Genomic DNA, 60,948 nt, shown 5'->3' on the forward strand with positions numbered 1-60,948 from the left:
ATGGACATACACTCACTATTGGGTACAAGAGGTACAGTGGTCACTGAGTGTACGAAAATGTGTGCTGTGAGTCCACATGCCACTGTAGTCAGACAGGAACTGACGGCTTATAAAATACTAAATAATAAACGATTTTAAAGTTCCTCAGGTTAAATCGTTCATGCACTTACCTGGACTTGGGAATCTTTTCTCACAAGGTCAGTAATCCTATTCCAATGAATGAGGTTACCCTCTGTTCATCAGCCAGCCTTGGCATTAAACAGAGGAGTGGCACATATTGTGTGTTGGTATTCTACAGCTGGACTCACTAGTAAGTATAGGAGCAGAGCAGGACCTGGGTACATTGCCCTTTAACCTGCAGGTCATTTTAGACTTACATATTTGACCAAACATGCTTAGCAGTGCAAAACATTCTGAGCCCTGAGAGACTGATAACTACTCACAGCCCCGTTGAACAATCATCTGTGACTCAGCTCCTTCTGGCCCAATAATTCAATGTACATGGGATCCCAACTCAGCAAAGGGAGGGAATTTGTTGAAAGGAACAAGGACAGAACCAGAGGCCACAGTTTAAGAATTAGGGGTAGGCCATATAGAACGGAGTTGAAGAAAAAGTTTTTCACCCAGAGAGTGGTGGATATATGGAATGCTCTGCCCCAGAAGGCTGTGGAGGCCAAGTCTCTGGATGCTTTCAAAAAAGAGATGGATAGAGCTCTTAAAGATAGCGGAATCAAAGGTTATGGGGATAGGGCAGGAACTGGATACTGATAGTGGATGATCACAGTGAATGGTGGTGCTGGCTCAAAGGGCCGAATGGCCTACTCCTGCACCTATTGTCTATTGTCTATTGACAACATATTTTGGATGAAAATCACAAGTAAAAGTGGACTTATAATAGGCCTTCTAAGAAGATAAAACCTCTCAGGTAAAGTGGCATAACAATATTACAAAAAACTTCCTTTAGTGTTTTGCAGATATTAGAACTCTCTATCAAGGTGCACTTTAAAGATTTTGGTGGATTAGCCCAAGGAAATCACTTTTATTACTCAGTCAGATCTCACGGCTGTTGCTTGATGCTCAGATTTACTACACAGGATTTGGCCAGATGCAGAGGACAAAACTTGCTGGCCCTCTAATCCCTCACATTGGTCAAACACAGAGCTTTTAAAATGTCAAAATAAATACTTTAAAAATATTTTAATGAAAATAAATTCAAGGGAAAACAGGTAAAATCATGATGAAATTATTAGAAGTATGGACAATTCTTTTATTCATTGTCTTCTTATCTGTAGGTGTAAAATTACCATTCTTCCCCTAAGCTACCATAGGATGAATACAAAGCTTGGACTTCATGCTTGTCTTTTCCTCTTGTAGCTCACAAACATTGTGTACCTTCATCACTCACATAAGTGGCAGTCTCAGAGTATGGACCACACTATGATGATCCTGTATTCATACCAAAATCAACTGAACTGTTACCTATTTGTAAACTGACCAATGTTCCCTCAATTTGTAATGACCAGTGAGCGCGAAAATCTAGTGTTGTGCAACCTCTTTCCCAGTGACAACATGTGTGCACCGAATAATTTCTTCAGTAAAAACAGTATAACTAAGCCAATTCTAAAATCTGCAGACAAATCATCGCGAACTCCATGTTGTCACACCGTCCATATCAGAAGCAGGAAAAGGAAATGTGATTCTGTACGATCATGAAATGACATGTTGACAAGGTAGAGGGTGACAACCTTTTGTGCGCAGTTTAAATTCCTTTGTGTGCTAGTAGCAAAAGACGTGTGCACGTGTACATGCCCACACCTTAGAAAGAATATTGAAGCATGTTAAGTAGATATTAATTATAATATTTAGATATTTTGACATTTGCAGCAATTTCACAATAATAAAATCACAGAGCTTAGCACCCAGAAAGAGAGGCAAACTATTATGGTAACTTGAAGGCACAGTGAGGATACCACAACAGCATTCAAATAACAGGTGAAATTTGCTGGTATCAAAGCTAACTGTACCAATCAAAACCATCTGAACAGAAGGTTATGGGTCTGTGTTCTACCTGAGAAGGTGAACAGTATGTTAAGAATTGTGCATTCATGGATTGGCCCCCTTTCTTGTCACTTCCTTATCACTTATCACTTCTTCTACTCATTTAATTGGATGTAAGCTATCCCTCAGTAATACCTAAAGAGGAGAGGATTTTCTTAGCAACTATTACCCAATGAAAACAACACCATCAAAAATAAAAACAACAGGAATTCTGCAGATGCTGGAAATTCAAGCAACACGCATAAAAGTTGCTGGTGAACGCAGCAGGCCAGGCAGCATCTCCCCCTCCCCCTCCAACTTTCAAATCCCTTACTCACTCTTCCTTCAGTTAGTCCTGACGAAGGGTCTCGGCCTGAAACGTCGACTGCACCTCTTCCTAGAGATGCTGCCTGGCCTGCTGCGTTCACCGGCAACTTTTATGTGTGTTCCATCAAAAATAAAGATCATTTGCTTGATAGTGAAATTTTCCTTTTATTGATTATATTACAACACCTTTAAGATAATTACTTGGGAGTGAAACATAGCTTGAAGTTGAAAAGCCATTTCCTTTTTTTTTAATCTCAAAACATGAAGGAATAAAAAAAAATGAAATAAGTACAGAAGACATGCGTCCCGTACAGGTTTCCTTTCTGTAGAAATTAATAGACGGGAAAATTGGGTAAGGAGCGGTAAGTAGATTTGCTATCATACAGCTAGGTCTCCACCTTTGGAGTTACCTGTGTATAGATCCCAATTCCTCCTTATGGCCTTTCATCTTCCTCTAACGAGCCGAAGTTATGTTGGTTAGTAGATTTATCAGACACTGCAAATTGCCCCTGGAGTAAGTAGTCTGTTGGAGAATGGGTTGGATAAGAATTTGATCTGAATGTGAAAGAGAACAGGTTAAATGGGAAAATAAGTAGAAAATAGGATAAATGAGATTGCTCTGGGAGACACTGTAGACTTGATGTGCTGAAGATCCCTTTCTATTTCACCAATTTTTCTCACAATCTGCATGAGAAATGGCATGATCACACATTATCCTGACATGAAAATTGTATCAGATTTTCAAAGGTACAACCATGTTTAATACCATTGCTCACTGCTGCTTTGACATCCATTGAAAGTACATTAATGTCCATCACCAGTGGAAATGAATGGATGTGAAAACAGTAGTTCAATTACTAAACTGTGGCGGGGCTAAAAGGTGAAGTATTTCATGTATATTTGAACCCAGTGCTGTCAGGGAGAGAGATAGGTACAGGAGCCCCATATTACAGATTTTTAATTTGCCATTCCCATCTTTTATGATTGTCTATTACCCTTTTTTTTTGCTTTTTCAACTTTATCAAGATTTTTAAAGATAGTGCTATAGACGAAAGTTCAAAGTAAATTTATTATCAACGTACATATATGTCACCATATACAACCCTGAGATTTAGTTTCTTGCAGGCATATTCAATAAATCTATAGAATAATAACCATAGCAGAATCAATGAAAGACCGCACAGCTTAGGCATTCAATAATGTGAGGCGATTTCATTTCATTCCATGCTGTCAAAGTCTTGACCTATTCTACATCCTTCTCCTGGTGATATACTGCACAATCAGAGGGTTGCCACTTAGTCAGTATTACATACATGACTGTAAATTGGAGTAATCTACTAATCATCCAGTTGTCCACAGTGGACAGGACTTCATTCATTCACAATCTGCAGAGAAATCAGTCCACGAAAGAAGCTACTTAATTTTTGTGATGTGACTACCAGTCTCTCCCAAAGAGAATACGGACAACTTAATATGTGCTGATGATACAACCAATGATTGCAGAATTTTAGAGGTGATGAGGTGGCATACAGGAGCAAAATATATCAGCTAGTTGAGTGGTGTCATAGCAACAACCTTGTACTCAATGTCAGTAAAACCAAAGAACAGAATGTGGACTTCAGAAAGGGTAAGATCAGGGAGAACACACTAGTCCTCATAGAGGGATCAGAAATGGAGAGAGGGAGTAAGCATTTTCAAGTTCATGGGTGTCAATATCTGTGAACGTATCGAAGCAGCCACAAAGAAGGCACAACAGTGGCTAGATTTTTTTAGAATTTGAGGAGATTTGGTATGTCACCAAAAACACTTGCAAATTTCTACTGATATACCGTGGAAAGCATTCTAACTGGCTGCATCGCCATCAGGTATGGTGGGGTCGAGAGAGAGGGGCTACTACACAGGATTGAAGTAAGCTGCAAAGAGCTGTAAACTTACTCAGCTCCATCAGAGGCACAAACCTCCTTAGTATTCAGGACATCTTAAAGGAGTGATGCCTTAAAAAGGTGTCCATCATTAAGAATCCCCATCACGAGGTAAGGCTTTGTTCTCATAGTTCCCATCAGGAAGGAGATACAAAAGCCTGAAGGCACACACTCAACGAATCAGGAACAGCTTCCATTCCTCTACCATCCAATTCCACTACTTCTTTTATTTCTATTTCTGTGCTACATATTAAACCTGATTCTGATTTTGATATTTTGCATTGTAGTCAATAACAAATCCAGAAATGCTATCAAGAAAGTAACATTTTAATGGCAGCCTTGGTGAAATAGTAAAGTTCAAAGTTCAAAGCAAATGTATTATCAAAGTACATATATGTCACCATATACAACGCTGAGATTTCATTTTCTTGCATGATATCTACAGCACAATCGTGTTCATGTTAGGAATTAATGAGGTAGAAGTGTGTTCATATGCCTCGAACTGTAAACCCAACATAATGAAAATAAGAGAGACACAGGAGATTGCAGATGCTGCAATACGGAAAAACACATAAAACACTGGAGGAACTTAGTGAGCCCAAATGAAGGGTCTTGACCTGAAACATCAACAGTCCATTTCCCTCCAAAGATGTTGCCTGACCTGTTGAGTTGCTCCAATGTTTTGTATGGTGTTAATAATAAAAGTTAACTTTTGCTAACTTCAAAAACCATTATGATTTAAATAATACAGAATTTATAGGATGAGGCAGGACATTCACTCCAATTGGTTTCTTCTGGGAAATATGCTAATTATTAGTCATCTCCCATCTTCCTGACTTCCTACTGGCTAAGAATGTGCACATTTGTCACCATTATTCTCTTCTATGTATATCATAAAATATAAAGCTGTGAAAATAAGCAACTCTGGCCATTGGGGAAGAAATACAGAAATATTACAGATGAAGTCTTCATCAGAAATGATCAGCACCAGAGGCCATCCACTGGGATAAGTGAAACACAGACTGTTATATATGGAAGTGTTGGTATATGTTCAAGAAACAAGTGTACCATGGGATATGATTTTTGATACATTGCTGTCAAAGCAACTTAGGATTTGACTACTTTCAGTAAAGGATATTTTGTTGGTAAGTCTCTCTCTGTTATTTCCTATATGAAGCTGTAGCAAGTTAAAGCCAACAGGTAGTAGTTGATGGTATTTTTTTACATCTTCACAATACTATAGTAATCTCATTTATTCTATTCCCCTCTTACTTTGCCTTTAGCGTATTCTTTCCTTTTTATGTGCTAAACTATTAAGCAGTTGGACTTTTGATAAAAAAATCTAAGGTATTAGAAAAATAGAGGGCTATGGGTAAGCCTAGTAATTTCTAAGGTAGGGACATGTTTGGCATAACTTTGTGGGCTGAAGGGCCTGTATTGCGCTGTAGGTTTTCTATGTTTCTATGTTTCATTGTGCATAAAAACTAGGGGTGCAAAACAGAACATTTAAGGCTAAATGTTAGAGTAAGGTTGAGTGACAAACATTGGTTACAGCAGTCCCCTTCCTCTGAGAAATTGAGCTCTGGATCTTCTAAATCCATCTGTGAACAATCCTTGGTTTAACATCTGGTTTATAAATTAACTCTAACTGTGGTTGGCAATCCACATTCTTGTGTTTAAGTGACTGAAGAAGAATTTGAACCCTCTACTTCTTGGTTCAGAAACAAGGCTTCTGAACACTCTGTGATTGCCTAGTACACATTATTTATGACAACACCAGTAACATTATATTTTTGTATATTTAACTGTATGTTGTATATGCACTTTATGTAAACATGTATATCTACAGAATATTTTTGTCATTATCTGCTAATATTATTTTATGTGCTGTATGTAATATATATACTGTGTTTTGCAACTTGGTTCCAGAGGAAACTTGTTTGATTTAGCTCCATACACGTGTACTGTTGAAGGACAGTAAACTTGAACTTGAACTTAATAATGAGCCACAACTGATACCTTCAAAAACTATGTCATTTAAGGAGGAAGTTTTACAAATACATTTCATTTCTGCAATAACTATTATTACTGCTAGGTGAGCGATTGATAATTCATTCCCCTGGCAAGAAATTAGTGGTAGATACATCCTTTAACTAAATCGTCAAAAGATAATGCACACGGTAATGTGACATTGTCACTTGTTTGTACTATGGTAATTACTTGCATCTTGTTTGCAAATATGGTGTGTATATTTATAAAGAACTGCCTTGATGCAATCTGAAACAAAGTATTCATGTACTTTTGTCACTGGCAAATCTGTTGTGCATTAGCAAAATACTGTATTTTTGTTTCAGGCATCTGCAGTGCTTTACTTTTATCTTCTGGTCCCTTAAATTAACTGTGATGCTCTGAACCGTTCTGACCATTTAGCAGCAAGATACAAGGGTCCTTAAGGGTGTTATAGCCATGGGTGGTAATGGGGACAAGCTCCCACTAACTATTAAATGCTCCCAATGGCTTGCGCCTCAAATAGCTTCTGACAACCAAGTCCAGCTCCTGGCCTTCACGTGTGGCTTAGCTAGTAAGCCCGGCAGGAGTGTTTCTACTGACAGAAGAAGGGGCAAAAGTGGGTTACTGGTGCCTTAAAACCAGTCGCTTTGGGCAGCTGGGGCTTGTCAGCCGTGGTTGGCAGCTCCACTAGGAGAAGGAAAACTCTGATCTCAAACCTCCACTGCCTTGCGGCTATACTCACTCATGGGGAAGGCTTTGGGAGTAAACCCAGAGGGAAAAATCCAGAGCTAGAGTCCCTAAGGCAGACCTGCTTTGAGTTCAATGCTGATTGGCAACTCCTGACACACTTCTGGTACCAAACTGTATTGGTCTCTGCTGTTCCTTTGGATTCAGTAGATGCATCGAAAGGGGAAACTTGCTCTACATATTGCACTGTCCAGGCTTGCATATCTAGATAGCTAGGACACAATATCCATGGTCAGCTCTGACCGACGGAGCCTCAATCAAGGCTTTCTCATATGTCCTAATGAGAATGCCACCCTAATGGGTGCGCTGAAATGGAGACCGTTTTGGTCCAGGCATCTGTCCATCAAAACTGCAAGAACTCAGACATTAATTACAGGGTGCTGTGTATTTCTGAGCTTGGAAACGTACCACCTAGTGCCTCTCTCCCGAATTAGGGCTTGGGGTGAACTGGTGAGCTAGCCTTTGGAGCCTTGCACTTGAGTGAAGTGGCCAGCTATGGAGACTGGTTGGCTGAACATGCCAGCCACGGAGATTGTTAGGTCTGGGGAAGCTGGCCACGAAGAGCTGAGGGATACTGGCTGTACTGAAGCAACAGGAAAATACCACAGCTCAAGGTATAATTCAATTTAATGTTTAATTTAATGATACAGCATGGTAACGGGCCCTTCCAACCCAACAAGCCCACAATGCTCTATTGCACCCATGTGACCCATTAACTTACTAACTCATATGTTTTTGTGGGAGGAAACCAGAGCACCTGGAGGAAACCCACATGGTCAAGGGGAGATGGTACAAATGTGGTTCAAGTTCTCTCACCACGCTCTGTGAGGAATGATGTCATTGCGTGCATCCACGATAATGGGATTTGCATCAGAAGATAATGTGAAGTACCCAGTTGAGTATCCTACTCAACACACTCAAAGTCCGTAGGTGCTGCCTGACCTGCTAAGTTCCTCCAGCACTTTGTGTGTGTCGCTCAAGATTTCCAGCATTTGCAGATTTTCTTGTGTTTCTGAATATCCTGATTGTCATGATTGATTAAGAATAGTCCACTATGACATTTATGCCAATTTAAATTTAACTTTTAATTATATGGCTCTGAAGGAGCCAACACTTTGCTGCTGCACCACTGACAAGATTGCGATGTAAATTTCTTTGCAAACCCTAAGTGCACACTGTTTATATCAGAGTTTATGTGATAACACAGTGAGTTACATTAAAGGGACATAAAATATTAGAACATAGAACGCAAAAAAAATTAAGCACAATATAGGCCCTTCGGCCCACAATGCTGTGCCAAACATGTACTTACTTCAAAAATTACCTAAGGTTATCCATAGCCCTATATTTTTTGAAGCTCCATGTACCTATCCAGGAGTCTCTTAAAAGACCCTATTGTATCCGCTTCCACCACCATCGCCGGCAGCCCATTCCACACACTCGCCACTCCCTGTGTAAAAAAACTTACCCCTGATATCTCCTCTGTACCAACTTCCACGTACTTTAAAACTGTGCCCTTTCGTTTTAGCCATTTCAGCCCTGGGAAAAAGCCTCTGACTATCCACACAATCAATGCCTCTCATCATCTTATACACCTCTATCAGGTCACCTCTCATTCTCCGTCGCTCCAAGGAGAAAAGGCCGAGTTCATTCAATCTATTCTCATAAGGCATGCTCCCCAATCCAGGCAACATCCTCGTAAATCTCCTCTGCACCCTTTCTACGGTTTCCACATCCTTCCTGTAGTGAGGCGACCAGAACTGAGCACAGTACTCCGAGTGGGGTCTGACCAGGGTCCTATATAGATGCAACACTATCTCTCAGCTCCTAAACTCAATCCCTCGGTTGATGAAGGCCAATGCACCGCATGTCTTCTCAACCACAGAGTCGATGAATCACAGAGACATATTCATGAAGGATCCCAAGCACCCTGCTCATGGACTGTTTGTCCCACTCTCATCAGGGAGTAGGCTATGTAGCATCCACGTCAGGACCACCAGACTGAAAAGTGGTTACTTTCCCCAAACAGTAGTAAGGCTGATCACACCTTAATGCACTAACGCACCCCACCGCACCCACACCACCACTACTTACCATTTCCTGTCAGTCACCTTATGTACAGACCCTACTGTACCTAGCGCCACTTTATGTGCATACAATCTATGCATATAAGCTACCTTATGTGTTTATATTTATTGTGTTTTTTTAATTATTGTGTTCTTTAACTTATCATAGTCATACTTTATTGATCCCGGGGGAAATTGGTTTTCGTTACAGTTGCACCATAAATAATAAATAGTAATAGAACCATAAATAGTTAAATAGTAATATGTAAGTTATGCCAGTAAATTATGAAATAAGTCCAGGACCAGCCTATTGGCTCAGGGTGTCTGACCCTCCAAGGGAGGAGTTGTAAAGTTTGATGGCCACAGGCAGGAATGACTTCCTATGACGCTCTGTGTTGCATCTCGGTGGAATGAGCCTCTGGCTGAATGTACTCCTGTGCCCACCCAGTACATTATGTAGTGGATGGGAGACATTGTCCAAGATGGCATGCAACTTAGACAGCATCCTCTTTTCAGACACCACCGTGAGAGAGTCCAGTTCCATCCCCACAACATCACTGGCCTTACGAATGAGTTTGTTGATTCTGTTGGTGTCTGCTACCCTCAGCCTGCTGCCCCATCGTGTTTTTATGTGCTACATCGGATCTCAAATAACAGTTATTTCAGTCGCCTTTACACTTATATACTGGAAATTACATTAAATAATCTTGAATCTTGAAATGGAGAGTGAAATGTTAGTTTTGTTTATGTTTCAGTTTATAGATTAGATTAGATTAGATTAGATTCAACTTTATTGTCATTGTGCCAAGTACAGATACAAAGCCAATGAACTGCAGTTATCTAACTAGAAATGCAAAGAATAGTGTTAGTTACAAAATATCTGCGAATAAAAGTAAGTGCTACAGCACACAAATATGAAAGTACTGAGACAGTACAATATGGGTGCAATACTGCTTAGCGCTGTGATATGAGATTCAGCAGGGTCACAGCCTCAGGGAAGAAGCTCTTCCTGTGCCTACTGGTGTGGGAGCGGAGGCTCCTGTAGCGTCTACCGGATAGGAGGAGAGTAAGAAGTCCATAGTTAAGGTGAGATGCATCCTTGATATTGCTTTTCGCCCTGCCTAGGCAGTGTTTATAGTAGATGTTCTCAATGGTGGGCAATTGGGTGCCGATAATCCACCGGGCAGTTTTCACCACACGCTGGAGCTCTTATTTTTCATTTAAAAATGAAATCTAAGAGAGGCAGAACAAATTTAAGAGGTTATTATGAAGCTTTAGAAAATATACAACAAAATTCCTCATGTGATAGTGGAGATTAAACAGCCCACCCCCTTGTTAACTGACCTTATCTGCTGACGTATTTGATAACTTTCCCTCAATTGCCACACACATTACCTCTTTATAAACTTAATTATCAAAATCCTTTTCTGAAACATCCACACTTTCCTTCAGGTTCAAATTAAAAATGAGAGAGAGATCTAATGAATGCTGGCATGTCGCCCACCTTCTCATCACCACTCTGACATGGCATCTGCCCAGTAAACAACTGAGATTAACGTGCCTATATTAGTAACTGTCAATGATAAAATTAGCACCACAAAATAATAAGATGAAATGGATCCTCATACGAAATGCCTACTTAGCAATCACATTTATGATAGAAAGCAATATTTTATCATATTTAAATGTAGATTCTTGTCTCCTGTGTTTAATCAGAACAGCACATAAAAGACTAAGGGCCATAAATTTCATTGCACAATTCTTAAAGTAATTCCTTAATATGCATTATCATCCCTGTTTCCTTAGCAAGAAAATTAAACAACGTAAAAGACATGTTATTACAAACGTTTGTACATTGATATCTCTTGCAATGTTTTAAAAGCCCTAGTCATTGTCCTTAATGAGTCAGGTTAATGTTGAAGGAGCCAGTAAAACTTTCAGTTGTTTGGTTTTAAATGTTGTTCGTTAGTTGCCTGAAGCTGGGGTTTAGGCAGTTTACCATTATGCGTATCTAGGAGCTGTTGGATTCCCTGAGCACGTGGGGACCACCGATCTTCCAGCAAAGATCTCTTGCAAAAAGTTTTGTTGAAAAAGCAGCAAAAAGTGTTTATTAATTATACAATTCTGTGAGACGATGCTGATGGATAATACAGTAAGTGCAGAAACACGTACACAAATTTGTAGTGTAGCCCCACAAATTGCAGGTGCTTCATTAAATGGTTTAATTATTTTTGCAGCATTGAAAGGAATTAATGGCAAAATCTATTAACAGCTAAAACAACACAGAGGAAATAAATAAACGAGGCTGCATTATATGGATCTAATTGCTAATCATCTTATTCAGGGAAGATTTAAATCAAAAATATTGCTGCTGCTGGAAATATGAAAAACTGTAAAAGCTGAAAATACAGTTCAGGCAGCACCTGTGGATAGAGAGACAGAATTAATATTGTTCACAGAAAGTACATTTCTGTACTTTCTTCTGTTTACGAAAGATGCTCAGTCTTTACAGCAGTTTCTGTTTATGTTTTGGTTTTAGATTGGTACTCTTTCATAACCACGCTGGCCAATGTCATCTTCCAGTGTTTAATTATGCTCTTACCAAAGCAGATAGCAATAAAGCCAAACTTCATCATCAGACAATCAACTATGGAAAGACAAAAACTGAACATAACCAAAACCTTGGAGGAAATCAGCAGGTCAGGCAGCATCAATGGAAAGGAATGAAGAGTTCCCATTTCAGATTGAGACACTTCATCAGGACTGATGCTGCCTGACCTGCTGAGTTCCTTTTGTATTTTGTATGCGCTACTCTGTATTTCCAGCAGCTGCATCAAACCTTGTGTTTGTAAACTGACCGTACCATTTTCCAGGATTTTTCTCTTCTCTGGAGCTGAAATGATGCAGATTACCTTCTCATGAGTGGTGCAGTTGCACAGTTGGTAAAGCAGCTACCTCACAGCTATAGTGACCCAGGTTCAATCCTCACCTTTGGTGCTGTCAGTGAGACGTTTGCAGGTTCTCCTTGTGACTGTGTTGGTTTCCATTTCCCAGCCACATACTAAAGAGATCCAGTTGGTTGACTCACCTACACTAATCTCACAGCAATGAAAGCTCTATAAAACTCTGGTTAGACTATGCTTGGAATATTGTGTTCAGTTCTGGTCGTCTCATGATCCGAGGGATGTGGAAGCTTTAGGAAGACCGCAGAGGAGATATACCAGGATGCTGCCTGAACTGGAGCATATGCCTTATGAAGCTGAGTGAGCTAGGGCTTTTCTGTTTGGAAGAGGATGAGATGTGACTTGATAGAGGTGTACAAGATGATAAGAGGGATAACTAGAGCAAAGAGCCAGAGACTGTTTCCCAGGGTGGAAATCCTAATACGGGGGGGTTGGGGGGGGGGCCATAATTTTACGGTGATTGGAAGAAAGCATAGGAGTCATGTATTCATTTTTATTATGTGCATATTATGACAACTAGGCACATGAGTAAAAGTGAAAAGAATAAATTTCGTATTTTTGTTTATTTGGGGGCAGTTTGTACCTTGGCACCGCAAAGGTCGTACCTTTGCTGAACACGTACTATCATTTAATATCGCTTCAAGATTGCATGTTTGCTAATAGCTAACAAAGGATCAAAATAAGGAATTTGACTCTATGCAACAATCATTTCTTTGGAGCTGAGGCTGAGTCACCCAAGTACAGGAACTCCTTCTAAGGTTGTAGGCTGGCAGCAATGGCTTTGTTTTGATATTTTAGTCATTTTTTTTGCCACTATAGAAAGTATAGTGGAGGTCAGAGATAAGTTCTTTACATAGTGAGTGCTGTGTGCACGGAACACCCTGCCAAGGGTGGTGATGAGAGGCAGATACATTGGGGACATTTACAAAACTCTTAGATAGGCACATGGAGATTAAAAACGGAGGGTTATGTAGAACAGAAGGGTTATATTGACCTCACATTAGGTTAAAATGCTGGCACAACATTGTGGCTAAAGGGTCTGTGCTGTACTGCGTAATGTTCTATGTTCTACAGTATATTCTATGTTTGATTCTAGGTTATTTTGCCTGCGTTCCCATCATCTCTGCCAGATTCTATCACTCTATATACCAGGGGCAATTTTCATTGTTCCATTCACCTGTCAACCTGTGCTTCATTGGAATGTGGGAAGAAACCAGAGTAGGTGGAAGAAAGATGGGTCTCTCAGGGTCTGTGATGATTTTAAGGTCACCATCAACACAGTACTGAAAGTAGATTGTAACCGTCTACCCAGGATAAAGGATATATTTGCAAACCGTTTTGTAGGAAAACACTTCATCAAAGTGGACTTAGCTAAGGCCTACCTACGGATGGAGATGGAAGAAGAATCCAAAGAGTTTCTCTCTATAACCACTCATAAACGGCTTTATTGCTATAATAGGCTTATTTTTGGAGCAGCGTCTGCGCCTGCACTCTGGCAGAAAGCTATGGACCAGGTACTGCAAGGCCGTCCAAGCGCTCAGTGTTACCAGGATGACATCGTTGCTACCAGCAAAGGATGAGGAGGAACATCTCCAAAATCTCAAGACAGTGTTAAAGAGATTTGAAGATTATGGGCTCAGAGCACAACACAACAAGTGTGAATTCTTTACACCATCACTTACTGCGGTCACACTATTGACACACAAGATTTACACAAGTGTGCTGAGAAAATTCAATCAATGGTGGATGCCCCAAGGTCAAAGACCACACGTCACAGTTGTGGTCCTGCCAAACCTGGCTACCTTGCTCCACCCCTTGAACCCATTAGCACAAACTGGGAAGAAATGGCAATGTATGAAGCAACCTGAGGTGGCTTTCCAGAAGACAAAGAAAATGATGACGTCAGACAATGTACTCACACATTATGATCCACACTGTCCAGCGAAGTTTGCCTGTGATGCCCAGCCTGAAGGTACAGGGGCAGTCACTGTCACAGTGAGCTGTTTAAGATGGCCTGGTGAACCTCAGCTGGTGGCTAATGAAACAAGGTAAATAACTAAACACTTTGTTAATCACTCTTTTTTTGGTAAACGATCATTGTTGATAATAGTCGTAACTTCCCTTTTTGGACTTGGAGGCAATTTGATGTGGTGGAACGGAGGCAAGGTAAAGAAGTTGAAAGTGAGGGAGACCCAAGGTTCGATTGATTTAGGTGCTGGGCCTTATCGTAAAGGTTGGGTACAGGCCAAATTGAGGTGGCGGGGTCGGGCTCCAGAGCATATTAAATCAGCAGAACCCAATATCTGCCACAATGATTTAAACGCCGGGCTAGATTGGAAAAAGTCAGGGTGTCGGGGCCCAAGATGAGAGACAGGCCAGACCAGCTTTCTGCTCCGCTCTGCGTTGAACTACAGGTTTGTGGATGGACTCTGTGGACTTCAGCTCAGAACACTATTTACTTGTGTTTATGGTTTGCATGACTTGTTTCTTTTTCTCTGCACATTGGGTGTTCAATGGTCTTTTTTATGGGTCCTTTTGGGTTTCTTTGTTTCATGGCTGCCTGTTAGGAGACAAGTCTCAAGATAGTATCGTGTGTACATACTTTGATAGTAAATGTACTTTGTACTTTGAACTTTGAATGTTTTGAGTGATGGAAGTGATGGCTAGCCCTTACTGCTGCAGAGAAAATTTATGTACAGGTTGACAGAGAGGCCTTGAATCTGGTCTGGGGTGCAAAATGTTTCAACCAGCACCTGTGTGGGAGAGAAGTTACCCTCATTACTGATGATCAACCACTGGTGTTCATTTTCAATCCAGAGAAGGGTGTTTCATTAACAGCAGCATGAATGCAGAGATGGGCTCTTTTTCTAGGAGGACAGTTACAAGGTCGACTTCAAGATGTTAACGAATTATGGGAATGCTGATTGATTGTCCTGTTTACCCTTGGAAAAGGAAGTATCTGAAAACTTTACTAAAGAGGACATTCTCCCTTATGCAAATCAAAAGTTTCCCTATTAAGGGAGAGTTAATCCAGGGGGAAATCAGAAAAAGGACTTCACACTCTCTCAGATTTACATGACCACCTAAAATTGCTGGAATGTGCAGCAGAAATCTGAGTTTCCCCCATTTTTACCAACACTGGGATGAATTTGCTCTTGATGGGGGTTACTCGATGTGGGGATTGAGAGATGCAGCATCCAAGCTGAGAACCTGTACATGCCATTCATCTAGGCATGGTCAAGATGAAAGCATTGGCTTAAAACATTGTCTAGTGGCCTGAGATCAAAGAGCAGATTGAGTAGCTTGCCATGTACTGTTAAGGGTGGCATCATGTCCAGAAGATACCAAGAGCAATTCTTCTCCAACCCTGGGAATGGCCTGCACTGGCCTGGCAGAGGATTCGTGTGGATTTTGCTGCATCATTCATGGGTACAAATTTCTTGGTAGTAATGGATGTATCTACAATGTGGCCAGAAGTGTTCCCAATAGCCTCCACAATATCCTTGCACAGTGTTGATATATTGAAAAGCCTCTTCTCAAGGACTGGTGTTCCAGAACACTTAGTCAGTGACAATGGACCACAATGAGCAACAGTTTCAGTCATTCCTGAAAATGTATGCAATAAGACAAATTATATCTGCACCCTATCAGCCAGCTCCAAATGGCATGGTAGAAAGGTTTGTTCAGAGTCTAAAGAACGGACTGTGAGCAATTTCAGAAGAATGCGCTACACTGCACTGAACCAGAAGCTCAGCAATTACCTGCTTGCAAATCACAATGCAGCAACCACATTCCACTACCAACAACTCACCAGCTATGCCGTTCCTGGGTCATCCCTTGTGCTCATGCTTGGAACTCCTCTAATCCAGTCTCAGAGTGAGAATACAGGATAAACAGCTGAGACAAACTGAGGACTCCTCAAACAAGGAGGTCCAATGTTTCACTCTTGGATAAACAGTTCTGGTAAGAGGCTACAGAGGTGATCAAAAGTGGATAGTTTTTTTTAATACTTTATTTTCAAAAAACAATGAAATTAACAAGAACATATAAGCTCAGACACATGTAAAAATAAAATAAGAAAAAAAGGGGACATAACATTAGAGAGATGCCTACTGTACAAAGTGCTCAAAGTGCTCAACACTAAGTCTCAAATAAGGGCCATGAGAAATCAGCTGGGGGGAAATTATTCATCTGCCCCCGACCTCATCTAGGTAGGCAAGAAACCGATCCCAGATAGCCAAAAATTTTATAATTGAATTGGTTCTCAAGAACCTGAGTCTCTCCATCTGTATGACTGAGATCATGTCAGCCATCCATCTCCGAAAAGAAGGGGGAGAGGGTGATTTCCATTCCCTCAAGACAGTCATCCCCAGCATCAGAGACTGTTGTATGGCTGTAGGGAAGCATTGAGTGGATTGCGAACGGCCAAAGATGGCGAGACCAGCTTCCAAGGGGAAGGATCTTTTACAGGACTTTGAGTACCAGTCAAATATTTTGGACCAAAATTCAGTCAGTGATGGGCAAAACCAAAAGGTGTGTGACAACATGGCCTCCGTCCCTTGACATCTATCACATATTGGCAAGACAGAAGGGTAAATCCTGTGCAACCTGAGTTTAGAATAGTGGAGACAGTGGACAACTTTAAACTGGATCAGTTGGTGTCTGCTGTTAACAGAACAAGCCTGTATCATAGACAAACTCTTGTCCCAGGCAGCTTCAGATAGTTCAATGCCCAATTCCTCTCTCCAGGTCTCCCTGATCATCACAGTAGAGGCTATAGTACAACCATCGAACAAACTTAGAAACGAGATGCTTGGAGTCAGGAGGGTTCTTTAAGATACCAAAATATATCTTAAAGAATAGGTGGATAGTTTAGGGGCAGAACTAGATCACTCTCCTACACAATGGAAGTTGTATCTGATGTCATCTGGAGATGACACATCAGTTAGTCGAGGAAAGCAGAGTTAATTGTTAGAGAAGGAAGGAGTCCAGAGCTGTCAGAAAAAAACTTCCTGCAGTCCCAGAGTCAACTCCTACCGCCACCACAAAGATGGCCCCGGGATCTGAAATTGCTTCACAGCCATATGTCTCTCCTGATAAACAGAGTGACCCCCGTGTTGGGAAAGACATTAACCCACAAGAGTAAGAAATCCTCCACAGTGTTTAAACCTTCAGGCCTGAATGGGATAATTTTTTAAATTTACTAAGCTGTGAATGTGTATATAGTAATTGTATTGTATAGTATATTGCAGGTATCAATAGTCTTTTATTTGCATGAATAGAGGTGTGAACTGTTGTGGAGAAACTGGAATAAAGATGTTAGGACTACAGTGTCCTAACCCACCCCCTCTGTTCAGGGATGGGTTTTCCAGTTTGACAAAGCTGGCTTCTTTAACCTCTCTTTCAAACCACCTGTCCTTGTACAAAAGAAGTTTCCACAACAGTTTACACCTCCATTCATGAAAAGGTCAGGCTAATGACCCTCTCATTACCTCTACAACTCTTAATAACCCTCATGCGATTGCTATAGTACCTTTAAACAACTCACAGAGTTTATAAACCAGAAAATGACCAACCATGGATTAGAATTGGAGAAACCTCTTAGATGAGTAGTGAAATGTCTTCTAGACAACACAGCAAGTCCAGTTGCCTTGATTTGCTAGCATCTGATGTCCGTACCCTCCGTAATTTCTCATTCAGCTCCCCCCACTTTCTCCAAGCTCAAAGTGTAGCCATAAGCACCCACATGGATCCCAGCTATGGCTGCCTTTTCATTGGCTAGGTGGAACAGTCCATGTTCCAAGCCTTCCCTGGTAAAGAACCCCAGCCCTTTCTGTGCTACATTGATGACCGCATTAGTGCGGCTTCATGCACTCCTGCTGAGCTCATTAATTTGTCCATAAATTCACTTGGCCCATCTCGGATACCACTCTTCCCTCTCTCGATCTCTGTCTCCATTACTGGAGACAAACTGTCTACCATTACCTTTTATGAAACTACCCATTCCCACAGCTACCTTGACTATACTTCTTCCCACCCCATCTCCTGTGAAAATGCTATTCCCTTTTCTCAGTTTCTTCATCTCCATCTGTTCCCATGATCTGGCTTTCCTTTCCAAAACATCAGAGATGTTCTCTTTCTTCCAAGGACGAGGTATCCCTTCCTCCATCACTAATGCTTCCCTCACATGCATCTCTCCATTTCCCGGACTTTAGTGCTCACCCCATTTTCCTGCTGCCTTAACAGAGATAGAGTTCCTCTTGTCACCACCTACCACACCATGAGCCTCCACATCCAACAAATCATTGTCTGTAACTTTCACAATTTTCAACGGGATCCTACCACCAAACGCATCTTTACCTTCCCTCACTCTATCTTCCCACAATGATTCCTCCCTCCATGATTCCCTTATCCATTCATCCCTCCCCAATAATCTCTCTCCCAACACCTATCCCTGCAAGCAGCAGAAGTGCTACACCTGCCCATTCATCTCCTCCCTCACCTCTATGCAGGGCCCCAAACAGTCCTTCCAGGTGAGGTAATACTTCACCTGCAAATCTGTTGGGATTATCTACTGTATATGGTGCTCCCTATGGAGCCTCCTCTACAATGGTCAGACCTGAGTAAGTTTGGGGGACTGCTTTGTCAAGTGCCTCCGCCACATCTGCATAAAGTGGAATTTCCCAGTGGCCAACTACCTTAAATCCTGCTGAAGGGTCTCAGCCTGAAACTGTAGTTTTTTTCCATAGATGCTGCCTGGCCTGCTGAGTTCCTCCAGGGTTTTGTGTGTGTTGCTTGGATTTCCAGCATCTGCAGATTCTCTCTTGTTTGCACTTTAATTCCCATCCCCATTTCAGTTCCAAAATGTTTGTCCATGGCCTACTCTTCCGCTACGATGAGGTCACTCTCAGGTTGGAGAAGCACCACTCATACTTGGTTTGTGTAGACTCCAACCTGATGGCACGAACATCAATATCTCCAATCTCTAGTAATTTTTCCCCTCCCCCTACCTCGTCTTTAGTTCCCCACTCTGGCCTCTTATCTCTTCCCCTATTATCTCCTCCTAATGTCTCTCCTCCTTCCCTTTCTCCCATGGTCCACTCTCCCTTCCTCTCCTAATAGATTCCTTCTTCTCCAGCCATTTGTATTTTCCACCTATCACATCCCAGTTTCTTCCTTCATCCTCCCTCCCCCATCCAACTAGCTTCACCTATCACTTCCTCCCCTCCCCACCTTCTTATTCTGCCATCTTTCCACTTCCTTTGCAGTCCTGATGAAGGGTCACAGCCCGAAATGTAGACTGTTTATTCATTTGTATAGATGCTGCCTGACCTGCTGAGTTCCTCCAACGTTTTGTGTGTGTTGCTCAAGCAGGTTAAGGCCAGGATGCTGGTTTCAATCTCACCCATTTTATGTTAGTGCTAAATAGAACATAATACTCAGCATATTCACTGTTTGCTGAAGGATTTAAGCCAGAATGCCAAAAGATAAACTAGACAATCTGATGGGGTACAATTACCACACTTTACTTGCTGTACTTTATCAAAGTTTATTCTCAAAGCATGTATATGTCACCATATACTATTGATATTCCTTTCTTGCAGGGATTTGCAGAAAAATAAAGAAATACAACAGCATTTATGAGAAACTGTAAATAACAAAGCTTGACAAACAACTAAGGGGAAAAGATAAAATAGTGTAATTAATAAAAATGTAAAAAAATACTAAGAACATGAGTTGTAGAATCCTTCAAAGTGAGTCCATAGGTTTTGTTTTTAGAATACTTTCACACTGCAGTGGCTTTATGCTTTTTGTGAAAATTGGAATCGAGATCTCAGCTGATCCCCATTATAAAGTGTAGAGAGTGTGTTGGAGAGGACGGTGTCTCAGCGTCTCAAGGTCGCCTTCTGGGAGCTTAAATCTGGTCTGTTCAGCCGGCAAACCACTTCTGTAGAAAAAATTCACCAAGAACAACAATGGTCATGAGACCATGATCACCTGTGTCATACAACACTGCACATAATGATGTTGATGATAATGCTCAGCCGAGATTTGAGATTCAAGATTGTTCAATGTCATTTCCAGTACACAAGTGTAAAGGAGAATGAACTATTTGTTAATCTGGATCTGATGCAGCACAAAAAAACACAATAAGAGATAAAGAACACAATAATAAAAAAAACAATAAATATAATTTCCGTGCTGTAATTGTTATATGGTTATATGGTTAAATACATTAAGTTAACGTACGTATATAGATTAATTGTCTGTACATAAAATGACACTAGGTGCAGGAGTGTCTGTACATAGGGTGACTCTGACAGGAAATGATGAAGTAGTGGTAGTTGGGGCTGTGGAGGGGTGGGTTAGTGGGTGGAGGTGTTGATCAGCCTTACTGCTTGGGAAAAGTAACTGTTTTTTAGTCCGATGGTCCTGGTGCTACGTGGACTCTTCCCTAATGGGAGTGGGACAACTAGTCAATGAGAAAGGTGGGTGAGCCTTGAGATTTAAATATTTTTAACTCTGTTTGGTTTCAAGTTAGCCCATTGCTTTGCCTTGCTTTTAGTTAGTTGCACGGTGGGTTTTTTTTGGGGGTTTTTTTTTTTCTCTTTTTCCATTGATATATATAAAATTTAGTAAACTATTATGTTATCTTGGTTTCTTATGCTTAAATTACATTGTAGTATTTTCTTTTTGGTATTGTTATCTTTTGGAATTTTATTATACTTTAACATTGTATTAATGTTTATATGGCTTACCTTTTTTGTATACTTACTCAATAAAAAGATTTAAAAAGAAAGAAAGAGATTTAAATATTTTGAGTTATTGCCAGCAATACCTACACTGTATTCTAAATATTATAATATTACTGTTGTGAAAAAAGACATGTGTTAGCGGAAGATTAAGCATATTTAGGACATTGTTTGCTTAAAACCTCAACAACAGCCAGAATCGCGGACTGTCAATTTACACTTTTCTTAAACTAAACTTGTAAACTTGTAGTACTGATGCACGACAAAGCCAGTGTGCAAAGCAATCTGAAGTAGCTTTTCTTAGGAGCAGAACACATATCAAGAAAATCAATACATGAAACATGGTATCCGCACACCGTTTATTAGCAGATTACCGATGAGTAATTATTGGCCAGAAACAAAACACTTTACAATCATAAATCATTCTATACCACCGTGCATCGCCCACCAAGATTATTTTAACAAAACCAATTTAAAACTTGACAATCCCTGATGCACTTATCTCACAAAATAGGCATCAAAGTTGTGGTATTGTACTTATTATTAAAATAGTTTCGTAACTGGTGAATATTGGATAAACAGAGTGAAATTTCCCATTCACTAAAAGTTAAGAGACTGGGTGCACATATTTAAGTTTTTCAGTAATAATATAAGAGGGTTTTGACAAAACCGAATCAATCACTGGTCTCAAAGGGGAACTTGAAAGTACTTGAAAGGGTATACTTTGCAAAGGTGTGAAAGAATAAGACTCTACCAATAACTAGTAGAGACTCGATGATCTGAATGCAACACTTTGTCACATTTAGAATCAGAATCAGGTGCAAGATCACTGAAATATGTTGTGAAATTTGTTGTTTTGTGGCAGCATTACAGTGAGACAATAAAGAGCATTACAGAATTACATTAAAAATACCATAAATGATAACAAGAAATATATATAAGAGAAATAAATTAAACAAGTACTTCAAAAAGAGGGCAAAGATAGTGAGGTAAAGTTTTGGGCTAGTTCATTGTCTTTTCAAAAATCTGATGGCAGAGGGTGGAAGCTGTTCCTAAAATATTGAGTTTGTGTCCTCATGCTCCTGTACCTCCCCTCTGATGATAGTAGTAAGAGAGCACATCCTGGGTGATGGAGGTCTTTAATGATGAATGCCACCTTTATGAGGCCTCATTTCTAACAATTCTATAACTCTACGAAATATTTGTTGTAGAATATTTTAACAAAATGGATTGTTCAGTAATTATAATGTGGTTAAATTAAGTCACTTTTTCTCATATAATTCTCAGATCTTTAACTTTTACATTAACATATACATTACTCACTTTGAATTCATCTTTGTTTTGTGTTCTAAATTTAATACAAGGATCTGCTGCAAAATGCAATCCTACCTCTGGATTAGCAAGGATTTCCCCACCCCTTACAGTCTTACTAATGAAGAGGCGGGTCACAAGTATCGACTCAGCAAATCCGCTGAATGGGAGAGAATCAGGGACACAGATAGGGAAGTGCAGTAGTTTTTGAAATACACTGGTATTTCTCCAACACCATCAGCAAAGTCACCTCCTTGGAAAAGCAGAAATCCAGCTTCCATGACAACTGCAGAATTCAGAGAGGGCGAGAGGCTTGATTTCATCATGGGGAATCTGGGAAAATCTTCCAGAAGTAAGTTTTCTTTTGTTTTTAAAACTGCCATTACTTAATACCAAGCTGATTTTAAGACCAGAAATCTAAACAAGTACTGCTCTTTTTCTCCATATACTTTACATAGATGAAAGCTAGTATTCTAGCTGTGTTCCTTCAGAGGAACATAAGTTATTTATTAATGTTAAGTTATTTATAACTGTTCTTGATATTGCTGAAAAGTAACAAGGATAAAGATGTTATAGAAGTTTTTTTTGGAACATCAATATTCACATTTCATGATCCCGATGATTGTTACATCTGCAGTTTTCTCATTTTTGTGCATTTGGAATCAAAATGAAAGTAATCAGGTCAATAGAGATGTTATAATTAAGGCTGTATTGCATTATAAGTGACATTACTTTGCAAAATATATGTTGTACTAATCTGCTAGTGTTGGAAAGTTATCAGCTGGTATTACATAGAGTTGGACAATAGTTACCAATGGACATGATTTCAATTTTTTCTTTGTATTTGTTTGTACTAAGGTCTTGTTTTTGTAGGTTTTTCTTCCATTGTCTGGTATAATTTTATGTATATTTATACATAATTTATGTTCTGTGTGTTGTCTGTTCTCACATGCCTGTGAAGCAGCTGAAAGCATGCTTTTCATTGTACCTGTACCTCATCGTACTTACGCGCATGACAATAAACTCAACTTAAGTCATGCTCGTCAGGCTAGATGAAATATTTATACTTTGCATCATAATAGCACCCTGCAGCATTTAGTACTTATCCTGTTAAGTATTACGATTAACATATTTTACATTTATAGTGGCTTTTCAACAATCTTTTTTCCAAAGAATTCACAAAAAATATTATCAAATATGTACATATTTAAAGATGGTATCTATTAGATTACCCTAATGATAGTTATTGTCTATAAAATACTACAGAGTCGATTAATTTTATTTTTATTTATGAGGCTAAAAGGTTGCAGTCTGACTTCAGGACATTTTTCAAAGTTGACATTTGAGATGCCCTTAAAAAACCCCTGATGAAACTGCTCATGGGATGAACAGCTAATTTAAATTCTTTAAAATCTGGTTCAAGTTACGCTGGTTAGAAATTACCAAAATGTTGGAATTTATGCCACACATACAAATATTACAACTAATACAAGATTTAAAATTCAAAATCCAGCCTGTTAATCTGGCAAACAGACTTCACCAATTAACCAAATCCGAATTTAGAAGAGACGTTATTTTTATGCATACTATTAAAACAAGAGTATTGCCCTTGGATCAATTAAATTCCTCTTTTAATACCTTAAATGATTAATAATTCCATTGTTTTTGCTGTATGGTTTTACTAAATAAGAGGAATAACATACAGTATCATTTTTTAATGTATGTATAATTCTTGGTGAGGGGGTATGTAGTAATTTAGGAGAAATAAAAAGCACAGATAATTGGAGCACAAGGCAACGAAAATTTATGTAATTCAGCATTCAACTCCTCATGCTCATTCTGACAAAAAAAAAATTCTGTTCAAGTTGATTCCACTCCATACTCCTAAATCCATATACTTTTTTGGTCAAAATGCTCATCCAGGTACCATTTAGTGATAAGGCTTCTTGCCTCCACAGTACTTTCAGGCTGTTTAGTTCCCTCATTTGAATGGGGGTAAGCTCCTCAATTCCCCTTCAATCCAACAGATCAGCCTATATCTATGTCTTCCAGTATTGCTTTCTCTTGCCAAATGATGTAAACTATGTCTTTTCATCTTCTCCATTTCATCCTCTTTCTTCTATAGAGAACAGTACTCAGTCCCTCCTCATAACCGGAGTTTTCCTGCTCTTCAATATTACTGTGAATCTTTACTGCACCATTGCTAGTGCTACCAAAATTCTTCCTGTAGTGACCTAAACAACGAGTACTAATCTAGCTGTGCTGCAGTTTGTATCACATAGTTTTAGCATGACTTACTTACTTCCCTGGTCTTGTATTCACGGCCTCAAACAATAAAGGCAAATGTCTGAAGATGACGGAACAGGTTAGTAAAGAGGGCAAATGTCCCATACACCTTCTTTACTAACCTGTTCCATTATCTTCAGGGATCATGAACATCCACTAGAGACCACTCTGTTCATCTATAATTCATAGTATTAGAGCATTTATTGTTTATTCTCTTTTCCACCTGTCTTCCCCAAATGCATGACTTCACAATTCTTTGGAAGGAATTCCACTTGCAATTAGATGTAATTTAGTGTTTTTGAATAAAAAATATTAAAACAGAAATCAATATTAATACATGCTTTGATGGTAGTTTGCACAAATTTGCTTTCAATAATAAAAGAATTGGAAGGTGATACGAGGCACCCTGAAAAAGTAGCGTACATAATTACACTTCATGATTAGTAACAATCCTGAAGACATGCTATTCTGTATTGAAATATATGTATTCCACTAAATTCATAAAGTTTCTGTTGACAGAATTACATTCCTCAAGGCCACACATTATGCTGCCATTTGCATAGGAAGAGCTGAGTCTTTCATTGGAGTTATTTTTAGGCTCAATAGATAAAGACTGCTCCACAATCTGTTCAAGAACAGCTACACCACTGCGAAAGCGGACAGATGCATTATAAACACAAGAGGTTCTGCAGTTGCTGGAAATCCAGAGGAACACACACAAAATGCTGGAGGAACTCAGCAGGTCAGGCAGCATCTATGGAGAGGAATGAACAGACAGTGTTTCAGTCCAGGACCCTTCATCAGTACATCAGATCTTCATATATGTTTCCTGACTTGCCAATTTCCTCCAATATTTTGTATGTGTTATTCTAGATGCACTTATATTTTACTGAGAGCCAGTTTGCTCTTGTCTAACCTTTACTGAAGAATATTCATTGCATGGTCATTCTACACAAGTACAGATATTAACTATGAATTGAAAACCTACCAGTGATTGCCTTAATGGTTTTGAACCATTTATATAATCTTTATCTTTTAGAAGAAAACCACATAAAACTATTTGTGAATTGGCTCATGTGATTATGATTCGGTTTAGATCATAGTGTAAAGGCTGATTTATACTTGTGTGTCAACTCGATATCGCAGGTACAGCGTCGCCGCGAACCCTACGTAGAGCCTACGCAGATCCCTACGCTGTAGCCTGACGCGCACCTCTCCCAAAATGTAACTACGCGTCGCAGCAACGCAGACCGCAACAACTGTGATTGGTCCGCCTGGTAGTATCGCATTTCCTCCTACACTGCAGTAGCTTCCCATTGGGCGACTGAAGGGCAGGGAAGGAACTCTGGCTGCAATGCTTTCCATAAAGCTTTACAGACCTCCGAAATTATGGAGGACACATTTCGCTTTTACGAAAAAAGACGCTCGCTTTAAACTTGTTTACCCTGAGAAAGACTACCATGACCATGAAGCCTTGCGCGGGCAGGTGTGTGCACATGCACGACATGCCTGAATTGCAGAGTGACACAGACACACCAACGCACAACTATAAATGCTCACATGCATAGGCCACTTGCATAGGTTATGGCGTCGAGTTGACGCTCAGGTATAAATCAGCCTTAAGTTTTATCCAGAAAACAGAAAGATGCAAATAGTGTATTGGAAATCCAAAATATTTTGTTTTAAACTGATCTGCAGGACAGGTGGCATCTGGACAGAAAGAGTTAATTTTAATATTGATGAAATGTTCTGATGAAAGCCTGGAATATCAACTCTGTTTCTCTTAAAGATTCCATCTAGAATGTCCAGCATTTTCTGTTTTATTTTGCTCTGCTTTAAACTGTTTGCCAAAACCCAGTCATTGTAGCTCATTGATAGTGCCATTACCTTTAATTAAGATGATTCAGAATGAATATCTGGGCGAGATTATCCTATAAACAGAACTGAAATTAAGGAATTCAATGGAGGATTGTGACATTAGTAGTGAGGCTGATTAAACCAACATCATGTTTGAACTTCCTGATGGAAATAAAAATTTTCATGGCAGATGTATTGGCAACAAATCAATGCTGATGTTCTAGTGCTCTACTGTGGAAGAATTGCATTGACCAGGTCGAACCTATTGGACATCTTATTTGCTTGGGTAGACAAGATAAATCTTTAGGCAATACTTTCAGATAGCAAAGGAGTTGACCTGAGGTTTGCACAGTAGCATAGCATTTGGTGTAATGTTTTGACCATGCCAGCGACCTGGGTTCAATTCTGCTGTTGTCTGTAAGGAGTTTGTACGTTCTCCTCCATGTGCTCCAGTTTTATCCTACTTCCCAAAGGTTAGGATTAGTAAATTGTGAGCATGCTATGTTGGTTGACAAATGCTTATTAGCATAGCGGTTAGCACAATGCTTTACAGCACCAGCGATTGAGGTTCAATTCCCACCACTGCCTGTAAGTAGCTTGTATGTTCTCCCCATGACTGTGTGGACTTCCTCAGGGAGCTCTAGTTTCCTCCCACATTCTAAAGACATAGGGGTTAGTAGATTAATTGGTCACACATGAGTTTATTTAGGTGGCATGGATTTGCTGGGCCATTAGGTCCCATTACCGAGATGTAGCGCTAAATAAAATAAAATAAATAAAATCCTAACTAATGTTTATCCCTCAGATAACACCAGTAAAAAAAATAGATAAGCTTGCCAACATCTCAGTTCTATTTTAAAGAGCTTGCTGCCCATAACTTAAATACCGTTCTACCTCTGGTCACAATAGTTCAAATAATGTTTAATAGTCTGTAAAGAAGTTTGCACGGAATCATATATTTTACACCTCAGAAAGGAGACTATTTAACCTATGTGTCTACGCTGGCTATAATAAGTTGGTTCGATTAATCTCACTTTCCAGCTCTCTGTTAAGGTGAAATAACAATCTGCTTAAATACAATTCAAATAATTTATTCTTAAGATTAATAGGAATACTTGCAAGAGAGTTTCTGTTTTAACTGAAAATGCCTGAAAAATAACCACAAATTATCTACTTAGAAAATCTGTGTTTTATTCTTTCGTATTAATAAAATATATTGCCAACATGAAATTTTATCAATGTAAACCACCCGTTTAGCTTAAAGATTGCAGCTTTCAAAATCTGCATATTGTAGGTAGGAATACTGACAGATTGATGGAGAAACTCAGTAGGTCAGGCAGCATCTATGGGGAGAAATAAACAGCTGACATTTCCAGCCGAGACCCTTTAACAGGAGTGACCTGAGTCCCGGTGAAAGGTCTTGGCCCAAAACATTGATGTTTATTCCTCTCTATAAATGTTACCTGACCTGTTGAGTTCCTCTAGCATTTTGTGTGTGGTGCTCTGGATTTCCAACATCGGCAGAATCTTTTGTATTACTAGCAGACTGCACTTGTTTATGGACATACACTCGGTGACCACTTTATAGATACCTAATAGAGTGACCATTGAGTGTATGCTCATGTTCTGCTGTTGTAGCCCATCCACTTCAAAGTTCAACATGTTGAGGGTTCAGAGATTCTCTTCTACACACCACTCCAGTAGCGCATGATTATTTGAGTTACTGTTGCCTTTGTGTTAACTTGAGCCAGTCTGGCCATTCTCCTCTGACCTCTCCAATTAACAAGATGCTTTTTCCCACAGAAATACCAGTCACTGGATGTTTATTGTTTTTTGCACCATTCTCTGTAAACTCTAGAGCAGACATCCCACCTCTCCCGCAAGTTCCGGGAGTCTCCCGCATATTAATAGTGGCTCCCTGATGCCCGCAAATTATATACAATATCACGGAAATCAATTTTTTTTGAGAGCGAGCAAGCGAGAGAAAGCAAGAGAGAGCGAGAGCAAGCGAGTGCGCGAGCGACCACGAGAGAGATAGAGCGCGCGAGAGAGAGAGAGAGAGCGAGATCGCACCATGGCATAGTGTTTCAAAAAAAGAAAATATAAAATGTACGTCACCCCAGACTACACTAAAGTGTACCCCTGCCTAACAGGGGTGAAAATAATGACAGTGTTGCTCGCTGCGCTGTTTGCGACGGTGACTTTTCTATTGCCCATGGTGGGTTAAGACTGTAAAAGACATGTTGAGGTGAGTTTAACAGGTGTCATTCATTCATTAGCATAGCTAACGTTATTTAAACTAGCTGGCTAGCTGCTAAGGAGCTACTCTATTGCAGACATCCCACCTCTCCCGGAAGTTCAGGGAGTCTCCTGCACATTGATGGTGCTACCTCCCTGAAATGAGTTTTTGCAGGGTGGGATGTCTGCTAGAGGCTGTTATGCATAAAAATTTCAGGAGATCAGCAGTTTCTGAGATACTTAAACAAACCTGTCTAGCACCAGCAATCACTCCACGGTCAGTCTCTTAGATGATATTTCTTCCCTATTCTGATGTTTGGTCTGAACAATAACTGAACCTGTTGATCATGTCTGCATGGTTTTGTGCATTGAGTTGCTGCCACGATTGGCTAATTAGATATTTGCATTAGCAAGCAGGCATAGAGGTGTACCTAATAATGTGGCTACTGAGTGCATAACAGAATGGTTAGATTGGTTAAACAAACTGATTAAAAGTTGAATAGTAAAAGGCAACAGTGAACAGGTCTCATTATTATCACTAAAACTTTGTTGCAAGTTATTACTGAAACTGAACATTGATGTGTTTAACTTTTTGAATAACTGACTATGGCTCATTTTGAAAGATCCTGAACTGAACTAAAAATGATATCTAGAAATAATGTTAACCCTGTGAATGATTTAAACCATGATAGCAGATGCAAAACACATTGCTCAAAATGACTTGGAAGTTATAGTTTTGCAAAGTTTGTGGCAGTGCTATTAAGATAGGAACTTGATAATGAAAAGACTATGGTGTTAGGTTTCACAATATGCACTTTTGTTGCAGGAACCTCTACATGGAGAACATTTTACCATGATTATGCTAAGGTATAGCAAATATCCCTCATAATATCTAATACTCCTTCACCATTTTCAACACATACAATATACAAAATATTTTAAAATATAGATTATAGAAAAAAGCTGGGATTATTAGAATGGAATTTTATGCAGTAGTCCACTTCAAGGTTCTACTGACTTTCATAAATCATCTGCTTGAAATATAGTCTTCTAATTCACAGTCACCCAACCATCTGTCTTCTTTGAGACAGAAATATGAGGGCTGGGTTATGGACAGCGACGTGATATAATAAATATCTCTACAAGGAGAAAAAATGTCACAGAGTATTATGGCCAGCATTATGAATAGGGAGATATGTCATATTCGTCAGGTGGCCAGGATTTATTTTAAGTGGGTAAGTTCTGGTGGTAATAAGATCATGCTTCCGTAGATAAGATATCAGAACCACAAACATTTTCCTGATGACAACAAAAATATTGACTTTTACAAGTTCATCATAAATAGAGATGATCAAGTCTGCTCTACTCAACCTATCCATCCAGAAGGACTTTTGATGACCAATCCATCTCAAATGATAGCCTTTGCCACGATTCTAGAGGTCCATTCTCTATGTTAACAACTTTCCTTTGTGACAAAAGAACCAGTTATCAGAAGATTGATGCCGATAGGAGGACAATGGGGGAACATGCAAGGTGCTAATAAGAGAGAGACGAGAGAGATTACCAAAAGGAGACACGGTTCCGAGTATTGTCAGAGACTGGTGGCTTTGAACCCTGAACTGTTTGAAGTTTGATGGACAGGCGATACCCCAGCAGGGGGATAAAAAGGGACAGGTTCGCTAAGGCAACGGACACATGACTCCACGAGGTAACGAGACCCTGGAAGCGGTGTGCCCCCACAAGTTGGTGGGAGTTTTGGAGGTCTGGTCGCGGGACCAGCCATAGACGCACAGGGTAGAAAGGTATGGGTCGGCAGGAACCTGCTGTGTGTGTCTGCCCTTGCCTGGGTGCCGGGTTCACCGCAGAAGAATGATCGTATCTGGAATGGAGGGGTCACAGTCAGTGACCTCAGAAGACATTATAAAGGGCTCGCCTGAAAGCTAACTGCGAGGAATATCGAAGGTCTGTTTGGAATCCGTTTTGAATATTCATTCGCTTTCGCTCTCTCTCTTCTCCCCGCCCCAACGGCACAACAGTGATTACTGTGAACTGAACTGAATTAAATTGAACTGAACTTTGCGTCACTTGAAACTGATCATTTATCCCTAGACTGTGATAGAGCTTGATTGATCCTATTATCCTAGTTCTGTGTACATGTGTGTTTTATCATTGCTAAACTGTTGCATTTATATCCTTATGATTAGAGTACTGTGTTGCTTATTTCTTTAATAAAACTTTCTTAGTTCCAGTAATCCAGACTCCGACTAAGTGGTCCATTTCTGTTGGTTTGGCAACCCAGTTACGGGGTACGTAACACCTTGAAAAGATTTGTTAACGTAAATCCCATTTTCCAGTGGTTTAACCCAACAACCTTCATACCATTATCGTGATTTGTTTTGAAGCAAGTAATCATTCCATGGGTCATTTTCCATTATGTTTACTAAAACTCAACATTGTCAGCTTTTGGCAATATAGTTAACTATTTTGTCTGCTTAGTGTTATACTTAGTGTCAGAGTACACAGAAATAAAACCTTCGATCTACCATGTCTGCCGCCTTTGCACCTCTCTACACTAATCCCGTTTATCCGCATCGATTTATGCTTCGCCCTGCATAGGCACCCTTTACACATTGACCAGTACTCTTCCAACAACCCTGCAGCCAATGAGTGCCTCGCCTTCCTTGCGCTTAGTCGCTGTGTCCATCCCTGCTCCTGATTCAATCTACACATGGTCCATTCGGCCACCGCCCTCAAACGTCCGCTTGAGTTCCGCGCTGCTTTCCTCCTTTCACCACATTTAAGCTTCGATTTGCTGTCTTCCCCCCAGGTCTGCTTGATCCACACCGTGACTTCTGTTCACGTCCGCTTGGGCTCCACCCTTCTGGGTCCACCTCTACTTTAACATTTCCACTTTGGGTGGTCCTGCTTTATCCTTTGCCGCCCACTAACTCTGAGCCCTCGAAGCCCACTCTCGCTTCTCAGACTGCTTGGTACACCGGTTCATCACCTCGACTTCTTCACCGTTCGCAGTCTACTTCCAGCCTCTCTGCGTCCGTTTGCTATCGCGCCTTCGCTCTGACCATTCGCCCTACACGGTCCGCTTGACCCACCTTGACTTCATCCTTTTAAGTCCGCTTAAACTCCACAGAGACGGGTCCGCACCCACGTTAAATTTCCAATTCCAATCTCCCCGCTGCCCCTACACCCTTGAAATACATTAACGCTTCTTTCTATCTTCTCAGACTTCACTTGGTACCATTTCTTCCCAATTGGCGGTTTACTTCCAGCCTCCCTGAAATACACTGCGGCTGACTTCTGAGGTTCACCCCACAAGTTCAGCTATGCCTCACCCTTTGAGGACCGCTTGAACTCCAACTTGACATTTTCCTCCCAGTTCTGCTTGACCAACACCTTGACTTTTTCCTTTCACGTCCACTTGAGCTCCACTCACCGGCTCCGCGACTGCTTTCATATTTTCTGAGGATCACCTGTTGCCTTTGCACTTTCCCTTTTCTCCCTTGAAGTTCACTCTCACTTCTCCCTATTTTCTTGTTCATGCTTGGTGCGCTGGCTCATTGCCCCACATTTCTTCACCATACACGGCCTGTTCCAGTCTTTCTGCTCCAACCTGCGGCCGAATACTTGGCTCCTTTGCTCTGGCTGTCCTAGGTTCACCCGACACGGTCGCTGGATCACCACTCTTTCAGATCCCCATTATTGACTTGATGAATACATTAAGTAGCAATCACCAATGTACAGTATGTTTAAACCTTTTCAAATCTGCTGCATAGCTTTTATAACTCTATTTTCTAAGTAATCTTCACTTGATAGTCCATATTTTGTCCAAATTCCATTGTAGTTCATGAGCTTTCTCCTATAAAAGAAAATCTCTCTCCCTTGAGCTTTGTCCTGTAAAGGAAAATGTTCTCCACCACCCCCCCCCCCGCCCCACCACCACCTCTTTCTCCTTCTCTCCCTCTCTCACAGCTTGGCTTGCTGTGTATCTCCAGCAATTTCCTTTTTTTATTATTTGAGATTCCCAGCATCTGCAGTTATTGTTTTAGTGCAGCTATAGTGATTGTCCACAATACCACTTGTACCAGTAGCCATTCAAACCATTTGTGCTCATTCTGTACTGCACCAGCTAATTCAACAGTTTACCATTTCACCTACACTATAGCGTTTCAATGTCAGTTGCACAAATGGCTTTCATCCATACTCACGCAGGGTTAAGACCAGCTCTCACCCCACATAATCCTGCCCATTCTATGGGTTTTCAAGGTCTTTTGGGCAAGGTATCAAAACAAGCCGCTACTTCCAGTGAAAATACTTACATTCATCTTAAGGAAGAGTAGCAGATTTCTCCCAATGTCTGACCAATATTTATTCCTCAATGTATAAGATAAAAATGAATACATTGTTGCTTTTGGGGACTTCAACGCAACAGATAATAAATGAAGTATTCTAACTTTCTTTCTTATGTCGTTCTTAGCATACTCCTTGTAGCAGGAGCTGCTTAATGTACCCAGACTGACTATGTATCCTCTGTGTGAATCATGCCACCAATGTGTAAAAATGTTAAAATTAACCTCCAGGCTAAATTCATTGTTTTTTTCCTGAAATGCTGGGTTGCAGGAGAGGAATTGGCATCCACTTGTGTAGGCTGCAGCAAACATATCACTGACCCATACATTCTGCGAGTCTACCCCGATTTGGAGTGGCATGCAGCCTGTCTCAGGTGTGCGGAGTGCAGCCAGAAACTGGATGAAAGTTCAACTTGTTTCGTCAAGGAGGGAAAGATCTACTGCAAGACTGACTACTTCAGGTGAGAAATAACATCATCATATCCTTGCTGTGATCAAAATCTTTTAATTACTTTAATCTTTTTTCAGTAGCTTTGCCACCCGCTGCACGTGAGAAGTTAAAACCAAATATACAGTAATTTAAATGGGGATACATGATAAAGTGAGATTGCTTCAAATAAATATAACCTATCCAAATTTTCCACTTTAAAGCAATAATACGTATACTTTTGATTTTACTCTAACTTAATTCCCTTCCCCCGCCTTTTCAATAACCCTATTTAATTCCCAAAGAAGGCAAGAGTTGGAGACTTTTATTTATTTCGAGATAAGGTACAGTAACAAGCGTACCGTTACCGAGGCCATGCCACCCAATTACACCCATGTGACCAATTAACTTACTAACCCGTGACATCTTTGGAACATGGGAGGAAACTGGAGCACCCAGAGGAAACCTACATGGTCACGGGGAGAACGTACAAACTCCTTACAGACAGTGGCAGAACTAAACCCTGGTTGCTATCTCTGTAATAGTGACTTGTTCCCTGGCTGCAGGTTGTGGGAAGTGTACTCTGTGCAGTACAAAGTGTACAAAGTATTGAGCTCTGATTATCTGTGAGGGAGCACTTGGCACTTCACAATTATGACAAAGTAAGACGGAAAGCCTACATACATGGGATCTTGTGGCTACATCTTGCAAAGTGATCTCTCAGCATTACCAGACATTATTTTTCACAGCTCTGTGCTCTTCCTGTTGGCTGCAAAATGGACCACCACAACATTGGGTAGATATATATAGTAATCTGTAATTATCATCGGAGAAAGTGAAATTTTAAAATTTACAAATACAGTATAGACATTATTGTCATTACATCATTGCTGTATATCTTACACAGAAGAAACATCTCAACTGCTTTTAATTAATTTTTCCTTTAGAAAGCATAGCTTGAGCATCCTGTTAGCTTGTATTCCAACACTGCCTCTACCTTCTTATTCTGGCTTCCTCCCCACCCATTCCTTTCTAGTCAGTTGTAGCTGAATGAATCACAATCTATATATACTTTTATGATTAATGAAGTTTGCTGGGCAGTAATTAAGTCTTTATACACCAGTTAAGCAGAACGGTTTGCATAGAGAAAGGTCTGTCAATAGCCAACTTCTCATCGGATCAATGATTTCCCTTGGGGAAGTCTGCAGTACCACACAGCCTCTGGTGTCGCACTGAGCTGGTACGTCAGCGTTGGGGGTTTGGCGTTAAACTATGAGTGTGCAATAATCCTCATGCTGCTCTGGTTTTCACCATGCAGTAATGGTTTAAGTCAACAGTTTCGCTTTTTGTTATGAGCACTAAGTGTGGCCAATGGACAGTGAGCCTGATGAACAATTCTGAGAACAGCAGATCAGCCTCTTGAGCTGCAATGTTATAGGAATGTAACAGGCTGCAGGCTCAGTGCAGTCAGCATATTCTATTCAATTCCTTCCTAATCTTCATTCATCTCCTTAAGACATAGGCCCTTATTGTTACATAAACAGTCATCATTGACATCATTATGTGCCGTGTCAGATGATGTCGGCAATCATGGTCTCATGACTATGATTGCTCTTGGCAATTTTTTCTACAGAAGTGGCTTGCCATTGCTATCTCCTGGACAACGTCTTTACAAGATGGGTGACTCCAGCCAATATCAATTCTCTTCAGAATTGTCTGCCTGGCGTCAGTGGTCACATAACTAGGACTTGTGATGTGCACCAGCTGCTCACACAAACATCCACCACCTGCTCCCATGGTTTCACAAAGACAGTAGCCTTCCAATATTAGTTTCAACTATTTGAGCTGACACATTGTTAAATATAATTTTTTAATTTTAATTTACATTAAGTATATGTTAATTAATGTTTGCCATAATCGTGCACAGTATTGCTGACACAAAGAATTCATTTTCATGGCATTTATACCCAATGTATGCATTGTGGGATCTGATGATACTGATCAAAAGGGTTTTTAGAAGTAAAAAACAAGGACCAAACCTTTTACTAAGTGTAACAGGAACAAAGAGAGAATAAAGAAAAGACAAAGAAGTTTCGTACTCAGACCAGGGATAACAACATTCCAGTGATAACAATTAACTGTTAAACACCCAGATTCAAATGGTGTCACACGTGCCCCAGGAAAACTGAGAAACTTGTAGAAAATATGGAATCAGCTATGCTACAATTACTAGAAAAATTACTGAACAATGACGCATATATAGGTGACTATATAAAAATTATAAGCAACCACAGGAAAGTTAAATCACAAGAAAAATACTAGGGAAATATCAATTCTACACCTAAATCCAATAGTATGCCTATAATAACAATAAACTTGATCTGGAATTTGAACATGACTGTTAGTCAGCTATCCAACAGTGACAGACTTTGTAACTTGTGCATTTCTGGTCATTCAGCTTCCAACCTCACTTCACTAAGTCTAATTGTAAAGTGTGAATTCTATTGGACATAATTTAGAGCTGAATTTGTTAGTTTGAGAGAAGATACTTGAATAACTTTCAAAATGTGCAGTGTGGTGCTCTCGGAGATAAAAACTCCACAGAAAAATGACTCCTCTGCTGTTCTTTAGAAAATTCCCTGTGAGATGTGCTCAGTGTCAGGGTGGACTGTTATCCTCGGATTTGGTCCTGAGAGTCCGAGGCCTCACCTATCACCAACGATGTTTCTGCTGTGTGGCCTGCAATCAGCAGCTCGTGCCCGGAGATGTGTTCAGATTGCGGTTAGACGGACCATACTGCATCAAGGATGGTGGCCTTCTAGATACTAGTTTACGTCGAGAGGGTCCTTTGAACTCTGAAGTGGACACTGGTAACTTGTATCTGTCAGGTCAGTTGATGCTTGTTCTCAAATGCTGTCATACAAGTGTACAGTAACCTAGTGGTTAAATTACTGCATGACTATCCAAAGATTTATGCTGTTGATCTAGTAACATGAGATATAATTCCACTTTGAAAGTGGAAGGCTTAAAATTTAGTTCATATAAAGTACAGGGGCTTCCTGACTTACGGAAATTTGACTTTACACAATTCTCCCATATATTTTTTAAGTATTTTATCAAGTTAGTAATAATACTAATAAAATGATTCGTGGTGCTGATTAATGACTGGATACGGTATATATTCCATTCATCAGCATTAAGTGCTGTGTCGTATGACGTAGACGATCATGGTCTTTGACCATGATTATTCTTAGCAAATTTTTCTACAGAAGTGGTTTGCCATTGCCTTCTTCTGGGCAGCGTCTTTACAAGACAGGTGACAACAGCGATTATCAATACTCTTCAGAGATTGTCTGCCTGGCGTCTACTACTACTACGTCATAGTGGACGCGTAACTAGGACTTATGATATGAACCAGCTGCTCATATGACCACCCACCACCTGCTCCCATGGCTTCACATGACACTGACCTGGGGCTACACAGGTACTACATCTAGCCCAAGGGTGACCTGCAGACTAGTGGAGGAAAGGAGCACCTTACACCTCCTTTGGTAAAGACATATCTCCACCCCACCAAATATATTCCATTAGTTTAATTATAGGTGGTGTTAGAATGCATATTAGATGAATTAAAAGAATTATAGCAAGTGGATGTATGGTAACAAAGGAAAACTGATGTTTCTGATTTACAGAGAAATCACTTATGCATAGTTCTCAGGAATGGAAGCCTTACATAATCAGGGGACTGCCCGTGACAGTTAACATGAAACTACCAGATTGTCACTAATCACTTTATGAACCTTCTCAAAGGAAATCTTGCATTGTTACTCATTCTGAATGATATGCGAGGTGGATTATCAGCTATAATTTACCTGAATGGCAGAGCAAACATGAGGGCCAAATGAGCTGTTTCTTTGTCTATTTCTCATTTTTCTGTAACTCCAGTCTCACCATCATAGTGATTCATCTTTCTAAACAGTGAAAGAGGCAATAAATGCTCTCTGTGCCAGAGATGATCACGTTTAATGTAAAAAAATGTTAGCAGTTTCCAGGGTAGAGAGATAATGTAATCCTATACTAATATAGAAACATAGAAAACCTACAGCACAATACAGGCCTTTCGGCCCACAATGCTGTGCCGAACATATACAGGTACTTACTTTAGAAATTACCTCGGGTTACCCATAGCCCTCTATTTTTCTAAGCTCCATGTACCTATCCAGGAGTCTCTTAAAAGACCTTATTGTATCCGCCTCCACTATCATCGCCAGCAGCCCATTCCACACACTCACCACTCCCTGCGTAAAAAACTTACCACCGACATATCTTCTGTACCTACTTCCAAGCACCTTAAAATTGTGCCCTCTCGTGTTAGCCATTTCAGCCCTGGGAAAAAGCCTCTGACTATCCACAAGATCAATGCCTCTCATCATCTATCAGGTCCCCTCTCATCCTCTGCCACTCTGAGGAGAAAAGGCCAAGTTCACTCAACCTATTTTTATAAGGCATGCTCCCCAATCCAGGCAACATCTTTGTAAATCTCCTCTGCATCCTTTCTATAGTTTCCACATCCTTCCTGTAGTGAGGTGACCAGAACTGAGCACAGTACTCCTAGTGGGGTCTGACCAGGGTCCTATATAGCTGCAATATTACCTCTCGGCTCCTAAACTCAATCCCATGATTGATGAAGGCCAATGCACCGTATGCCTTCTTAACCACAGAGTCAACCTGCACAGCAGCTTTGAGTGTCCTATGGAGTTGGACCCCAAGACTCCCCTGATCCTCCACACTGCCAAGAGTCTAACCATTAATACTATATTCTGGCATCATATTTGACCTACCAAAATGAATCACCTCACACTTATCTGGGTTGAACACCAGCTACCACTTCTCAGCCCAGTTTTGCATCCTATCAATGTCCCGCTGTAAACTCTGACAGCCCTCCACACTATCCACAACACCTCCAACCTTTGTGTTGCCAACCCATCCCTCCACTTCCTTATCCAGGTCATTTATAAAAATCACAAAGAGAAAGGGTGCCAGAACAGATCCCTGAGGTACTCCACTGGACACTGACCTCCATGCAGAATATGACCCATCTACAACCACTCTCTGCCTTCTGTGAGCAAGCCAGTTCCGATTCCACGAAGCAAGGTCCCCTTGGATCCCATGCCTCCTTACCTTCACAATAAGCCTTGCATGAGGTACCTTATCAAATGCCTTGCTGAAATCCATATACACTACATCTACTGCTCTACCTTCATCAATGTATTTAGTCACACCCTCAAAAAATTCAATCAGGCTCGTAAGGCACAACCTGCCTTTGACAAAGCCATGCCAACTATTCCTAATCATATTATGCCTCTCCAAATGTTCATAAATTCGGCCTCTCAGGATCTTTTCCATCAATTTACCAACTACTGAAGTAAGACTCACTGGTCTATAATTTCCTGGGCTATCTCTACTCCCTTTCTTGAACAAGGGAACAGCATCCACAACCCTCCAATCCTCCAGAAGCTCTCCTGTCCTCATTGATGATGCAAAGATCATTGCCAGAGGCTCAACAATCTCCTCCCTCGCCTCCCTCAGTAGCCTGGGGTACATCTCATCTGGTCCCGGAGACTTATCCAACTTGATATTTTCCAAAAGCAACAGCACATCCTCTTTCTTAATGTCTATATGTTCAAGTTTTTCAATCCACTGTAAGTCATCCCTATAATCGCTAAGATCCAATTCCGTGGTGAATACTGAAGCAAAGTATTCATTAAGAATCTCTGCTATCTCCTCCGGTTCCATACACACTTTTCCACTGTCATACTTGATTGGTCCAGTTCTCTCATGATTTATCCTCTTGCTCTTCACATGCTTGTACAGGTCGACCTTCATTAATCCGACTACCTGTAATCCAGTTCCTTTGATAATCCGGCACTGATTATGCTTAATGTGATCCTTCTGTAATTCAGCATTTTCACTAATCCGGCACTCCTCAGGTCCCAATGGTGCCAGATTAGTGAAGGTCGACCGGTAGATTGCCTTGGGGTTTTCCTTAATCCTGCTCACCAACCTCATGGCCCTTTCTGGCTCTCCTAATGTCATTCTTAAACTCCTTCCTGCTAGCCTTATAATCTTCTAGATCTCTATCATTACCTAGTTTTTTGAACCTTTCGTTAGCTTTACTTTTCTTCATGACTAGATTTTTAACAGCCTTTTTACACCACAGTTCCTGTACCCTACCATTCTTTCCCTGTCTCATTGGAATGTACCTATGCAGAACACCACGCAAATATCCCCTGAACATTTGCTACATTTCTACCATAAATTTCCCTGAGAACATCTGTTCCCAACTGATGCTTCCAAGTTCCTGCCTGATAACTTCATATTTCCCCTTATTCCAATTAAATACTTTCCTAACTTGTCTATTCCTATCCCTCTCCAATGCTATGGTAAAGGAGATAGAATTGTGATCACTATCTCCAAAACATTCTCCCACTGAGATCTGGCACCTGACCAGGTTAATTTCCCAATACCAGATGAAGTACAGCCCCTTCTCTTGTAGGCTTATCTACATATTGTGTCAGGAAACCTTCCTGAACACACCTAACAAACTCCACCCCATCTAAATCCCTTGCTCTAGGGGACTGCCAATCAATAGTTGGGAAATTAAAATCTCCAACAACGACAACCCTGTTACTTCTACACCTTTCCAGAATCTGTCTCCCTATCTGCTCCTCAATGTCCCTGTTACTATTGGGTGATCTATAAAAAACACCCATTAGAGTTATTGACCCTTTCCTGTTCCTAACTTCTACCCACAGAGACTCAGTAGACAATCCCTCCATTACTTTCTCCTTTTCTGCAGCTGTGACACTATCTCTGATTAGCAGTGCTATGCCCCCACCGCTTTTGCCTCCCTCCCTGTCCTTTCCAAAACATCGAAAGCCTGGCATCCTAAGTAACCATTCCTGCTCCTGAGCCGTCCAAGTCTCTGTAATGGCCACAACATCATAGCTCCAAGTACTGATCCACACTCTAAGCTCATCCGCTTTACGCGCATTTATTTGGCATTTTCTCAGTACAAAATTGTCAACCTCAGTTCTACCAAGTTAAAATGGTGGCAGGGGCCGGGATGGCTTAGCATAACATTATTACCGCGCCAGCAAACCAGGTCCAATTCCACCACATCTGTAAGAAATTTGTACATTATTGTACATGACTGCATGAGTTTCCTCCAGGTGTGCTGGTTTTCCTGCACATTCCAAAGGTATACAGGTTAGTAGGTTAATTGGGTGGTGTGGCTTTGTTCGGCCTGTTACTGTCCTGTATCTCTAAATGGATAAATAAAATGCAGACAATAATTCAATTATACAGTACTGTGCGGTAGCACCGATGTATTTCAAAGGAGGTAGGTGTGAGAGAGGTAAAGTGATGGTTAATATATCAAATTAAACTTGTTTTCAATGCAGCAGAATATGATCTTCAAAGATTGGTGCTAATTTACTAATATAAGAGAAATCTGGTTCATTCCTATCAGAATCAGGTTTAATATCACTGAAGTATGATGTGAAATTTGATGTTTTGTGGCAACCAATGGCTTACAATTCTTTACTGTTGAATATTTCTGTTTGCCGGTAGAGAAATTCAAGGCCTGTCAGTCAGCGAAGCACCCTGATAAGATAACCCGTGTGCGGACAGTGCTGAACGAGCAGCAACTGCTCACACTGCGGACCTGTTACGCTGCAAACCCCCGGCCGGATGCGTATCTGAAGCAACAGCTCATAGAGATGACAGGTCTTAGCTCAAGGGTCATCAGGGTCTGGTTCCAGAATAAACGATGCAAGGACAAAAAGAGGAGGGTTCTGCAGAAACAGTGTAAAGGAGACAGAATGGTGAGCATACCTTATCCTAAACTGTGTGCAATTATAATGTTAGCATTCTATTTTATATAATTTCGTCTATTTCTCTCCATACTCGGGCACAGCTTCACAATCTTCCAGTAGCATAATACCCTAGATGCTGGAAATTTGATAGAAAAACAAAAAATTCTTGAAATCTTCAGCAAGACAAGCAGCATCCATGGAGGGAGCAACAGAGTGAAAACTGGGAGAATGCTATCTTCCATCTTAAGCCTTTTAATAAGCATTTTCCATTTACAGATAATGTATGGAAAACAAGTTTTATTGTTATATTGGTTGAGAGGAGACATGATAGAGGTGTACAGGATATTAAGAGGAATAGATAGAGTGGATAGCCAGTGCCTCTTCCTTAGGGCACCACTGCTCAATACAAGAGGACATGGCTTTAAGGTAAGGGGTGGGAAGTTCAAGGGGGATATTAGAGGAAGGTTTTTTACTCAGAGAGTGGTTGGTGAGTGGAATGCACTACCTGAGTCAGTGGTGGAGGCAGATACTCTAGTGAAGTTTAAGAGACTACTAGACAGGTATATGGAGGAATTTAAGGTGGGGGCTTAAATGGGAGGCAGGGTTTGGGGGTCGGCACAACATTGTGGTCCGAAGGGCCTGTACTCTGCTGTACTATTCTATGTTCTATGTTCTATGTTCCTGTAATTGTAGTCATTTAAGTTTCTATGGTGTCAGGTACAAGAAGTGAGATTTTACCATACAGTTCCATCTTCAGTTCCTTGTGTCGTTATTATGAAGTATTCATGATTATTTGAATGCAATCCTGTCCATCCTGTCCTTGACAAACTGCACTTAAGTTGTGCTTACATTATTGTGCTAAAAAAACAAAATAATTACTGAAAATCAGAAAGATAAAAAGATGTTGGATTTTCAGCAGGTCAGGCAGCATCTATGGGAAGTGAAATAGAATTAGAATTAGAGAATCGTGTTACTTATCATGGACTGAGATGTTTCGTGGCTTCAGCATAGTCCAAGGAGTTATAAATTACCATCAATTACAAAGATTCAAAGATTAAAAGTACATTTATTACCAAAGTATGTACACAGAATACAACCCTGAGATTCATCTTCCCACAGATAGCCACAAAACAAAAAACAACATGGAACACATTCAAAGAAAAACATCAACCCCTTCCACCCCCACTGCGAAAAAGAAACCAATCATGCAAATGAAAAAAATGAGCAAAAACACTTTATATAAAACACAAAATTGAAGGAAACCAGGCATATTCGGGGGGGGGGGAGGGGAGGGAGGGGAGAGGGAAGAGAGGGGAGAGGAGGGAGGGGAGGGAGGGAGGGGAGAGGAGGGGGGAGAGGGAGGAGAGGGGAGGGGAGGTGGGGAGAGAGAGACAGACAGACAGACAGACAGAGGCACCATTTGAATGCAGGGCCCTCCCTCCTGGAGCAGTGAGCAAAAGGAAGCAAGTGTCCTCCAATCACCTTAAAATTATGTCCCTTTTCTTTAGCCATTTCCAGCCTAGGAACGTTTACTGGCTGTCCACTTAATCTATGCCTCTTATCATCTTGCACACTTCTATCAAGTCAACCCCTCATTCTGCTTCACTTCAAGAGAAAAGCCTTAGTTCACTCAACCTGTGTCATAAAACTCCAATCCAGTCAGTAAGTAAATCTCCTCCGCACTCTCTCCAAAGCTTCCATATCCTCCTTATAATGAGGCAACCAGAACTGAACACAAAACTCCAAGTGTGGTCTAACCAGGGTTTTGTAGAACTGCAACATTACTTCACAACTCTTGAACTCAATCCCCCAAATAATGATCTACTCACCATAGGTCTTCTTAACAATGATACCAATTTAATTGGCAACTTTGCAGGATCAGTGGATCAATTGGCTGAAAGGCCTAATTTTGCTCCTGTTCTTATGGTCTTTGGTCTAACCATGCATTTCTGGTACTGTATAGCATGTCTGTCATTCATAAAACTAAATTGGCCTGAGGTTTTCCATACAGACACTGATTACAAATGCTATGATATATTAAAAAACAGGAATTGCTTTCATCTGACCATGTTATCTATTCCTTCATCTGATGGGCAATTGCCAAAATGGTGCCTTGTTTCTTCTTCGAGAAAAGTAGTGGCAACTGCAAAGAATTAGTTAAATCATGCACTATTTAGGTTTACAGAAGTCTTCCAGAGAAATTACTGAATTGACACAGCATACATGAATAAAGATTGTCTTATTGTGGCTTTCCATTCACTGAGGAATATATTTTTGAGTGGATCTCCTGTGATCTGGGGTCCATTGTTCTGCATTTCTTACCTCCCCAAACTTTACGCTCCCTTTAAGGGCATTTTCTCAACTGCTTGCAGTTGTTAAGTGTGTTTGTCAAATATGCTGTAATATGTTTGGCACTTGTTCTGTGCTTCCCACATTGGCCTCATCAGTCACCTAAGAACCCCTATAAACAAAAATAATTATTTATTATTAATAATATAAAGATACAGTGTTGAATAGGCCTTTCCAGGTCTTTGAGGCATGTTGTCCAGCAATCCCCAAACCTTAGTCCACTCCTAATCATGAGACAATTTACAATGACCAATTAAGCTACCAACTGGTACATCTTTGGACTGTGGGATGAAACCGAGGCAGTCACGGGAAGAATATACGAACCCCTTACAGGCAGAGGTGGGAACTGAACTGGGGTCACCAGTACTGTAAAGTGTTGTGCTAACCACTACGTTATCATGCCACCTCTAATTTCTGATTATGAGTGATGGCCTGAGAAGACGATGTCTTGATACACTAAACTGAGTAGTAGAATCAAAGGGGGTGGGGTGGCTCTGTTGGTGAGGAATGATATTCAGTCCCTTGCGAGGGGGGACATAGAATCAGGAGATTTAGAGTCAGTATGGATAGAACTGAGAAATTCTAAGGGTAGAAAGACCCTAATGGGAGTTATCTACAGGCCCCCAAATAGTAGTCTAGATGTAGGGTGTAAGTTGAATCAAGAGTTAAAATTAGCATGTAGTAAAGGTAATGCTACAGTTGTTATGGGGGATTTCAACATGCAGGTAGACTGGAAGAATCAGGTTGGTACTGGACCCCAAGAAAGGGAGTTTGTGGAGTCCCTCCGATATGGATTCTTAGAACAGCTTGTACTGGAGCCTATCAGAGAGAAGGCAATTTTAGATTTAGATTTGTGCAATGAACCGGATTTGATCAGACCTCGAGGTAAAGGAGCCATTAGGAGGTAATGACCATAATATGATAAGTTTTAATCTACAAATTGAGAGGGAGAAGGGAAAATCGAAAGTGTCAGTATTACGGTTGAACAAAGGGAACTATGGAGCTATGAGGGAGGAGCTGGCCAAAGTTCAATGGAACAATACCCTAGCAGGGATGACAGTGGAACAACAATGCCAGGTATTTCTGGGAATAATGCAGAAGGTGCAGGATCAGTTCATTCCAAAGAGGAAGAAAGATCCTAAGGGGAGTAAGGGGAGGTCGTGGCTAACAAGGGAAGTAAAGGACAGTATAAAAATAAAAGAGAAGAAGTATAACATAGCAAAGATGAGTGGGAAGCCGGAGGATTGGGAAACTTTTAAAGAGCAACAGAAGGTAACTAAAAAGGCAATACGCGAAGAAAAAATGAGGTACGAAGGTAAACTAGCCAAGGATATAAAGGAGGGTAGTAAAAGCTTCTTTAAGTATGTGAAAAGGAAAAAATTAGTTAGGACCAAAATTGGGCCCTTGAAGACAGAAACGGGTGAACTTATTATGGGGAACAAGGAAATAGCAGACGAGTTGAACGGGTACTTTGGATCTGTCTTCACTAGGGAAGAAATAAACAATCTTCCAGATATAATAGTGGCCAAAGGACCTAGGGTAATGGATGAACTGAAGGAAATTTATATTAGGCAGGAAATGGTGTTGGATAGACTGTTGGGTCTGAAGGCTGATAAGTCCCCGGGATCTGATGGTCTGCATCCCAGGGTACTTAAGGAGGTGGCTTTAGAAATCGTGGACACATTGGTAATTATTTTCCAATGTTCTATAGATTCAGGATCAGTTCCTGTGGATTGGAGGGTGGCTAATGTTGTCCCACTTTTCAAGAAAGGAGGGAGAGAGAAAACAGGGAATTATAGACCGGTTAGCCTGATGTCAATGGTGGGAAAGATGCTGGAGTCAATTATAAAAGATAAAATTACGACACATTTGGATAACAGTAACAGGATCAGTCTGAGTCAGCATGGATTTACGAAGGGGAAATCATGCTTGACTAATCTTCTGGAATTTTTTTTGAGAATGTAACTATGAAAATGGACATGGGAAAGCCAGTGGATGTAGTGTACCTGGACTTTCGGAAAGTCTTTGATAAGGTCCCACATAGGAGGTTAGTGTGCAAAATTAGAGTAAATGGTATTGGGGGTAAGGTACTGACATGGATAGAAAATTGGTTGGCAGACAGGAAACAAGGAGTAGGGATTAATGGGTCCTTTTCGGAATGGCAGGCAGTGACCAGTGGGGTACTGCAGGGTTCAGTGTTGGGACCGCAGCTGTTTACAATATACATTAATGATTTAGATGAAGGGATTAAAAGTAACATGAGCAAATTTGCAGATGACACAAAGCTGGGTGGCAGTGTGAAATGTGAGGAGGATGTTATGAGAATGCAGGGTGACTTAGACAGGCTGGGTGAGTGGGCAGATGCATGGCAGATGCAGTTTAATGTGGATAAATGTGAGGTTATCCACTTTGGTGGTAAGAACAGGAAGGCAGATTATTACCTAAATGGAGTCAAGTTAGGATAAGGGGAAGTACAATGAGATCTAGGTGTTCTTGTACATCAGTCACTGAAAGCAAGCATGCAGGTACAGCAGGCAGTGAAGAAAGCTAATGGCATGCTGGCCTTCATAACAAGGGGAATTGAGTATAGGAGCAAAGAGGTCCTTCTGCAGCTGTACAGGGCCCTGGTGAGACCACACCTGGAGTATTGTGGTGCAGTTTTGGTCTCCAAATTTGAGGAAGGACATTCTTGCTATTAAGGGAGTGCAGCGTAGGTTCACAAGGTTAATTCCCAGGATGGTGAGACTGTCATATGTTGAAAGATTGGAGCAACTGGGCTTGTATACACTGGAAATTAGGAGTTTGAGAGGGGATCTGATTGAAACATATAAGATTATTAAGGGATTGGACACGCTGGAGGCAGGAAGCACGTTCCCGCCGATTGGTGAGTCCAGAACCAGACGCCACAGTTTAAGAATAAGGGGTAGGCCGTTTAGAACGGAGTTGAGAAAAAACTTTTTCACCCAGAGAGTGGTGGATATGTGGAATGCTCTTCCCCAGAAGGTAGTGGAGGCCAAGTCTCCGGATGCTTTCAAGAAAGAGATGGATATAGCTCTTAAAGATAGCGGAATCGAAGGTTATGGGGATAAGGCAGGAACTGGACACTGATTGTGGATGATCGGCCATGATCACAGTGAATGGTGGTGCTGGCTTGAAGGGCTGAATAGCCTACTCCTGCACCTATTGTCTATTGTCTATAATTGAATACTGTAGAGAGTAAGTACATTGCATCAATTATACTGTTCTTCCTTTTGCAGTTTCTTGATATAATGTTCTCATGCACAAAAAAAAGGCAGTTTTAGGCTGACGAATTCTCCCTTTTTGTCAGTACAGGCTTGACCTGCTTTTGCACAAAGATCTGCGGATATCTGGTCCTGGTCCCACCCTGCTTAACCGTGGGGAAGCTTAAGAACATAAAACCACCTGAATTAGGAGGAAAGATGTGCTGGGTAATGGCACTTTGGGGGGAAATAATCTTGGTTTCCTGTATCTGCTACATCATTCATCAAAATTATGGCTGTTCTTCCAGCTCAGCTCTACCTTCCTGCACTGTCCCCATTCTTCTGATTGTTTTAATACACAGAAATCTACTGCTCTCTGTTTAGAATGAACTCAATACCGAGTCTCCACAGACTCTGGGGTATTGAATCCCAAAGATTCACTGTCCTTTGAGTGAATAAACTTCTCTTCATGCCTACTTATTATTTAGAGATTGGGACCACTGATTCAAGATTTATCAGCTGGGGGAATACCCACCTAAATCTTTGCAAGTTTCAACAAGGTTGTCTCTCTACCTGGGAGAAAATACAAGCCTAGTCTACTCAATCATTAATTACACCTTCCATCCCAGAGTTGTTTGGTGTATCTTAATTGAACTCCCTCTGGTGGCAACTCCAGGTACACCTTTTTTGAAAAGAGACTGTATACAATCTTCCAGCTGTTATGTCATCAAGGTTCCGTGTAATTGCACTAAGATATCTGTGGACCTGTAGTTATTATAAACGCCGACTTATTATTTGGCATCTTAATCTTCTGAGACAAATTTCCTGTTAATCCACAAGATGCAATGAGGTCCTTCAGAAGACTCACAGTCTAGTCAGTAGTGATCAGTTGCGTGGGAATCTCATCTCATCCCCAGGCTGTGATCACTGGCTACCCCTGTATTGGGATACCTACCTCTCCTTGGACCTGAATAGTCGTCCATCTCCTGTTTTCCCTTCTCCAAGGCCATTACCTCTTGTCATGAACTTCTGCATTTTCACACTGTAAGCTTTTAGTGCCACTTATGTAGTGCTGAAGTATTTCTAGGTCAACCTACTCAGTAAACAACAAGGGACGTTTGATCCACCCACTCATACAGTTCAAAAATGTAGGGGTTTTTTTCCACTATTTTACAAACTTAGAAAAACAAGGGTGATTAACAATATCCCATCAGTCTTTTTGCTTTTGCAAGAATATAAGTTGGCAGGATTTAGCCGTTCACTGAATGAGAATCAGGTTTATCACCAGTGACATATGTTGAGAAATTTGTTGTTTTGTGGCAACAGGGCACGAAGAAGTACTGTAAGTTACAATAAAAATTAGTGCAGAGGAATAGTGACATGGTGCTCATGGGCTCATAGACTGTTCAGACATCTAATGGCACAGGGGAGGAAGCTGTTCCTAAAGTGGAGGTCTTCAGGCTCCTGTACCTGTTCACTGATGGTAGTAATGAGAAGAGGGCTTTACTGCAGCGGCAAAACTGAACACATGGCTCCTACAATTACAATAAAAAAGTATTAATTATTAATAATTGTATAATTATAATTCTTATAATTCACCTCTTGTTGACCGATAATTTGGGGTACATTTCCTGTGACATAACTAAATCTGGGCTTTCTGGTGATGACATAAAAAAGAACAGCCTGATCGTGTCTAATTTGATTAAATGCCAACCAGCAAAAAGGACAAGGACATCAGGTACCTGGGAACATCATTGCCTCCAGGTTTCCCTCCGAGTCATACACCATCCCGACTTGGAAGCATTATCACCATCCCTTCATTATCCCTATCCAACAACCCTCACCAGAAAGACTATTGAGACAACTATTTTGCAAGGGAGCTTAGAGATGAGCAATAAATGCTGGCTTTTTAAATAAATTGAAGAAGACAAGAATGTTCAAACTGCCCATTTATTGCTTATTCTCAGCAACAGTCCAATGTGTAATAAACAGTATTTTCATAATGATGAAGTAAGACATATACTGTAGGGTCGAGGTTAGTGTAATGCTTTGCAGAGCTAGCTGTAAGATTGTGGCTTATTTCCTATCAGTGTCTGTATGGAGTTTATAGTTTCTCCCCATGATTGGCTGGGTTTCATCTGGGTGCTCTGCTTTCCTCCCACATTCCAAAGACATACATGTTAGGGTTATTGAGTTGTGTGTATGCTAGGTTGGCACTGGAGCTTGGTGACAATGCAGGCACATCCTTGGACTGTGTTGGCCGTTGACGTAAATGGTGCATTTAATTGCTTGCTTCAATGTACACGTGACAAATGAAGCTAATAAAGTAAATCTTTATTTAAAAGAAATGGAGACGTAGTCTTAATAATGGCATCATCGTCTAATTGCATCTTATTTTGGTTAAGTGTGATCCAGGTAGGGTTCCACCCTTATGGACTTAGTCAGGGTAGTCCTGACCTGCAGGATCCTCCCCTGATCCCCTGCTGAATGCCTGTGGGGCAGCCTTTGCCTTGTAATCCCTTAAATCCAAATAGGATGTGTTCTTCTTGTTGCTCACCAGAGCAGCTGGTAGCGGTGGAAGGGAGGGAGTGTGGCGACAGGGGAGTAGCGGGGAGACATCAGAATCTCTAACGTGAGCAGCAGGGACTTAAGAAAAGGTGGCAGCTGGTGCAGAGTTTGGTCTTCTCTCAAGAGCACAATTATGTTGTGTGCCAGAACCGTTAAAGTTAAATGGCCGAGAAGATACAAAAGCTTGACAGCATGAAGTAATTATCTACAGCGTAGTTAGGCTGGATTTTGTAAATGTGGCATCACTCAAATTTTCTCAAGAAACCTGAACATTTCTGACCTTTTGACAGGATATCCAAGGGTTAGTTGGGACCCTGATGGTGGCTATGAGCCCACTACCACAGAAAGGTGATTTGCAATGCAGCCCTGTTGAGGTTTACAGATGCCACCCACCATGGAAAGACCTAAAGGACTTCACGCTGCAGGTAGGCACAACCACAATACACTTACATTCCACTGCCCAATTATCCCTGGAGTTGGCCTGGCTCTTCAGCACCTTAGGCTGATAAGCCACTATCAACAAAAGTAGTCAAGTACACCTCCCTTTGCCATATGATAAGTCGTCTTCTCAATAGAAATGCTGACTGAATCACAAATGGGAAATCTTAGCCGAGAATTCCCATTTCTAAGTCCACACCCAACAACACTTGCCTTTTTACATTGTACCCCTCTTCTTTTTCTCTAAAGCTATTTCCTCTACATTTTATAATATTTTCTTTAGGAATGTTCTTCTTCATGGACATTTCAATTATTCATTTTGAAGATGTTTTGACCTCTCTTTGCTAAGTACCCTTTTTTCTCCACAGGCAGGCTTTTCTGGAGTCCAGTCCCATTCAAGCTGCAGTAGGAGTGAAGTGTCAGCACCGAGCTCCCAACTCTCAGACACACTAAACAGTGAAGAATCCTAACCAGCAGATATCTCATTTTGTATCTTGCCATTAGCCAGCTCTTCACTGGGAAACCAACAAAGGAGATTTCATGTTTATCAGTGGTACTAGATGCATGGATGTTCTTACTAATCTTGGTGGTTCAGGGGCCTGATGGTTGTAGGGCATAACTGTTCATGAACCTGATGGCGTGGAACCTAAGGCTCCTGTACCACCTTCCCAATGGTAGCAGCGAGAAGAGAGCATAGCCTGGATGATGGGATCTTTGATGATGGAATCTGCTTTCTTGTGGAAAAGGAAAAATCTTTGAAACATGTAACATAATACGTGCATCCAATCCAATCTCAGAAGAACAAGTAGGCTACACAGAAGTTGGTGAACCTCACTGAGATGGGTGAATCTTTGGAATGGTTTATCCCAGAGGGTTGTGGGGATCAGTCATTGTATTCATTCAAAGTGGATAAATTTCTGGATGTTAAGAAATTAGGTTAGTGGGGATGGGTAGAAAAATAGTATAGAAGTAGAAAATCAGCCAAGATCCCAATGAATGGTAGAACAAAGAGCCAAATGGCCTCCTCCTGGTACTATCTCTTATGTTTATTCAGGAACATTTAACAAGGTTAGTAGTACATTCTTAAACTAATCCTTCCCATTCAGAAAAGCAGCCAGTCCAATATCATATAACTTGATGTGGATTTTGACTCAAAACATCAACACAATTCTGTCCCCCCTCCCGCCCCCAGATGCTGCACGGCAGAGAGGGCCTCAAGATGGCTGTGGCTCAAAAGAGGGGAGCCATGGAGTCATAAGTAGCTAGCCATCTGGACACAAGCTGGGGTCTGATCAGCCCCGGCTGGGTCACCTGGAGGAGGTTGTATGATGTTGAAAGACCCGAAACACCCGATGATTCCAGAAACATCACTGAAGATGTGTCCAGAAGTATCAGTAGATGTATGTACACAGCAGATGCTGCTTGACACCCTGACTTTCTCCAGCAGAATGTTTGGTGTACCAGATTCCAGCAGTTTCCTGTGTCATCGTATAATCAATTCTATCTGTACATCTCTAAGTTATTCACATACAAACAGTGCAGTATTTTGCGTGCGGACTTTCATTCCTTTCAACACCACTAAACCATTGCAGGCAGCATCTTATAAAAGAATGAAGAAAAGGTTGGAGAAACTTTTATTAAAGACACATTTCAAATGACAAATAAGTATCAACTCTATTGTTGCAAAATAATAACAATATACAGTAGATGATTCATAGAAGTAAACATCTACATAATATGCCTGCCAGCACTTTGTGCATTTCCATTAATTTTTTAGACCATTCCATAAAAATGAATTTGATCACCAAGTTTAAAGAACAATTATTCTGATACTTTTTGAAACAATTGGATCTGATAGATTGCTTTACGGTGTCATTAAATCTGACCAAAGCCAAATTCAATTATTTAAATTTGCATTGAAACAATTACAATTTAACGAATTTTATGAGTCACAGTAATGAACGTGCCTCAAATGCGTGGTTCGGAAGTAAGATATTAGCCTAACTTACTGCTTTCTCTCACAGGCCCCAGATCTCTGTTAACTCTCTTACACCGCTGAGATATTAATTCATTCATCTGAATGCCCTTACAGTCGTTTGATTATAAGCAGCTTGGTTGGATGGCATACTGTATGTCACACAAGTGAGCTTTAGACCATATAACCATGAGACATAGGAGCAGAAATAGACCATTCAGCCCATTGAGTCCAATTCATTATCCCGTTCAACCCCATTCTTCTGCCTTCTCCCCATAACCTTTGACGTCCTTACTAATCAAGAACCTATCAACCTCTGCTTTAAATATACTCAATGACATGGTCTCCACAGCCATCTGTGGCAATGAACTCCACAAACAGACTGACAAGCAACCTATGTGCAGAAGAAGACAAATTTTACAAATAAAAAAACCAAACAACAATAAATAAATAAATAAATATTTCTGTTGTGAGTTTGGTAGGTAAATTGCTCATTAATCCTGTGGTTAAGCTAGGATTAAATTGGGGGATTGCTGGGCGGCGTGACTTGAAGAGCAGAAGTGTCTATTCCCCGCTTTACCTCAATAAAATAAAAATTGAAAAAAAAAACAAATCAACTATGATATGATTGTCAGACGGCCTTAAGAGACATGTAATCTACTTCTGGTTCCATTTCATATCATTATAATAAGGCACCAATGTTAAACATTAAGCATCAGTTCAATTGTCTCTCAAAACTTAGAATACAATTGAACTTAGAATACAACCTTGTACAATTATCAATGATTATTAATTATTGGTTTTAATTCTCTTAGGAGACATTTCAATTGTTACCTGTGCAAAATAGTGTTTTAATTTGTAGTCATATTGCACAGTAGGGACCCTAAAGGTACTGGGGTTCCAATTATCCTTGTGTCAGTTTGATTCATGGGTTAACATAAAGTTCTACCCATCAAAGGAGTAATAATTCAGCCCCTGTGTTCTCTGTACTGGTCAAAAGCGTAAATCATAAAGTGGCATGCCTTATACTTGAAAAGAAGTGGTCAGAAAATCTCCTCTTGTCAATATATAATTTTATAACCACATAACAATTACAGCACGGAAACAGGCCATCTCGGCCCTTCTAGTCCGTGCCGAACTCTTACTCTCACCTAGTCCCACCGACCTGCACTCAGCCCAAGACACATTTTGCAAGACACATTTCTAGTGCGTATCAAGTGTATGGATGTAAAACATTTGTCCTGTAGCTCTTAATAGAAAAAAACAAATTTCTTGCATCCTCCATATCCCTCTTGTGCACAGTCAGTTTGCACACAGCAAGCCTCTATAGTCAACAATATAATAATAGCCTGATTATTTATTTTGGAAATAGAGATTGAGGTATAAATTTTGACCCAGTTATTGGAAATAATTCCACTGCAATAATTCTGAAGGATGTAAGGGGAGTCTTAGCAACAGCAACCTTAGCTTAACAACTCATCTGAAAGACATCAACTTTGACAGTGCAGGCCTCCCAAAACACTGAATCAGAATATCACCCTAATTCTTTCCCCTAGTCTCTGGAGCAGGATTTGAACCTGGAACGTTCTGACTCTGAGTTGATCTGTTGGATATAAAAAAAATAAATGTCACAACGAATGTTAATTGTAAAAGGGGATTTGAGAAATTAATTTAATCAGAATGCATCAGGTGAAATGAAATCCTGAAGTATCTTTACTGCACTTGCTTCAAAGGAACTGGTGAATAACTACATTAAAACCTTTTGCATAAGTTTGGTACCACAGTGATACCAATTAAATTCCTTTTTGTGGAAAGTTTTAAGTTTAGAGTGTGATTCTCCTTTTTTTGCTTCATGCATATTCTTGGAACTGAAATGATTCTTAACCGTATAAACTTTGTCACATAAAAAAAGGATCAAATACAAGCCACCCTATTTTGATATTTATTGATGTGGCTGTTCTGTGCCTTCTTATGTCACCTTGCCCCATACCTCTTCACAGCTTTGATGTGCAAAAATATACCAGCTTTAAATCTGATAATTAACTCAGCACAAATTTTCCAAACTTTATAGTTATTCACTTTCTTCACTCCTCAAAGGCTTCCTCCTGATTGTCAAACTAGAATCCCTCACACACACAAAACTCTAGTTAGCCTGACCAGTGTGGTATTTCTCTACCTTCTGAATTCCACTTAATCCCATGAAAACTCAAACCAATTCACCACCAATCCATGGAATATGGATTGATGTGTGTAACTTTGCCATGTATCAGTCCAGCAAATCTATTACACAGCCTCCGCAAGTTTGATCTTCCAAGTCTATTAAACAAACACAGAACATTCAAAAAAAGAATATTCTTCCACAAAAGCTTGTTCCATGCATCAGTAAAAGTGAGTCCTCCGGTGGATGTCATGCGGACTGTGAACTGTACATCGCTTAAGGCTAGAATACTGGGACTAAGATGCAGAACCTGCTTCTATATTTTACACCTGGTTAAGTGCCAACAAGGAAGGAAACCACCATAAGGTGTTATTCCCTTCATTTTTAATTGCTACATTGTGAAACATAATAAAGTTGCGAACATCCTGAAAGCTTGAAAAAGATTACATTCACTCTCTGAACAATCAATGTATTGTCTGTTGTGTAAGTCCACAGACCCCATGCTTAATGGTATTGGTTGATCGCATAAAAAAAGGTTGGGTCTAGGGTAATTACTTGATTAAATGGACGATTAAATAGTAGGTTCTGTTCAAAAATCAAAAAACTAACAGGCTTAAATAATTGAGTTCTGCCTGTTTAAATTTGAAACTAAATTCCCAGTAAATAATATCAATTGGAAATGGATAGAGTTATAGAGTCATGGACAAATCAGCACAGAAACAGGACCTTCTGCCCATCTAATCCATGCTGAATTATTATTCTGCCTGGTCCCAAATCCTGTACCTGGACCATAGCCCTCCATACTCCTCCCATCCATGTGTCTATCCAAATTTCTCTTAAATGTTGAAATTGGATCCACATCCACCACTTCCGCTGGCAGCTCGTTCCACACTCTCACCACCCTCTGAGTGAAGAAGTTTGCCCTCACCTTTCACCTTTAACTCATGACCTCTAGCTGTAGTCTCACCCTACCTCAGTGAAGAGAGCTTGCTTGCATTTACCCTACCCACAGTGCCTATCAAAGCTATTCACCTTCCCTTGTAAGTTTTTGTGTTTTATTGTTTTACAACATTTAATCACAGTTTATTTAATTTAGCTATTTTGACACTGATCAAAACAAAAAGACTCTTTTGTGTCAAAGTGAAAACAGATCTCTAAAGTGATCTAAATTAATTACAAATATAAAACACAAAATAATTGATTGCATAAGTATTCACCCCCTTCAAGCCAATATTTAGTAGATGCACCTTTGGCAGCAATTACGACCTTGAGCCTGTGTGGACAGCTTTGCACATCTGGACACTGCAATTTTTTTGTCATTCTTCTTTACAAAACTGCTCAAGCTCTGTCAGATTGCATGGGGATCGTGAGTGAAACAGCCCTTTACAAGTCCAGCCATAAATTCTCAATTGGATTGACGTCTGGACTCTGACTTGGCCACGCCAGGGCATTAACTTTGTTGTTTTTAGCTATTCCTGTGTAGCTTTGTCTTTATACATTGTCTTGCTGGAAAACAAATTTTCTCCCAAATGGCAATTCTCTTAGAGGTTTTCCTCCAGTATTTCCCTGAATTTTGCTGCATTCATTTTACACTCTACCTTCACAAGCCTTCCAGGGCCTGCTGCAGTGAAGCATCCCCACAGCATGATGCAGCCACCACCATGCTTCCTGGTAGGGATGCTGTGTTTATGATGATGTGCAGTGTTTGGCTTATGCCAAACATAGCGTTTAGTCTGACCGCCAAACATAATGTTTAGTCTGACGGCCAAAAAGCTCAATTTTGGTTTCATCAGACCATAGAACCTTCTTCCAGCTGACTTCAGGGTCTCCCACACGCCTTCTGGCAAAGTCTAGCTGAGATTGCATGTAAGTTTTTTTCAACAGTGGCTTTCTCTTTGCCACTCTCCCATAAAGCTGTGACTGGTTGTTGTATGAGACAGTCTCTCCCATCTCAGCCACTGAAGCTTGTAACTCCTCTAGAACAGTCACTCAGTTTTTGAGAACAGCCTGCTCTAGGCAGATTTACAACTCTGCCATATTCTTTCCACTTCTTGATGATTGACCTAACTGTATTCAAAGGGATATTCAGTGTCTAGGAAATTTTCTTGTATCCATCTCCTGACCTGCGCTTTTCAACAACTTTTTCACAGAGTTGCTTGGAGTGTTCTTTTGACTTCATTGTGTAGTTTTTGCCAGGATACTGACTCACCAGCAGTTGAACCTTCCAGATAGAGGTGTATATTTACTACAGTCAATTGAAACACCTTGACTGCACACAGATTTCCAAAAATCTGATTTCCATTTAATTAATAATCTGACCTTTAAAACCAAATGGCTGCACCAGTAATGATTTGGTATGTCTTATTAAAGGGGGTGAATACTTACGCAATTAATTATTTTGTGTTTTATATTTGTAATTACTTTAGATCACTTTGTAGAGATCTGATTTCAATGTTCAACGGTGTCAAAAAAGCCAAATGTGATTCAATGTTGTAAGACAATAAAACATGAAAAATTCCAAGGGGCGGGAGGTGGGGGTGAATACTTTTTATAGGCACTGTATACCACTCATAATCTTATATACCTTTTTCAAAATGTAAATGCAGACTTGTTTTTTTTAATATGGACATTGCAAGTTTTGTGTGTTTTATTTATTTCAATTACTTACAATTAATATGTGAACTTGTTTCAAAGAGCTAACTCATTAACAAGTGGAGCACAAATATCATCTAATGCACATGAATATAAATATTTTATCAAAACATTAGGAAAAGGATAGAGCAGCAAACAAATGCTGTTGCCATCTTAGTAGATGCTGCTGCTGATACATTGGTGCCTGAGTCAGCTTCCACTGAACACACCATGAATAATTGTAGGTTTGGTTCTCCTTAAAGGAATGAATTACAGCCCAGTGGTCTTGGCAACATCACCTTTTTTGAAAGTTCACGATGAATCACTCTAAATTATTTGTTATGCAATCAACTGCAAGGTCTAATTAAGTCTCTGACTCTCTAATGATTGTTCATTCACTGTTTGTTGTGACTTAGTAACCAAAATCGTTAGGTCTCCTGTGACCAGTTGCTGAATGTGTCATCAGTGTCCTTGTAATTTTGTTAAGGTGATTAGGTCAATGCTGATGCTCATATTGAAAGTAGCTGTAAAAACATACGTGTTATTTGTTGCTCTATAGAATTTATTTATTCATTGAGATCAGTGCAGAATAGACCTTTGAGCTGGTCCACCCAGCAACTTCCAATTTAACCCGAGCCTAATCACAGGTCAATTTGCAATGACCAATTAACCTACCAACCGGTACACCCTTGGACTGTGAGAGGAAACCGGAGCACCCAGAGGAAAGACAAGCAGTCACAGGGAGAACCTACAAACTTCTTACAGACAGCAGCAAGTATTAAACGTGGGTCGCTGGTACTGTAAAGCATCGTGCTAACCACCATGCTACCATGAATTCATTCAGAGTCCACTTTCTGGTTGGTGCAGCTTTCAAAGTTCAAAGAACGTTCATTGTCAAAGTATGTGTATACAACTGTGAGATTCATCTTCTTTCAGGTAGCTGCAAAACAAAGAAAGATAATAGAATCCACAAAAATAAACCCCAAACATAACAAAGACTCTAATAAGTAAAAAAAATCATACAAACAATAAAAAAGGCAAACAAATAATACATGGAACATGACCCGCAGAGTCTCCACAGCTCGAGAGCCAGTACAGTGCTAAGGCACGTGCAGCAACCTGATGCCTATAGGCCACAGCTGCAGTCAGTTCAGCACTGATATTCGTCCTTCGCCCATGACCTCATGCCTTAATCCCTGAACCTGGCTCGGTGCTCAAATCAGATACAGTAAACGTCAGCTTCTTCACACCCTAAGCATCAGATTTGGAACTGGCATTCAGTTTTACAAGTCAAGATCCAGTCTATTGTCATATACACAAGTACATGTATACACAGGTGCAATAAAAAGCTTACTTGTCGCAGCATCATGGGCACAGAGAATTACACAAGCAACATTCACAAGAAAAGCAACTTCTACAGGAAAGAAACAATTAGAACAAACACAAAACAAAGCCCATTGTAGTATACAGTGATCAAAGTGATAATAGTGTTGCTAAACTGTATGGATTAGCATTTTACCTGTTGGTTCAGTAACTGAGTGGTTCTGGGGGCCACTTGAAGTTGGTGGAGTGGGCCTTCAAGCTCCTGCACCTCCTGCTTGATATTAGCAGCAAACAGATGGCATGGCTCAGATGGTGAAGACCTTTGATCATGGATGTTGCCTTCTTGAGACAGTGCTACCTTGGTAGGTACTACCAATGCTGGGGAGGGATGTGCCTGTGATTTATCAGGCAGAGTCCACTACACTCTGTATCAGGCTATAATGCATCCAATCAGAATACTTTCAACATTATATCAACATTTTGTTTCTTCTAAACGTTTGGACAACCCTGGCATTTAATATGACCACAATCAAACTACTATATTTATTCAACCAACACACACAAAAAATGCTGGTGGAACGCAGCAGGCCAGGCAGCATCACTAGGAAGAGGTACAGTCGACATTTCGGGCCGAGACCCTTCGTCAGGACTAACTGAAAGAAGAGATAGTAAGAGATTTGAAAGTGGGAGGGGGAGGAGGAGATCCAAAATGATAGGAGAAGACAGGAGGGGGAAGGATGGAGCTAAGAGCTGGAAAGTTGATTGGCAAAAGGGATACCAGGCTGGAGAAGGGAGACGATCATGGGAAAGGAGGCCTAGAGAGAGACAAAAGGGGGAGGGAAGCCCAGAGATGGGCAAGGAGTTATAGTGAGAGGGACAGAGGGAGAAAAAAGAGACAGAGAGAAAAATAAATAAATAAATAAATAACAGATGGGTTACGAAGGGGAGGTGGGACATTAATGGAAGTTGGAGAACTCAATTGCAGCCTTTTGCATCTAGAAATCTATCTACAACCTTCTTAATCATATTCAGTCACAGCCTCCATAGCTCTCTGTGGTGGGAAAAGGACATTCTGTATCAATTTACTTGGACATCAATATTCTGACTAAGATACTTCACTAAGATACTTTATTTCGATTTGACTCATCATCATCATCATCATGTGCCATATCGTATGATGTAGGCAATCATGGAGAACATGATTGTTCTGGCAAATTTTTCTACAGATGTGGTTTGCCTTTGCCATCTTCTGGGCAGTGTCTTTACAAGAAGGGTAACATAGAAAACATAGAAACATAGAAAACCTACAGCACAATACAGGCCCTTCGGCCCACAAAGTTCTGCCGAACATGTCCTACCTTAGAAATTACTAGTGTTACCCATAGCCCTCTGTTTTTCTAAGCTCCATGTACCTATCCAAAAGTCTAAAAGACCCTATCGTATCCACAATACCCGCCATTATCAATACTCTTCAGAGATTGTCCGCCTGGCGTCAGTGGTTGCATGACCAGGACTTGCGGTATCCACCACCTGTTCCCATCGCTTCACATAACCTTGATTGGGGGCTAAGCAGTGGCTACACCTTGCCCAAGGGTGACCTGCAGACTAGCGGTGGGAAGGAGTGCCTTCAGTAGCGACGTATCTCCACCCCGCCACCCAACAATTTGACTACCTATTCAAATTATAGGCAAATGTTGAAACTTATTCACAAGGAAATGATTAAGGGCACATGTCTAAATGTGATGAAAATGTTTGTATTTCAACAAACATTTGTCCTAAATCCATGCACCAATAGAACATTATCAAATTCTGTACCAATGCAGTAAACTTGACTCATCATGTGCCTTCAGAAACGTTATTTTGTGTGTACAAGGAAGAAATGATTAATATTCTTGGAAGCAAAAGCTGAAGTTTAATTCTTAATGAGGTGAGGGATATCACATTTGGGAAGTGAGTTACTCCCAGACTGAACATGTTAGTTACCTCCGGAACAAAGCTTTAAGCACACATATTAATCACAACCTCATGAGCAGCCGTTAGATATTTAATGCAAACATTTAATTCTCCATTGAGATTGTCAATTTACTTCAACTTAGTTTTGTATTGTGAATATCAATTAGTTCTTTGTACAGAATAGCAACCATTTAGATACAAAGCCAATTCCTATGAAGCTTGTTGCATTCCTAACAGATAAAATGGATTAAGAAAACAATCTGTTGTATTCTTTGAAAGTGCCGATGAAGTAGTTATGATATCTTCCCCTTTTCTTCAAATAGCTCCTTGGCATATTTTATATCCACCTGCTTGTGCATGAATCACAAAAGGTTGGTTTGCAGGTGCAGCAGGCTATCAAGAAGGCAAATGGAATTTCAGCTTTCATTACTAGAGGGGTTGAATTTACGAGCAGGGAGGTTATGCTGCAACTGTACAGGGTACTGGTGAGGCCGCACATGGATTACTGCGTGCAGTTCTAGTCTTCCTACTTGAAGAATGATATACTCTCTTTGGCGGCGGTGAAGAGGAGTTTCACCGGGTTGATTCCAGAGATGAGGGGGTTAGACTGCGAGGAGAGATTGAGTTGCCTGGGACTGTACTCGCTGGAATTTAGAAGAATGAGAGGAGATCTTATAGTGACATATAAAATTATGAAAGGGATAGATAATATAGAGACAGGAAATTTGTTTCCACGGATAGGTGAGACTAGAACTAGGGGACATAGCCTCAACATTCAGGGGAGTAAATTTAAGATGGAAATGAGGAGTAACTGCTTTTCCCAGAGAGTGGTGAATCTGTGGAATTCTCTGCCCAATGAAGCAGTGGAGGCTACCTCAGTAAACATATTTAAGACAAGGTTGGATAGATTTTTGCACACTAGGGGAATTAAGGGTTATGGGGAAAAGGCAGGTAGATGGAGATGAGTCCATGGCCAGATTAGCCATGATCTTATTGAATGGCGGAGCAGGCTTGATGGGACAGATGGCCTACTCCTGCTCCTATTTCTTATGTTCTTATGTTTAATTGGAGTAAGGGGAAATATAAGGCTATCAGGCAGGAACTTGGAAACATAAATTGGGAACAGAAGTTCTCATGGAAATGTACG

General features: G+C 40.6%; 1 protein-coding gene across 1 annotated transcript; it reads left to right on the top strand.

The window, feature by feature from the left end:
• The first annotated feature begins 30,212 nt into the window (after window positions 1-30,212).
• LOC134337396 (insulin gene enhancer protein ISL-1-like) lies at window positions 30,213-50,231 on the top strand. Its single transcript, XM_063032364.1, has 6 exons — window positions 30,213-30,225; window positions 33,153-33,342; window positions 35,940-36,178; window positions 40,941-41,194; window positions 49,614-49,748; window positions 50,130-50,231. The coding sequence occupies exons 1-6, from the start codon at window positions 30,213-30,215 to the stop codon at window positions 50,229-50,231; spliced, it is 933 nt and encodes a 310-aa protein (XP_062888434.1).
• The last annotated feature ends 10,717 nt before the right edge of the window (window positions 50,232-60,948 follow it).

This window comes from Mobula hypostoma, chromosome 24 (assembly GCF_963921235.1).
Source record: "Mobula hypostoma chromosome 24, sMobHyp1.1, whole genome shotgun sequence".
Classification (NCBI taxonomy): Eukaryota; Metazoa; Chordata; class Chondrichthyes; order Myliobatiformes; family Myliobatidae; genus Mobula; species Mobula hypostoma.

Excerpts from the sequence above, each read along its gene's own strand:
- LOC134337396 (XM_063032364.1), top strand. Across the intron at positions 33,343-35,939 it reads TGCAAGACTGACTACTTCAG|AAAATTCCCTGTGAGATGTG; the intron begins GTGAGAAATAAC and ends GCTGTTCTTTAG. Across the intron at positions 36,179-40,940 it reads GAACTCTGAAGTGGACACTG|AGAAATTCAAGGCCTGTCAG; the intron begins GTAACTTGTATC and ends GTTTGCCGGTAG.